Here is a 72,089-nt window from a genome sequence, read left to right on the forward strand (position 1 = left end):
ACTAGACACTCTTCGCTTCAGATTAACATTGACAACAGTTTCCCCAACTCAGAATGTCTTCCCACTCAGTTCCACAATATGTCGACGAAGTTCAGTTATGGCATGATGTTGATGCAGAAATTCTAACCCTAGGATCATGCTGTACCCTCGCTTACATGAAACACAACTTCCACACACCGCCTAAACTTGGTTGTTCCAATCAAAACGTTCACCACTACTGACCCCAATGTCTGCACATTATTATTGTCTATCGCACCTAAATCATACCACATTAGGTTCCAATCCCTCCTACCCACCAATTCTCTCGAGGCTACTGGCACATATGCTCCTGTGTACAACGATACTTCATACTCTCTTCCATCCACAACAGCCATTATGGCACATTCCGCACATGCAGTCATTCTGACTGAAATTATTCCTACTGAGAACTCCTGTCGGTAGCCCTGGGCCTCTGTTCTGGACTTAACAGGCCCTTGATATTCCCTGGACTACCTCTGCCAAATCCCTACAGCCTTGCCATTGACCAAACCCTCCTCTACTGCCATTTCCATCAAATTGTCGGCGACCCCTGCTACTCCAGTTGTGCTGTGGGTTTCTTAATTGGTAATATTGGCTTTGTACATGTCCCTTACAATGCAGTTTCGCTCTCCTACCCCTGTCGACCTACCGATCTCTTCGTATTCCAGTGCTAACCTAACCCCTTCACAAAGATCCTTAGCTGCCCTTGACATTTCAAATGTCAAACCCCTTAAAATATCTGCTCGCCACTGACATAGTTGTGTCCAGAGTGGCATCAGAAACAACTCTTAGATGTGTAAAAGTTGTGTGAAGGAAACCTGTATTTACGAAGTCAAGCAGGTAAGAATCACTTTTCAACTTTCTTGATGTAATTCTGGTGCTCTGCTGCATATGTTATTCACAGAATACACAAGCAATGCCTTTAATTCTTGATTGCATTTTGAAACATGCCTTTATTTATGTCATGAGAGATACTGTGGTGGCGCTCCTTTCAAATATATACAGTGGCTGTCCTGTATACATTGATAGATGTCTTTTTTGTTAAGGTATCGTCGTGCTGTGGCAACAATTCCAGCAGGCGAGTTGAAGCAGAAGCTATACGTGTTCAGATGGGTCATTCATAGCAAATTTGGAAACTACTGAATATTTTCTTTCTTTGAATGTTGGAACCTGCTCACTTCATACGTATTATTTACATAGTGGTACGCAGTTCGAAAAGTACTTAAGAAGCTCCCCCAACACTAAATAAATGTGCTGGTTGTGTGAAATGTGTTCTAACTTGTGCGAAAAATTGTAACTGTTGTCGTATTTTCTTTATATAAAGCGAGAACCTGTGTACTACATATTCGGATTTACATTGTGGGTGTATTACAAAAAGCGCGTAAGGAGAAGCTCCCTCACTGCTAAATAAATGTGCTGGCTGTGTGCAGTATGTTCTACTTCTTGAGAAAAATTGGAATTCACTACCATGTAAGTAAACTTCTTCTTTTACTCTTGAAAGCAACTGATGCAACGAGTAAAACACCAGCAGGAATGTGACTGTACCAGTCCCAGAATATAAGTGCTATATTTGAAAACGTCCTTCTTTGGAAAAGAAGTCTCCTAAAATAACTAGCTTGCGAATTTGTTCTTACGCCTTATAGGCCCCTAACAATGAGACTAAGTCACCTTTTAATTCTTTCTCACATGTGTCAGCCTTTTTATGTTTTTTGTTCTGACAATGAATGGTAGTTTGTTTTTACCAGATAATCAATGTGTTTTAAATATTCACTCGCATTTTCGTGTTCCATCCTTAATTTGTAAATTATTGACAGTGAAAATTCTCAGAAGCTCTCAGAAATGTGAAGGTGAATGATATAATTTTTGGCGTTGGTAGCACGTGAACAAAAATTATCATATTCACCATCCTACCTCCCCATCCACTACTGGTGACATTACACATTACACCTCAAAGATGACATGCGTCTTATAACTTTGTCCTACGCCATAAGCTTCATGAAACCTTCAGACACTGATAATTCATCATCTAAAATTTAATATCAGTAAATTGTACCTTTTTGAGAGATTCACAATGTACTAGTGTTTTGGAGCAGCGTTTGTTTATAGGACGTAAATTATACTTGTCTGCAAAAGGCAAAGGTCCCAAGTTCAGGTCTCAGTCCAGCACACAGTTTTAATCTGCCAGGAAGTTTCGAATCAGCGCTCACTCCGCTGCAGAGTGAAAATTTCATTCTGGAAACATCCTCTAGGCTGTTGCTAAACCATGTCTCCGCAATATCAATGAGGCCAGACAACGAATCGAAAAGGGAGAATGCAAATGAAAGGTTGCCACTGCTCTTGATATGAAGGAGCCTGCTTTAAGGGAAAGACCAAAACCTGTGGGTAGAGAATATAGTTTTTTTTTTTACTTCCCTGTTAAACGTCCAATGTGCAAATACATAGGTAATACTGAAAATATTTCGATTATAGGTTGCATTTTCTTTTAGAGTACTTTATCAGCATTACTGGGACATTTAAAAAGGAGTTCCTGAGATGAGCTGGAAAAAGAATTACCAAACCTCATCAGGGATCTGGATGCTAGGTTCTAGGGTATCAGCAGGAAGCAGATCATGCAATTAAGAGATGAATACACACATGCTAACAAGTTGGATCACCACTTCGATAAGGACACAAAAGCTGCTGGACAGCACTGGAGTTAGTAGAAGGAAAAAAGTTTTTCCTCATCGCATTTACAAAAGGGATGAGATAGGAAGGTTGTGTCAGCAGAAGAAGGCCAAACAGTCATAGTTTTCTGTGCAATGAATCCTGCCAGTTTCTTCATACCACCAGCTATAATCTTTCCATGAAAGAGGATGAAGGCTGAACGCTTCAAAGATACACCCCAAGTAACTCTCCCCTTGATTTCATACAATGGGTTCATAAACTCTGTTCTCTTCATCAACAGTCTGAAGTATTTCAGTGACTATGCCAAGCCAACTAAAGACAGCCCAGACCTCTCGATACTCAACAATCACATGTCACACAGCAGTCTTCAAGCTGTTCTCCATTGTTGAGATCATCGCATAACTTTGGATCATCACATAACTTTGGACCACTGAAAATTGCTTGCACAGCTGAAGTTGACAAATGAATATGTAACCACCCAGGGACTACAGTTATGCTGGGTGGTATCTGTCTCGTATTTCTGAACGTGTGTGAACGACTTACCACTTTGCAGTAGGCAAAACATTCTTTCTGTGCAAAAGGTACACATCCATTTAGCCCTGATATGTTTGGAGAAGGAGTTTCTATTATCTAACATAACTGCTCGACCCCAGGAAGATCTAATCCAGAATTCCGTAGAAACAGAATAACTTCCACTTCAAGAGGCAGATTTCAACACCAAATACAGTGGTGACCCAGGTAGGAAGTGATAACACAGCAGAAATTGCAGTGTCTCCAGCAGTAATCTTGCCTTTAACGAAAGCTAAACAAACAATAAAGACTAGGTGCCAAGCCAGGCGATCGGAGGTCGTAAATCCTCTCCACATAAAATTGTACTTTGGAGAGAAAGCATGCACTGTCTCATAGACCTAATGTGGGGAGATATTCTGCGTCGTAAAGAACATTGTTTCAAGGGAGGCAGACCGTTCCAGAAGTAACAGGCCTACTACGCCTGAAGTGACAGCAGACAAGTCCGTTATTTCCTGTCCAGGATTTGATGAGCAGTATGAGGAACCAATTCTAGAGGAATGGATCCAGTGTGTTACTTGTGAGAGATTGTGGCACGAACAGTGCTCTACATTTGAGTTGGTATTGTCTTCATTAGTGACATTTGCTAAATCCGTACTCTTTGGGCATGTTTTGTGTTCTGTACTCTTAAGCACAGGTGAACGAAAAAGTGCGAATTTCACGGTTTTTGTATTTTTGAGAATTTCAGTAAAAGCCTTACCTCTCTGCATCTGTTGTTTTCTGAACATGTAGATATGAGTTTGTTTTCCTATTGATAATAACCCAAATATTTAAGGTTATTCCTTAACTGCACACTCTTAGGTATTGTTCCCCTACAATTGTCTAATATTCTAAAATTGTGTTTACTTGCTTGTTTGTACAGTTTAAAAACTTGGTATGCAATTTCATGTGGGAATTAAAGAATCATGGCACCTTCTTATGCCTGGTAATCACTTTCGATGCCCAAAATATTTGCTCATACAGCTACTAACTAGTATTTCGTGTGATGCTGCTGGCAGAGGGTCGTATGCATGAAACATGCTTGCTGTAGTGAAAAAAATAACATTGCATTTGTGAAAACTTATTGATTCATTCGTGACTATAATGATCTTCATAATTAATCGCTGAAGGAGCTCGATAATGTAAACCCAACTCTTGGGTCCCACCTGTAGATGCCAGCGGTGTCGTTACCTAGAAACGATAATCGAGAGTTATTTCAAAGAGTAGTTCTTAACATCAACAGACTACAATATCTCTGTAAACAGAGTTTCAATAAACAGAAAATTATGGCGTATAGTGTGGTGTTAGGTGCATAGTCATCTTGTTGCGGAGACATTGTGATATATTCGAGCAATACTTGTGCGCCTCTGATTAATTTGGGAGGAGAGTAGAGGTACATGTAACGATATCCATAGGGTAAGATTACTGATTTGAAATTTGTGTACAGAAGGTCATTCCAATTTACTGTCACGTTTATTAAATTCTGTAAATGATGCCATGTCTCTGTTGCGTACCTGTTATTTCTGAGGAATTAATTCTTGTATTTAGTTACACAATTGCTTTTTTTTCCCCTCTCTAGTTACGACCTTACAATTTCATTGCATAATGTGAAGACACATCAGTTCCTTTGTTTTCGCCTTATGCCATCCTATGTCCAGAACTATTTTGGTTACATTAAATTTCTTTTAGTCATATTAACGCAACAGTTACCTATTTGTATCATTATCGTAGGAGCGTAAACGACCAGCTCGTCAGTTAATAACGGGGAAGTTTGGTACTGGGTCTAGTTTCGCCTTATTATCGTTGCAGATGGGGGAAGTAACGAAAAATATTAAATTCAGAATTTATTCGAAAGTTTCTTTTAAAAGATTTAACTTTTGTGGTACATGTAGCCCGAAGTTCTGTTGTCATCCAGTGCCAATTAACGACCTGCGTAATTTGATGTTGCAAACTAGCGTTTAAAGAAAGATCATACTAATTTGTCTCCGTTGTTCACAATTTCTTTTCTTTGTCACATTAGTTTTCATGATGTAACAAAATGTAATTAAGATTAAGCTGCTAAGTAGTTGTAAACGCATTGTAATGTGACACATAAGTGGCACATAATTTCTAAAGAGCAAGAACACTACAGTAATGGATGGCAGCTAGTCACATAGTTATTTTATGTAGTATTACAATTTCTTCTTCCTGAGTATTAATATACTAGTGGACCATGATAGTTATGTATCATGAGGAGTTACTGTGAATGTGTGTTGTTCACTTATGACAAATAATGCTGTTGCAAATATTGTTCTTGAAATGATCAGTGTCAAAATGAAGTAAGTTGTCACATCTCAATATAAACAGACCTCACAGTCAGCCGTAATGTAGATGTAAGTTTAAATAGGGTAACAGAGCAAGTAGGGTGATAAAAAGTTGTTAAAAGCAGCAGTCATTCTTATATGGGATAACTTGGGTTAATTGTCAGCCTCACCATATAAGTTTTTTTCAGAAAAACTCAAGCTTTTTCGTGCAGTTATAAGTATTTTGATCCAGTTAGTTTCCTGTATGATTGCAGCAGTGTTAGTTTAGAAAATGCAACATTGGGGTTTTGTTTCATCAAGTCTAATTTAATATTCCATTATACCAATGCATCAGTGTTAGCTAAATTTCCTACAAAGTTATCATCCTAAATCAGACATTCTTAAACAAGAAATAAAATTTCCATGTATCTGTGTAAGAGGAGGAAATTTTGAATAAAGTGCCAGAAATTTTTTCTATGCTTTGGGACGATTTTAAGATGTCATCTTGTGGGTGATCCTACAAGGTAAACTTATTGCAAGCAAAATGTCAGATTAGCTGTGAATATACAAGATGTGTAAATCCTACTATTATTAGCAACTACAGAAGTGAATGAAATTTCCAGTATAAGCATGAAAAGTTATGCAAAATATGGACTAAGGGGACTTGTTATTCTCTCATCCCAAACGACTAGAAGGTTTCAGTTCTGGAGGGAAATCAGTTATTCCTAAAGATGAAGTGGAATTAGTGAACTCACTGAAATATGTGGCCAAATGGACCTTTATATTAACAAAACTGAAAGACACTTTAAAAATGTATGTAACAGAGTACAACCTCCATACTCCTTTTGTCATTATCAAACTAGGATAGTGGATCCAAAACCTAAAGAACCCCATAATGTAACCGTGAAGAATGTAGAGGTCTTACAGCGTACTATAAGAGACTCAGAAATGATGTATACATGATTTACAGCCTTGTATAATTGGGTGGTATAAAAGATGATCCAAAATCTTGATAAGACCTGTTTCTGCCTAGTTCCATCAAAAATAAAAACAATTCTAATAAATAGGGCTTTTAAAGTATTAGGAGAGGGTAGGTATTGATGACCATTGAAAGAATGTATTGGAGTTCCAAAGTCCTTCTTGGTGTTTGAGCCAATCAAGACAGTCGATCCACCTCTTTCATGTTAAATCCATTGATCATCTGCAACTACTCCATGGCAGTCTCTAAGTATTGCAAAGAGCTTTCTGAAGTTTAGAAACATTTAAGTTTCATTTCTGACATATTGTTTGTCACAAAGTTTTATGTTTTCATTATTTTAAACATAGCTGCGTAACAGCAACGGTTCCACATAATTAGATTAAAAACAGCCGACCCGTTGCAAAGGATAAAGTAGTCTTTACCTTGGTTTCGATAAGTTTAAACCTATCTTCTTCAGAAGTCGGAATACTGCCGACTTCTGAAGAAGATAGGTTTAAACTTATCGAAACCTAGGTAAAGACTACTTTATCCTTTGCAATGGGTCGGCTGTTTTTAATCTAATAAAGTTTTATGTTATTCAGTGTTTGTTCTTTCATAATTGTTTAATAAATATCCCAATATCATATTTTGGCCATATACATTTTGTGTTACAATTGTCCGAGTTGGTATTAACAATATTCCACTAAATTATGCAGGAAGCAGCTCTCTGAAAATTACCCTTGAATGTCTGTGATTTGCCGCATTCCATGGGATAATTTCCAAACACATTTTTATTTAGGCTAGTGTTTTGTGTGAGATTTTCTCCAGCAGATATCACACAAAGTATATTAAAAACACAAAGATACAGTTGCACTCAATCTGATGCCACCAACTATGGAAGCTACCCAACCAATTACAAGCAGCTCTAACAACAAAAAACCAGACAATGGCCAGGAAAGCAGTGTGGTGACCACATACACTCCATACCACATCTGATGGTGCCATTGGCTTAACACTGTGACATGCTTGTGTTGCTATATGCCTCTTGCGTAGTCATATGTGATGGATTGCTTGCTTTTATTGCACTTTAACTTCTTGACTAAGCATGATTATTGCCATGTTAACAATATCGTAAATTGTGAAGTGTAGTGATTTTTCGCTAACAGATTTGTAGTTCGTGATTATTAGTGCAAATAATATTATACTGTGTAGTTATAATCTGGAGCCTGAAGTAATAGTTCGGTTGCAGACGAGATTGACTTGGCATGTAGTATATTATTCTTATATTCTGAGACTTTTTTCATGGCATACATTAAAATGTTTAAAATCTCATTAATTTGCAGCCTATGAAGTTCAGGACATGGCGGGTGACTTATCACTACCAGACAGCCTAGAAAAGTTGGAGATTGACATTAAAAGGTACACACTATTCTGTAAATTTCTTCTTACATCCATGTCTGCAAGAAAATTGTGTATTTTGCCTCCTTGTTCCATGTCAGAATTTGTGTTGAATTTAATATACAAGTTGCCCATATTTTGTATCAGAGCTAACATTTTATATTTCACACAGTAATAGATACATCTTACATCTAGATAACTTCATAGTCCTATTAGTTTGTGACACAAATGTTACAGGAGAGCTATTTTGGACTAGTGTTATGCTAGAAACCTGAACCTCTAGGCTCCAAAAACAAAAATCTTGGTTGTGGTGACAGACTTATCTGTGGTGTAGCCCAGGATTTAGGTTAGGCTGGGATGTGATTTGGTTGAGAGCTTGTGAAGGTGAAATAAAGATTATGATAACATACAAATTTCTTATGTAGCCTGATGCCTGTGTTTGCACATATGTAACATACTTTTCATTACAAAAACAAAAATTGCAAGAAAATTTTAGAAAATTTAAATTATACAATGGAGAAGTCTGTAATGAGTATTTTGGTGCCTCTTATCACCCATAAACTACGTAACTGTTAAAATGTTTTTCACATTTGTAGTTCATATTAGGGCAATTGCATACTGAGTGGTGTACTGATTTCCATCTTACTATCTGATTCTGTTCAGACCCTCTACATAGATACCTATGCATATTATGTGTAGTCAGACATTCTTAGTTTGAGATGTGTATTGCATGTTTTTCCAGGAGCCCCTTAAGTCAATGCTGGTGAATTTTTTGTAAAGAATGTGCAAAACTATTTATCATTTTTGAGTTGATGTCTTTCATTGAACAATGAACTACATCCCTGAGAGGTTGTTCACTACTTACATAGCGATCACTTTTGCGGCACGCGCGATCTTTTTTTTCGCCACTCGCTATATCTGTTTTTAAGCAACGTGCGTTCTTTTCCCCTGACCTGGACATACTTGCTTGGTCTGGTCAACTTTTTCCGTATTTTTCTTATTGAGTGGTCTTCCTTTGGTATTGAACGTTACCAACACAATTTCTTTCTTTCTCGTCCTTCCCTCCGCGTTTTATTCCTTCTTATGATTACTATTTCAACTTTAGTTATTTAATTTCCCTACCCACTATGTACCCTAATCCTATACCACATTATTTACATTCATTCCGGAAACATGCATTCACCGTAGCCAAACTGCAATCCCACATACTTTTCCTCCGGTCCTGCTTAACCTTAGAAATTACCCCTAAAGGTCTTACCTTAAAAGTTCCCATCTCCGGGTGCAATTCCTCCTTCCAACAGTCTCTCCTGGACTTCCAGAACCTTCAATCCTTAGCCCTTACCCAACTTGTCCTGAATCTCTACACTACTTCATGTAACCACCACTCCCAACAGGTCCTCTCTCTCTTCAAAGTCCTCCACCTCTCAAACCCTTGCTTGGAGAACACACTCAGGAACATCATCCTAGAAGCCAGCTGCAAACTTGAGTTCCATCCCACACACCACCTGAAAAAACTATCCACAGTGCTAGTGCAACACCTAAGAAGTGGGGTCCCTCTCCCTATCCCTCACAAACACCAACCACAACAGAATCTTCAACAAATCCCCCTCATAGCCAACAAACCTAGCCTAGCCACCCTACTCAATCTCCCCATCCCAGCACATACCCCACACAGACCAAATCTCAACTATAACCACAGTCAAATGCCACAGATCACCAGTCCCAATTCAGTCCTAAACCTCTCATCCAGATCCCTCTCTCCTCCAGAGACATCTGTTCTATCAAAAGGCTTAACCTTTAGCCCCACGCCTAAATTCAACCACACTGCCCTGGTTAAAGATCTCCTCTCATTCACTCAGAACCTCAACTGGAAATATCACTTCACTACCCAAACACAGCCCCCAAATACTAGACCCAGTGTTGAAACCTGTCTAGAACAGTTCAGACTGCCTTCTCAAAGGGATCCTCCTCCCCTCCCCCAAAACCATCCCTTGCAGACATTTCAGGAATTCCTCACATCCAGTGTTGCCTCCCAGTCCTTCTTGAAGAACATCCCGACAACCCCCAACATCACCCCAGCTGAATCCAGTGCCATTAAGGAGCTGAAAATAGAGCGCTCTATTGTCATCCTCCCGGCAGATAAAGGCTCCACAACTGTCATACTTGACCGTGTGGAGTATGTGGCAGAAGGACTGTGTCAACTCTCCGACACCTCAACCTACAAAGCTGTTACCCAGGATCCCATTCCCTCCATCCAGAGTGAGCTGCAAAAAATCCTAAAAATCCAAGGTCCCTCACAAGGCCTCACAATGGCTTCCATAGACTTACTCACTCCACCTGAGCCACGTACCCCTACCTTCTACCTATTACCCAAAATCCACAAAGAGAACCATCCTGGCCGTCCCATTGTAGCAGGCTTCAAAGCCCCAACCGAACGTATCTCAGCTCTGGTAGACCAGCACCTCCAACCTATCACCCGCAGACTCCCATCCTACATCAAAGACACAAACCACTTCCTAGAACGCCTCAAATCCATTCCCACTCCTCTCCCACCTGAAACCTTTCTTGTCACCATAGATGCTACATCCCTTTACACAAACATCCCACATACCCATGGTCTCTCTGCCCTTGAGCACTACCTCGCCCAACGCCCACCCGAAGATCTTCCAAAAACCTCGTTCCTTATCACACTTACCAACTTCATCCTCACCCATAATTACTTCACTTTTGAAGGCCAGACCTACAAACAAATCAGGGGAACGGCCATGGGAACCAGGATGGCTCTGTCCTATGCCAACCTCTTCATGGGCCGCATGGAGGAGGCTTTCCTGAAGACCCAACAGCTGCTTCCCCTGGCCTGGTATAGGTTTATAGATGACATCTTTGTGGTCTGGACTCATGGTGAAGAAACACTCCTCAATTTCCTCCATAACCTCAACTCCTTTTCGAATCTGAATTTCACCTGGTCCTTCTCCAAAACCCAAGCCACCTTCCTGGATGTTGACCTTCATCTTGTTGAAGCTCACATCCACACCTCTGTCCATATCAAACCTACAAATAAACAACAGTACCTTCACTTTGATAGCTGCCATCCTTTCCACATCAAACGCTCCCTTCCCTACAGCCTAGGTATTCGTGGCAAACGTATCTGCTCCAGTGACGAATCCCTCAACAATTACACCAATAACCTGACCAGTGCTTTCCTCTCCCGCAACTATCCTGCAGACCTTGTCCACAAACAGATTTCCCGAGCAATACATTCCTCCCCGTCCAACAACAATGTTCCTACCCCCAGACCACACAGAAGAATCCCCCTTGTCACCCAATATTATCCTGGCCTCGAAAACATCAACAAATTACTCCGCCAGGGATATGACTTTCTCAAGTCAACCCCCGAAATGAGATCATCCCTTGACAAAATTCTCCCCACACCACCCAGAGTTGCCTTTCATCGCCCCCCTAACCTCCGTAACATCCTTGTTAAACCCTACAATATTTCCAGACTACCTTCTCTACCCAGCGGTTCCTACCCCTGTAACTGACCCCGCTGCAAAACCTGCCCCATGCATCCCCCCACAACCACCTACTCCAGCCCCGCTACTGGTAAAACGTACACAATTCAAGGCAGGGCCACGTGTGAAACTACACATGTCATTTATCAACTGACATGCCTGCACTGCACAGCCTTTTACATCGGCATGACAACTAAACTGGCTGAGCGCATGAACGGACACAGACGAACTGTCCGCCTAGGAGATGCCCAATACCCAGTAGCAGAGCATGCCCTCCAGCATAATTCTAGGGACCTAGGAACCTGCTACACCGTATGTGCCATTTGGCTTCTCCCACCCAACACCAGTCCCTCTGAACTGCGGAGATGGGAACTTGCACTCCAACACATCCTTTCATCCCGCCATCCCCCTAGACTGAACCTACGTTAAACAACCTCAATCCCATTTACTCTTCAGTCTTCTTCTCTTTCCCTTTCCTCTTTAGCCATTCACGCATCTTTTCATCCTACATAGTTGTGTTTATCTTTACACTATATACCTCTTTACTTCTGTATGCATCCTCTTTGGTTTGAAGCTGGCACAGTACTTACAGTAGAATATCTTTGGCTTCCCTCGGACAACAATGCCTCCATCCTTGCTACTCTCCCTATTTTCCTTTCCCTGTTGCTTCATAACCTGGGTTGTGAGTAACTGAATCTCCTTTCCCTTCTTCTCTTTCTTTCCCCTCTCTCCTCCCCGATGAAGGAACATTTCATTTGTTCCGAAAGCTAGGAACGTAAATTTTCGGTTCTGTTTTATGTGTATCTATTGGCTGTACTGAGCTGAGGTAAGTACTGGCCAGCCCCTCTATCTCTTTGTTAGTAATAGTTCACATAGTGTAAGGTATAAGAGTTTCAAGATTTTTTTATGTAGACTTCACTGCACCAGGGGCCCTCTGTCATCAAGAAACTTCATTGTAACGAAATACAGAGTTCAGCTGTGTTATTTCATAAAGTAAATCTCATAAAAATTTCAGTTTTTGTTCAGTTTCTCTGTGGCATGTGTAAAGTTTGTCTTTTAGGAGTGGATGAATCTTGACATAAATGGAGGCAAAGTTTATTCCAGAGAATTGTCCCTCAATATTTAGACAGTTTTGAACTTGTATCTGAAAAGGCCACCCATTCTGCAGTTCATTCAACATTCATTTTAAAAACCCGGTTTTTATGCGTAATATATCTTAGTTTTGTTTTAGTAAGGTAAAGATATGCAAAAAAATTGTGTGTTATTCCCTCCAGAAATTTCCATTGTTTTTACACAAAAATTGTGCAGAATTTCATTATTGACAAAATGTATGGTTTTTGTTGTAGGCATTGCACTGTTTCGTAATTATAAAGGACATTAAACACCATAGGAAAGTCCATTTTTGCACAGCTTATTTGAAAAATTGAGTACCTCATTTTGAGTTAACATGTTAACTCAGCACAAGTTCATTGTAAGCAAGGGTTTGTTCCCAATCTTGGTGCTCTTTTTGAGCATCTTCTTTGTTGGTTCAGGATGGATTTGTCACTGCCATTCTGAAGAAAATGGAACACCTCTCTCCCCAAGCCACAAGGGGACCCATCCTGATATCCAGGCAAGTGCAACCACAGGTGGGGCACATTTCTGAGAGAACCCAAGTCTTACTGTGAGCTGCTTAGCCAACATTCCCAAACCTCAGTTGGATTGTCTAACAACTCACGACCTGGAATTCTGTGCACAAAACATCCATTTAGCATTGTTATAACATTGTTTTACAATACTTTCTTGTATGAATGTGTGTGTGTGTATTTCTTGCAAGTCTTTTTGTTGACATGTCTGAAACTCAATATTCGCCTTTGCTGTGAGTGGCATTCTATCCTTCCCTTAATATAGCTGTTGATTTGATGGATTTCTTCTAAGTACATGTAGGTTTCTCTTAAAATTCAAAAGTTTACAAAACAATAGTACTTAATTGCAGTGGTAATGAGGTACTGTAATTTGGAAATATGGAACAAGCTTACATCCAATGTGCCAGTTAGGACAACTTGATTTTGAATCTTGCTTTCATACACTTGTTAGTGAACTACTGATGTAAAAGTACAGCTTTCTCACAGATAGAAGAAATAGCTAATGGTACAGAGCAACAGGAGTGTGTTAATGCAAAAATGGACTGTCTGTTATGAAAGGCACTCTTTGTTTGAAAAGCTCCATGGCTATTCATTTAAATTTCCATGAACATACCTTTAGTAACGTTGAGATAGATTTGTACTCTCGCTTGCTTTGTGCTTCATTCATAAGATCTCGCTGCACTGTCATTCACATGCGTGGTGTTATCAGATAGTGTCATAGGCAGAGCTCCAAGTGCTGCAGCTTAAAAAGATGTGCAGATCAGTCACAATTGCAGACAGTAAGATGATGCAAGTTTGGCAGTCTCTGATGGTGTGTGTAGGGCCACCTAGTGGCATTTGGTGAGCCTTATGTAGCAGTGACTTCCAGTGGCAGATTTAAATGTTTCTTCTGCCGAGATGAGAGCAGTGCGCACCATGGCAGGATGCAGTCAGTGAAGCAACTGTCGATGCCATGCCATTTGCTCCTGAAAGCAAAATTTTACAGATTCCATCAACTAACTAATAGATCAAACAACCTACAGCAGAGCCTCTGATGACAGTTACTTCAGGAAATAACTGTGTGTGAACAGGGTTGCCACAGGTTCTGGAAATAGGGAATTTCAAATGTGTTGGGGAAATTTGGAAAAAAGAAACACTGGAAAAATATTGTTTTTGTCTCAGTAGATGAAATGGTTTGTTTACCGAGATGTCATACATAGTCACTGGTAATGTGTAGCTGCGCACATGTGTTGCTTCCCTGCTCCCTCGTTACTGCTGCTTCTCCCCTTCCTACCACTCTCCTCAGTTTGCATCAGTGTTGCCACCACTTTTTGACGCTGGCCTAGCAGCTGCTGACGAGAGGCAGGGAGGTGTGGGGATTGGTTTGTTTGGATCTGATTCTCAGAGGCTGTAGACGCAGCGGCCGGAGAGTGCAGTTGTATGTACTTGAGTTGTGTGTGAGTGAATGTGCATGTGCTCTCAAATTCTGACAAGGGCTATGGCCGAAAGTTTAGTTGTGAGAATGTGATTCTTTTCTACGTGCGTGTCTGCTGCTCAGCAATCATCTTTACGGTGAGTTGCTACCTATCCTCATTATTATTGATTGTCAGAGTATTTGTACAAGTTACCTGTTGCATGGATTGATCACTACAATCCCATTTCACCAACATGCTGTCTCTGACTCCTGAATAGCTGGTTACACAATTGGATTTCTGTGACAGGTTCAAACCGTAGGCCATTTTTGCAGGTATCTAATGGATGGGGCCTGCTAATTTGGTGCCCTTTGTTTCCCACTAATGTAAAGGTCGTGCCCATCAGATTTAGACTCACTGAACTGCCCACAGGCCGGGTCTGTCTGTATGTGGCCTAATGCAGTGGATTTTTGTAATTTATCCATGAACCAAGGACTGCAGTGCTCCTCAGCAGCCTAGAGGCCACGGGCGATGGATTTCGGAAACTGTGACTGTTCACTGCAAATACATTGTGCACTGCGGCATTTATAGACATTTTATGTATTCTAGTACATTTTGGAACTATGAAAGTAGTTCATATATTAGAAAGTATGGGCAATAAGAAGAAGAAAATTGTGGCAGTCGCTGGCAGTTTGTACACTATGTAGTCAAATATTTCTTGAAAGAAAGCTCACATTATCTGTAAGATAATACATATAACACAGTGGGTAATAACTGACAATAATGAATGTCACAGAACCAACATTTTATTGGCAGTCAACTATATTGTTGGTTTACACCTTATACATTTCTTTCAAGAGGCCTATTTCTTTCTGAGGTTATTTGTGAAATCAGTGAAGGTATTTTCCCCCCAGGGGGTCCACAACTCTTTTGTGGATACTGCATAGCGACCACGGGACCCTGAGCCTTTCCAGGCTGCATACCTTCCTTTTCCGCATCCTTCCCCATCCCCCATCTTCGCCCCCCCCCCCCCCCCTCACCTCCACCTCTTTCCTTCCCTTTCTCCCCCTCTGGGAGTATGTTTTGTGCCTACGTCCAGAGACGGACGCTTGAAAATGTAATACATTTCTTTCTCTGCTTGCAAGTCTTCGTCCTTCCTTTGTCCTTCTCTTTTCCTTACCTCTTCTCTTTCCCCTTTTCTCCACTGCGGCATTTGAGACCTATCTTCTTTCCTTTCCCTTTCTTTGTTTTTTCCTACCTCTGCGTGTCTGAAGGCCGACCCACGCATTTCCATGCGTAGCCGGTGAGGGGGTAATGCGTAATTCCCCGCCCCGGGTAGACATGTAGGACATGTACGTACCCCCTGGTAACGGCCAGGCCCAGGGAGGGGTGATTACCCAAGCTGATACCTTCCGAAAGTGCCGATTGGTCCCTCCGTCCGTTTCTCGGGAGGTGTGAACAATCACGTAAGGCGGGAGTGCCCTCAGAGAGGGCCCCCACAAGGGAGGAGCGGCATCGGAGACGCCGGTAATCATGGGGGTATTTCTGCAATGGTTTCCTCATCTTCTACTATGTCTGCTCACAAGTGTAAGATCTATGAGTCTCAGCCTCAGACAGTTCTTCCATCATGGCCACAGTTCCTTGTTGTTTCTCGGTCTGACGAAGGTCACGACTTCTCCACGGTCAACCCTTTCATTATTCAGAAAGGTGTCGACGTAATTGCAGGTCCTGTAAAGTCTTGCTCCAGATTACTAAATGGCACCTTGTTGTTAGAAACAGTCAGTGCCCTCCAGGCACAAAAATTGCTACATACTTCACTGCTCCACACCTTCCCTATCCGGGTGCAAGTGCACCGCACTTTAAATTCCTCATGTGGGGTCGTTTATACACGCTCCCTCGACAGATTGTCTGACAAGGAAATTCAACACTACCTGTCTGACCAGGGCGTAACGGCTGTTCATAGAGTCATGAAAAGGGTTGACACGAACATCGTTCCAACCCGTACTGTCTTCTTGACATTTGACAGAGTTGAACTCCCGTCGAACATAAAAGCGGGCTATGAGATAATTTCCGTTCGCCCTTACATCCCAAACCCTACACGTTGCTATCGGTGTCAGCAGTTCAATCATACCAGCCAGTCCTGTTCCAATCCGGCCAAATGTGTTACGTGTGGCAAGGATGCCCATGAGGGTGCTTGTCCACCTCCATCCCCTTGTTGCACCAACTGTATGGGTGACCATGCCGCTTCCTCTAAGGATTGCCCCATTTTTAAAGACGAAAAGCTCATTCAGGAAATCAGAGTGAAGGAAAAGGTGTCGACCTTTGCTACTCGAAAATTATTCACCAGTTGAAAGCCCACTGTGCCTCAGGCAGGTAAATACAGCACTGTCCTTGCCTCTCCTCGGCCAACAAAGGAGGCAGCCACGCAGACTTGTGATCTCACCTTTAGTGCCACGGTCGTCAGATCGGCCAGCGCAAAGGTCGCCCGTTCAACCACCCCGCTTTCACCTGCTCACTCTATGGCTCACCCTTCATCGGGTTCTGCTAAATCTCGAGCCCAAGTCAGACACCCGGGCTTCCAAAATAGAGCGTACTCGTGAAGATTTTTTACGTACCCCAACTTCACAACCATCAGTTCCTCCTTCGTCGAAACATCCTGTTTCCAAGAAGGCTCATAAGAAACCCAGTTCCTCTCCTTCTCCACCACGGCGTGTCTCATCTACAGCACCAACTGGCGGTAGCCGCCCTCGGCCGTCTTCTGTGTCGCCGAGGCACACTGCTGGCGGCCGATCAACTGGCCGATCACTGGTGGCAGGAGCTGCTCCTGAACAACCTATGGATCAGGATCTTCTGCCTTCGGCTGAATGCCGTTCCAAGCTGTTGGTCGCAAGCTCTGAGAAGTCGTTGAATTGAGGGCAACGTTGGTCACATTCTTCCATTTTCTGTCCACCTTATGTCCATTATCCATTGGAATATCCGCGGCATTCGAGCCAATCTGGATGAATTGTCGATCCTCTTATGATCCTACTCGCCGGTCATCATCTGTCTTCAGGTAACAAAGCTGCGTCCCCACGACGGCTTTGTTTTCCCCCCTTTTCAGTCAGTCCAATTTGATCTCCATTCTGTTTAAGGCACTCCAGCACATGGAGGACTCAAGATTCTTCTCCATGATACTCTCCATTATCGCCCAATCCCCTTAAGGGGACACAGTCGTGAGGGAACTCCCATAAGGAATCAATGCTAAAACGAGCAAACGTCAAGTACACTTTCTGACGTAACTAATGGAGATAAAGACCTGAAACTTTTTACAGTGTACAGCTGAAACTTCATTCTCAAATCACATAAAAATGGTTAATGTATTTTATACATTTCATGAGTAATCATTTTTTTGTTCTATAAGACAAAAAATTAAAACTTTTCTAAACACCTTGGAGCTTGTAAATCTGTTCTTTTTATCACTACTGGTCTATTTTTTTATCTAATTAATCATCGTTGTATTAACAAGAGATACTGTAAGTCTGATGTCTGTAGCAGTCATAGTTTTTGAGAAAAGTGTACCAGAAGGTCAAAAAATGTAGTTTTGAGAAAAATGGTATTAAAGTTTTACATGCAAGAAAGTAATGTACAGTGTCATACAGACACACTTTTAAAACATTCCAGGGCTGTACTGTGGCTCAGCTTCCTGATCTTTATCTTCTTTTCTTTGATCTTCTGGCTATCCTGGCCGCCTTGGTAGCATTTCCTGAGAAATATCAACATAACGGATATGGTCCATATCAATCTTTTTCAGTCCCCTTTCAGTATTGATACCATCCTTTGTTCCCAAGAGTCTTAATATATCAGTCTTCTTTGACACACCAGCATTGAAGCGCATCCCTGCACCATGAACACCAAATTTTAGTGTTTCTTTTCTAACGAAAACAGTTTTTTGTAGCCTTGTCCAAATGACAGAATTCAAACTTTCATTTGGGTTTTGAGTTTTTCCATGGAGACACTTTTTCAAGAGCTCTTGTTGGCTAAGGTGTCTGAAAATGGGTTTCACAGCTAGCAGGATTTTTTCTGGAATTGAATGTTTGTGCTTATAGCTGGAAGATGTAGCTGGGTTGTTGAATTTGCACCAGCTGTCAGGTCCCCGTGGGTAAAGGTTATGTTGTGGTTCCTCATCTGTTGAAATTTTATGAAAGAATATAGCCCACATGGCTCTCCTCATTGCTTCTACATTGTTGCAGTTATTTCTAATGGCCATACCATAATAAGTCTGGATCCTGTCTATTTCAGCCTTTACCACCTAACTTTTTTCCTTACATATCTTTAGAAGTTGTGATCCCATTCTTTTCTGTACATGTACTACACATTCCAGTTTATTAATTTTGACTCTAGGCCCGTAAGGTTTATCTTATACCACTTTCAGATAAGCCTTACTGTCCCTGTCCTCAAGATAGTCTGTATAGAGGATACCTCTTCACTGCACAGATCTTTTGAAAATGTTAGCAACACCAGCCATTTCCATGCCTCCACTAGAACCATCATAGTCCTTTTTGCACACATGTTGTATAGTGGGATTTTTGCTACAGATGTCACAGGACTTAGTAATAATTTCAATATCAAGAACCTTCCCAGTATCAAAAGAAATTGCTGACACAATGCCATTTAGGGATGTATGCCCATGTTTCTGCCAACTGCCATCAAAACCAACGGAAATTTGCCTTGGGTCAGATTTCGTATCATTCAGCTGAACTGCTTCTTTGGCTGCGCTGAACTGCTTCTTTGGCTGCTTTCAACATTGTAGATTCACTTACCTCAGCTACAACTGCACCAATAGTCTTGTTGTAAACATCAAACTTTCTTGGAGGTAGAGGAATGTTCATCACTGCACAAAGAACAGCACCTGCACTTCGCCCTTTTCCAATAGATGTAAGTGCATACACTAATCTTACACTGTTTTCATACAATCTGCTTCTTGTTACGTGGGATGACATTGTATTGGCAGTACAGCTACATTCTAAACATGTCAAAACTAAATTACAAACAGTTCCCTTGGTTTTCACCACATCTTCGTGCAAAGTAACGTTTCCACCACAGTTTTTAGAATTTGTGTGTTTTTCAATAAGTTCATGTAATAACCTCGTGGAGATGAGAATGTTTGTGTCAGTAATAACAGAAACACTGTTCACGCCACATATTGCATTGTCACCCATTTGAGAGGCACTTGGAAAACTGGCAGCACCTAGAAGCTTCTTGCTTGAAGCACTGACACTCGCACTGACTTCAGCCCTCTGTCCAAAACTAGCAGTTTCGCAGTTTATTTTTACATATTTATTTCCACGAAACTTAGGTTTATATTCAAACTTCCTCATTCTACCCATTGTGTTATAACGTTTCACAAAATCATTACATTTATATGACCAAAACGTAAACAACTAGGATGAAGAAATTGACAGACGATAGTCGACAATGCAGACAGGCTGGCAAACATCAGAATAACAATTCTCTCTTGCAAGCCAAATAGAGTATTTATATCCGTGGAACATAAATGATTGTTGTACTATAGTCAATGCTGACTACTGCTCAAGACACAGCAAAAATGGACGTGGCGCTAGTTACCATGCTTCACGAACAAATTAATAACTCCGAATCTAATAATCAGATTTGTATGAAGCAAACGGCATTTTGTAGCCAAATAATTGGAGCATAGATTAAGACTAAAAAAAATTTGATTTTTTTAATTATTTTCTTTTTTAAGCCTGTTCGCGACTGTGTCCCCTTAAACACTTCCTTCTAGGCTGTCGCTGTCCGTCTTTCCCTTTCTGGGTACACCTTCTCTCTTTGTATTGTATGCATTCCATCGTCCACACCAATGGCACGAGCTGATCTCCTTCATCTTCTTGGTCAGCCTCCACCCCCTATTTGCTGGTTGGGGACTTCAATGCCCACCACCCGCTTTGGGGATCTTCACATCCTTGTCCGTGTGGCTCACTATTGATAGACATCTTCCACCAAGCGGATCTTGTTTGCCTCAACACTGGGGACCCTACATTTTTGTCTGACTCCACGACCCCCCAGGGGGTCCACAACTCTTTCGTGGATACGTGCGTGGCGAGCACGGGGCCCCGAGCCATTGCAGCCTTCTTTCTCTCCCGGGCTGCATTTCCTTTCCCTTCCCCTCCTTTCCCCTCCATACCCCTTTCCCCTCGCCCTCTCCTCTCCCTCTATTGGTGTCCTTGCTTATGTTGGCCCCCGCTATCCTCCTGGTTCTGTTGGTTTTACACTCTGGCTTTGTTGCGTAATCATCTCCTCCTTTTGGCATTCCTTGGTCCCCCTCTGGGGTTTGACCTCCATTCCAAAATTTCTCTTCCGTAGTGTGAGCCATTTGGGGAAGAGCACCTTACCTAGTGTCTCCGACGTGTGCCCTCCTGGTATATTCCACCTTTTCTTCTACGTCGTTGTCTGATGCTAGGGTGCATAGCCAGCACGGTAGCCAGCCCGTGTGGTGGGGTCGCTATGTACCCTTTTGGTTGAGCCCCCTGAACACACAGGGATCACACTTCTGATACCTGAGCTGTGACCTCCTCATGCATGCCTTGGAGTGGTTGCTCGTCATCCTGGAGCATCGGAACTCCCGGCAATGGCCGCCGTGCCAGACGGCCCTTGCTGTGGCTGGGTGGCGCCCGTGAGGAGAGCCCCTGATCGGAGTGGGTGGTATCAGGGCGGACGCTATGCAGATGAAACGCATAAGGGTCCAAACCTCTGGCCGCTCTTCTGCGGCCGTCTCTCTGCGTGGTACTGATTCCTCAAGTGCTGCTTCTCTTGCCCCTTCGGCCTTCCCTTCCGTGGCTACCCCCTGGGAGGAGGGTCAGGCCCGTCGTCTAGGGGCAAAACCTTTCCCCCGTTATCTAGTTTGCACCAGGACTGATGGAGATACTTTCACCAGTGTCAAACCTTTATTCTTTGTGGAACACATTGAAGACAAGTTCGGCGAAGTGGACTCCCTGAGCAAGATGTGGTCGGGTTCGTTACTGATAAAAACTGCTTCGGCTGCCCAATCTGCGGCCCTTCGTGCCTGTACCCATCTTGGCACAATTCCCGTGTCCATTACCCCTCACCAGTCTCTAAATATGGTACAAGGTGTGATTTTTCACAGAGACCTCATCCTTCAAACTGATGAGGAACTTCGGGACAATCTCGGACGGCGGGGTGTTCACTTTGTTCGGCGTGTTCAGAAGGGTCCTAAAGATAATCGTATTGATACTGGTGCCTTTATCCTGGCCTTTGAAGGGGATACCCTTCCTGAGAAAGTTCAGATTATGGTCTATTGCTGTGATGTGAAGCCGTACATCCCACCTCCTATGCGGTGTTTTAAGTGCTTGCGTTTTGGCCACATGTCTTCTCGCTGTACCCAGGACCCTCTCTGTGGTGACTGTGGACGTCCACTCCATGAGGGGAGTCCCTGTGTTCCCCCTCCTGTATGTGTAAATTGTCATGGTAGTCATTCTCCACGTTCAGCAGATTGCCCAGTCTATAAGAAAGAAAAAAAGATACAGGAGTATAAGTCTCTTGATCGTTTAAGCTACACAGAGGCCCGTAAGAAATATGCACGATTGCACCCTGTGTCCATGACATCTAGTTACGCCTTGGTTACATCTTCATCCCTTCCTTACCCCCGTCCCGGACCCCTCTCCTTCCCCCCTCCCCTGCGGCTCCCACACCTTCTCCTCTGGGCGCCGCTCCCCCTCCCCAGCCGGAGAAGTGTCCCACTCCTTCGGCGTCTGCCGGTCAAGGGCGCCTCTCCCGGGATGCCCCTTCCCGGCACCTTCCAGGTCAAAGGTCTGCTGCAGCGCGGCGACCGCGAGAGCCGCGGTCTATCGGCCCCCAGGTCGCCCGGTCTCTTTCTGTTCCTGATCTTGCTGCAGCTGGCTCCATTATGCCACACAGCCCTCCTCGATCTCAGCCTGAAAAGAAGAAGAAACATAAGTCCCGGGACAAAGAGCCTCTGGTGTCACCGGAGGTCCCTTCCCCGGCTTCACAACCGGATTCTGACCTGTCGTTTATGGATGTCGCCCCCTCCTTGTCGGTGACGGGTGGGGACCCGGCGGTATGACTGGATTTAGCGTGTTCAGCCCTCATTTAAACCATCGTTCTGTGGTTCTCCAATGGAATTGTAATGGCTACTATCGTCACCTTCCGGAATTGAAATCCCTTCTTTCGTCCTACTCAGCAGCTTGTGTGGTTCTCCAGGAATCTCATTTTACTGATGCTCACTCACCGACCCTCCGTGGGTTCCGTGTTTTCTGTCGAAATCGGGTCGGACCCTTGCGGGCTTCTGGTGGCGTTTGTACGTTGGTCCGTACAGACATTGCTAGCACGTGGATTCCTCTCCAAACTACATTGGAAGCAGTTGCTGTTAGGGTCCACTTAGACTCTGCAGTCACAGTATGCAATCTTTATCTCCCTCCTGACAGGACTCTTACACCTGCTGCCTTAACCACCCTTCTTCAGCAACTTCCTCCTCCCTTCCTCCTCCTTGGGGATTTTAATGCTCATCATCCTTTGTGGGGCAGTGCCTTTCCATCTAGACGAGGTCTTCTTATCGACCAATTTATTGCAGACCACGACCTGTGCCTTCTTAATGATGGCTCCCCTACTCATTTCAGTGCTGGTCATGGTACCTTTCCTGCCATTGATCTTTCTCTTTCTTCTCCCTCTCTCCTCCCTTCATTACACTGGTCGCCACACGACGACCTTTGTGATAGTGACCATTTCCCGTTGATTATCACGCTCCCTTCCCGCTCCCCGATGGAGAGGTTACCTCGTTGGTCTTTCCACCGCGCCGATTGGCCTCTATATACTGCACAGGTCGAGTTTTCTCCCTCTTTGTCGGGTTGTATTGATGACGTCCTACGTGACGTGTCTGACGCGATTGTTCGCGCTGCTAACCTTGCTGTCCCGCGCTCATCTGGACAATTTCGTCGTCGGCAAGTCCCGTGGTGGAGTACGGCCATTGCCATTGCCATCCGTGATCGCCGTCGAGCTTTGCAACACTTTAAGAGGCACCCATCTGTAGCCAGCCTTTCTACCTTTAAGCGCCTTCGCGCTAAAGCCCGTTATTTAATCAAACAGAGCAAGCGGATATGTTGGGAACGATTCGTTTCTTCCCTTGGTTCCACTGTCCCTCTGTCACGGGTATGGGCTACACTTCGCTCTCTCCAAGGTTGCCATCGGCAGTCCACCCTCCCAGGCCTTCACCTCCCAGATGGCATTTGTACGGACCCATTAGTTCTTGCAGAACATCTTGCGACCCATTTTGCAGTGGCATCAGCGTCGGCCTCCTATCCAGCTGCTTTCCTTCATCAAAAACAGCAGGCTGAAGCTGTCCCCTTATGTTTCACCACTTGTGAGTCAGAATCTTACAACGAACCTTTCACTGAATGGGAATTTCTTTCTGCTCTATCTGCTTCTCATGATACGGCTCCTGGCCCAGATTCCATTCATAACCAGCTGCTTCAACATCTCAGTGCTCCACAACGGCACCATCTTCTTCGGGTGTTTAACCGTATCTGGCTCCAGGGTGACTTCCCTTCTCAGTGGAGGGATAGCATTGTGGTTCCTGTCCTTAAGCCTGGTCAGAACCCCCTATCTGTTGACAGCTATCGGCCAATTAGTTTGACCAATGTTGGTTGTAAGTTACTTGAACGGCTGGTAGCCCGTCGGCTCACTTGGGTCCTTGAATCTCGGGATCTATTGTCCCCTTACCAGTGTGGCTTTCGAGAGGGACGATCTCCAATCGATCAGTTGCTTCGCTTGGAATCCGCAGTTCGGCAGGCTTTTTCCCAGCGCCGCCATTTGGTTGCAGTGTTTTTTGACCTTCGCAAGGCCTATGACACGGCCTGGCGCCATCACATCTTACTAACCCTTCATCAGTGGGGTCTTCGGGGCCCACTCCCGATTTTTATCCGCCAGTTCCTGATCCATCGGTCATTCAGAGTTCGAGTTGGTACTGCTTTTAGTTCTCCACGGACCCAGGAGACGGGCATCCCACAGGGTTCTGTCTTGAGTGTCCTTCTTTTCCTCATTGCTATCGATGGACTTGTGGCCTCTGTCGGTCCCTTGGTCGCCCCTGCCCTGTATGTGGATGATTTCTGCATTTGGGTTAGTTCCTCCTCGATGCCATCTGCAGAACGGCAGCTCCAGGTGGCTATACGGTGTGCCTCTGCATGGACCCTCTCCCACGGGTTTCAATTCTCTCCTTTAAAATCGCGGGTGGTCCACTTCTGTCGCCGTACTACGGTCCACCCTGATCCAGAGCTCTATCTCGCTGCACAAAGATTGCCTGTGGTTCCACAGTTTCGTTTCCTAGGTCTTCTTTTCGACAACAAGCTCACTTGGCTGCCCCATATCAGACTCCTGAAGGTAGGATGTTTCCGTAAACTCAATGTCCTTCGCTTCCTTGCCCACTCCTCCTGGGGTGCGGACCGTTCCCTCCTCCTCCGTCTTTATCGTGCTCTAGTTCTGTCACGTTTGGACTATGGTTGTCAAGTTTATGGTTCAGCTGCTCCTTCCACGCTGCACGTGCTGGATCCAGTCCACCATCGTGGTATCCGTTTGGCCACCGGTGCATTCCCTACGAGCCCTGTTGATAGTCTCCTGGTTGAAGCTGGGATCCCCCCCCTTTCTGTTCGGCGGTCCCAGCTTCTGGTGTCTTATGCCCTTACTATCCGTTCTTCTCCCGCTCATCCTTCCTATTCTATTCTATTCCCAGACCATGGACGTCGCCCGCCTGACTCCCGCCCTCGGGCGGGTTTACCGGTTGGGCTGCGCCTTGCGTCTCTTACCCGTGATTTTCGGCTTCCTTCTTTGTCCTGTCTTCCTCGCTCCCTCCCCTCCACCCCTCCTTGGTTAGTTCCTCGGCCTCGAATTCGGATGGATCTCCGCCGCGGTCCGAAAGATTCCATCCCCCCGGTGGTGTTCCGTTCCTTTTTCCGCCAAATTTTATGGGAGTTTCGGGATGCTGTTGTTTTTTACACTGATGGCTCTAAATCTGCTGATCATGTTGGGTATGCCTTCACGTCCTTCGTTGGAACGGAAAATCATCTACTGCCACCCTCATGTGGGGTGTTTACTGCGGAATTGATGGCAATTTCCCGGGCCCTTACCTTTATTAAACAATCCCAACACAACCGCGTTTTGTTATGTACGGACTCGATGAGTGGCCTTCTTGCTATTGACCGGTGTTTTTCGCGCCATCCCTTGGTCTCTGCCATCCATGACCATCTCGCTGATCTTCACCGTGCTGCTTGTTCCATTGACTTCTTATGGGTCCCGGGCCATGTGGGTATCCCGGGTAATGAGCTCGCTGATCGTTTGGCTGGGGGAGCAGTTACTTACCCCCCGTTTTCTGTAACCCCTCCTGCAGCGGATTTACGGCTTCACATCAAATCCCACTTCGCACAGTCATGGGCCAATTCTTGGGAGGCTACTCCACTGTCTAATAAACTTCGTGCCATTAAGGTGAATACAGGCCCATGGCGTTCTTCTTTTCGCCTCTCCCGCAAGGACTCGACCACACTGTGTTGTCTCCGCATTGGCCATACCAGGCTGACCCATGGTTTCCTTTTGCGTGATGAGCCACCCCCGCTATGTGGTTGTGGAGCCTTCCAGTCAGTGGCCCACATTTTGGTTGAATGCCCCCTTCTTTTGGCTCTGCGTGCTAAGTACAGACTCCCCCACACTTTACCTTTGATGTTGGCTGACGATTCCCGGATGGTCTCTCTGGTTCTAGGTTTCCTCCGGGAGAGTGGTTTTTATTCTCAGTTTTAAAGTTTTTAATCTCCCTCTGGTGTTGGGGCAGGGCGGTGAGTGTTTGAGTGTCTCCCACTGTAGGCAGTGTTCAGAGATTCCCGATTCACCTCCCTGACCGGAATCCTCTTTTCTTTCCCTTTTACTCTGTTTTTACCCCTTCTTTTTAAGGCTTGGTTAGTTTTTCTATTCCCATACGTACTTTCTGCATTATAGCAGTTGTACCTTTTAAGTCACAGGTGGTCTTGCCTATGCTGTTTCAGCATAGTGTTGGGTTCGTTCTCTTGCCAACTTCCCTCATTTGTTTTTACTAATGACAACGTGACTGCCCTTTTACGTTTCCCCTTTATCCGTTTTATTTTTCTGACTATACTGAGATGTCCCGTTAGCAGAATGGAGTCTATTTGAAACAAGGGACTGATGACCTTGCTGTTTGGTCCCTTTAACCTCAAACAACCAACCAACCTACCTGACTCCACGACAAATTTCTCTCTTTTGGACCTTTCGGTCGGTACTGACACGCTAGCTCGGCGCTTCGAATGGTTCGCTCTTGCTGATACACACTCGAGTGACCACTTTCCATGTGTCCTTCGATTGCAGCCACAACTGCTATATGTGTGCCCACGACACTGGAAGTTTGCCCAAGCCAATTGGACACTTTCTTCGTCTCTAGCAACATTCGATGACCGTCACTTTCCTAGCGTCGACGATGAGGTCACTCATATTCAGTCCGAATTGCCCCGGCACCCCCCAGTTGGTGGAACGAGGCATGCCATGACACAATACGTGAGCGGCAACGTGCTCTTCGCGTTTTCAGATACCATCCTACTTTGGCCAACTGTATCCGCTATATGCAGTTCCGTGTGTGATGCCGTCGCGTCATCCGCGATAGCAAGAAGGCAAGCTGGGACTTCCTTACTAGCTAATTTAACACCTTCACTCCCTCCTCGGAAGTTTGGAGTCGGATTCGATGGTTATCTGGCGCGCCTAGTTTCTCCCCGGTCTCTGGGCTCACTGTCGTGCGTGATAAATTAGTGGATTCCGTCACAATTTCAAACTCATTGGGTCAACACTTTGCTGAGATTTCGAGCTCTTCAAATTACCCGCCAGCGTTTCTCCCGAAGAAACGTGCAGCGGAAGTGCAACCGCTTGCTTTCTCCTCTCAAAATCGCAAAAGCTATAATACTGTTTTCTCCATGCGGGAACTCCAACATGCTCTTTCTTCTTCTCGCTCCTCCGCCCCAGGACAGGATGGTATCCACATACACATGTTGCTGCTTTTATCATACCATAGTCTGTGTTACCTCCTTCGCCTTCATAATCAAATTTGGACCGACAGTACTTTTCCCAGACGATGGTAGGTAGCTACCATTGTTCCTGTTCCAAAACCTGGAAAGGACAAACATCTCCTCTCTAGCTATCGCCCCATTTCTCTCATGAGTAGTGTATGTAAGGTTTTGGAATGTATGGTGAATTGCCGTTTAGCCTGATGGCTGGAGTCCTGCAGTCTTTTAACACTTGCCCAATGCAGTTTCCGAAAGCATCGTTCTGCAGTTGACCATCTTGTTGCTCTCTCCACTTATGTCATGAACAATTTTCTCCAGAAACGCCAAACAGTAGCAATATTTTTTGATCTGGAGAGCGCATACGATACCTGTTGGACGACGGGCATTCTCCGCAAACTGTTCTCTTGGAGCTTTCGAGGTCGGCTGCCCCTTTTTCTTCATGAATTTATGGCAGAGCGCACATTCAGAGTGCGGGTGAACACTACTCTCTCCCGTACTTTCTCCCAAGAAAACAGGGTACCCCAGGGCTTCGTGAAGTGTTGTACTGTTTGCCATTGCCATAAATCTCATTATGTATTGTCTCCTTCCTGATGTCTCGGGCGCCCTCTTTGTGGACGATTTTGCACTCTTCTATAGCTCTCAATGGACCAGCCTTCTTAAACGACGTCTTCAAGAATGTCTCGATCGCCTCCACTCTTGGAGCATTGAAACAGGCTTCTGCTTTTCTCCCAGTAAGACCGTTTGTGTTAATTTTTGGTGTCGTATGGAGTTTCTTCCACCTTCCTTACATTTAGGACCTGTCAACCTTCCGTTTTCGGACGTCGCTAAATTCTTGGGTCTTATGTTCGACAGAAAACTGTGCTGGTCCTACCACGTTTCCTATCTCTCAGCTCGCTGTCTGGGATCCCTCAACACCCTCCATGTCCTGAATGGTACCTCCTGGGGAGCGGACCGAGTGGTCCTTCTCCCCCTCTATCGCGCCTTAGTGCGCTTGAAATTGGACTATGGAAGCATAGTTTACTCCTCTGCTCGGCTGTCTATTCTTCGGCGTCTCGACTCTATCCACCACTGTGGATTACGTTTAGTGTCTGGAGCTTTTTACACCAGCCCTGTGGAAGGCCTTTATGCTGAGACTGCTGAACCTCCGCTGTCCAATCGGCAAGCTGTCCTTCTGAGTCGTTACGCTAGCCATCTGTCTTCCATGCCTGCTAATCCGCCCCATGACATTTTTTTCGACGCTTCATGGGATTTGGGGTACGCAGGCCGCCCTTCCTCCCTACTACCACCGGGAGTCCGCTTCTGTCAACTGCTCCCTTCTCTTTCCTTCCGCTTTCCTAAAACTTTCTTGACAACTTGGGGTACAGCCTACCTGGTCCCTGACCTTTCAGTTTCCCAAGGATGGTACGCCTTCACTTTTTTATCGTTGAGCATTTGCTGCTCTATGTGCACAAATGAAGGAAGCCACATTTATTTACACTGATGGCTCAAAAACATCGTTTGGTGTAGGGAGTGCTTATATTGTTGGCGACACCCCAAATCGATGTTCGGCTTCCCGACCAGTGTTCGGTTTATGCTGCTGAGCTTTACGCTGTTCTCCAGGCTGTCCAATACATCCGTCGCCATCAGCGGATACAGAATGTTATCTGTTCAGATTCTCTCAGCTCTCTCCTCAGTCTCCAAGCTATCTACCCTGTCCACCCTCTGGTCCACCGGATTCAGGACTGCCTCCACTTGCTCCACTTGGGGGGCGTCTGTGGCGTTCCTCTGGATTCCAGGAGACGTTGGTATCTGTGGAAATGAGGCGCCCGATATAGCGGCCAAGGCTGCAGTCTCTCTTCTTCAGCCAGCTATTCGCACGATTCCCTTCGCTGGTCTATGGGGTGTTTTATGTCGTCGTGTTGCTTTTTTATGGCATGCACATTGGTCGACACTTGCCAGTAATAAAATGCGGGACGTGAAAGCTCTTCCCTGTGCTTGGACCTCTTCGTCCCGAACGCGTCGTTGGGAGGAGGTAATTTTAACTAGACTCCGGATAGGGCACTGTCTTCTTTTTAGCCATCGACATCTTTTAAGTGGCAATCCTCCCCCACTCTGTCCTCACTGCTCTCAGCTGTGGACGGTAAGACACCTTTACTTGAGTGCCCCTATTTTACTCCGTTACGCACCCATCTACAGCTGTCGCCTGATATATCTTCCATTTTAGCAGATGACATGCGCTCAGCCAATCGTGTTCTCGAGTTTTAGTGCCAGTGAGATGACATCAGTCATTTGAAGCTCCTTTTGGGGACAACCAATCCCCTTCTATAGTGGTTTTTTAAGCTTTCCTTGTGTTTTTAGTTTCTCCAATTTTTTGTGTTTTGCTCCAATTGCTGCTGGTTTCCAGTTTTGTTTTTTAGCTTTTCGTAAGTCACACACCGGCCACTAATGACCGTAGCAGTTTTGCGCCCTAAAACCATAACAAAAAAAAACAGTGAAGATAATTTTAATCTGTCTTGCAACTCCAAGGAAGTGCATATTTTTGTCACGAAATGGGTTTTGTTTTATTGAAACAAAATGACTTCAGTGGTCTCAATGAAACACACATACCATTTGACTTGCTTTCTCCAGCTAAAAACAGTTCACTACAAAAGATGTTGATGTCAGTAATTAAGATTTTTGCTCACATTAGAGAATACTATCTGCTTACAAGTTTTATTCATATATTTTCACGTTTGGCTTTGTTTCTTGTAATGTAGCTGTGTAGACAGATTGTCAACTTAACATTTTTACTTAACCTTGAGATCTCAAAATTTGTTAGGGAAAAATGCTAAAACTTGTCTGGAAATTGGGGAAATATCAGGGAATGGCAATCAGGGAAGCTTGTGGCAACCATGGTGAACTTCAAACTCTTTTTCATTACAGTGAGATTTATAGAGTGAGTGCCCCTACTGCAGCGAAACTCGTAAAACTTGTGTACTTTATACTACCAAGAAAATTGAATTAGTGTATCAACTCTTATGGACAAAGTTTAACTATTTGAAGAGATAAGCAACCTCAAAAATGACAGCTTTTGCATTCTCATCACAAAATCTCAAAATCTTTGACATAATGGTGTCAAGCACTGCATATTGAGAGGTAAGAATCTGTGGAATTATTTGTAGTATGCAGGGGTATTTGACACCAAATATGAACAATCTGAGGGGGTAAGATTGGGATGATTTCTAAAAGTGGTTCGCTTGACTCTGAATGACCCATTAGCACATGTAGTGGACTGTGGAGAGACTAAAGGATTAGTTGCAGCTCGTAGTGCTATACCTCAGAGTATATTCTTAAAATAGTTACGAAAAAGCATTGTAATTTTGAAACAGTGATATAAATAAAGGCAGTCAACTACTATACTGTACTTGGGATTCTAAAGGACTCGTCTAATTCTGAAACGCCCTTTGGAGATTTTTAAGTGTTTGTTGACTGACACAGTCAGTGTGTCACAAATTATTTGCCGAGAGTCTGTTTTAGGGAACAGAATGAATTGCTCCAGGTTTTGTTGCTCATTCACAGCTGCCTGTGGCCTATTCACATACCTGTAGTGTATTCCGTATTAACCATGGATTCTCAGGCTGCCAAGCCCACTTTCCGTTGTGCAGTTTGTGATATACTCATCCCATAAGTATTTCTACGTTTCTCATTTAGAAATAGATGTATTTTTGAACACTATTTTGCTGGTCAAAAGTTATTTCTGGCCTCTTTCTTACAATTAGTTCTTTGTCAAATTTGTTGTTGGCTTCATTCAAATTAACCAGTTGTTCTGTGAATAATCTTTTCAATCATGGTCCATTATTATTTAGGTCTGTTTATATTACATTGCAATAATTGCAGTTTGGAGCTTGGCCCCATAATAAACTGAAAATTGTCTCGGTGATCTTGGTGCAGCATGGAACAGTGACAGAGAATAGTGAGAGACAAAAGTAACAGTGAGCTTGCAAAGGATTGCTGGAAAAACAATCTCACACATTGTTGATATGCTTGTAGATTAACTGTTTTGTTATTGGCGAAGAGTTCTCGGGCTTCCAGCCGGGTGGCGGTGTCTTCAAACAGCGACGTTTCGACGAGTGACATACTCATCATCTTCTGGCGAAGTGCCGAGACTTTGCGGATGCCGGTCCCTTTATACCTGCGGTGTGCCCCCCACCACCTGGCCGCGGGAGGCTGGGTCCAGAGGAGCCGGCGGGCGAGGTGGAGGGGGAAGCGGGTGCGCCGTTCGTGTCTCCGTCAGAGCATTCTGATTGCGTCTCGTGAGCTGGACGGTTCTTGTTACGTTCCTGGCGTATTGCGGCTAATGCTGGATTCCAGGCCGCGCTCAGTTGATAGCCTTCGTCCCTGTTCACAAGGTTCTCGTGGACACGTATTTCTATTGATTCTTTAATGACGCTATCCCAATAGCTCCCGGCTCGGCATAGCACCCTGGTGTTTTCGAAGTCAAAGGTGTGGTTTTCTTTGATGCTATGTTCAGCTATAGCAGATTTCTCTATCTGTCCAAGTCGAACATGCCTGATATGTTCCTCGCACCTTTTTGAGATGCAGCGCTGCGTTTGACCAATGTACTGCACACCACATTCGCAGGCAATGTTGTATATACCAGGTGTGTTTAGTTTGAGTGGGTCTTTAGCTGAGCCCAGCAGCTCTTTCGTCTTCGGCGGTGGTCGGAAGACGGTATTTATGTTAGATTTTCTTAATAGCCTCCCGATTTTGGCTGATGTGGGCCCCAAATATGGAAGAAAGGCGAGTCTCTTGTTAACTTCCTCTTCCTCTTCCTGAACTTTGTCAGCCTGTCTCCTCTTGAAGGCCCTGCCAATCTGTGCTTCACTGTACCCGTTTTTCCGAAATACCTCTCTTAGGTGGTGTAATTCGTCTGAGAGGCTTTCTTTGTCACAAATGACGTGCGCCCTATGCACCAAGGTGGTCAGTACTGACTGGCGTTGCGCCGGATGGTGGCAGCTGGTTGCATGGAGGTACAGGTCTGTGTGTGTCTTTTTTCTATATACTGAATGGCCCAGCGTGCCATCCGCTTTCTTCCTGATCAGTATGTCCAGGAATGGAATACAGCCATTCTCTTCTACTTCCATCGTGAACGTTATATTCTCATGTATGCCGTTTAGGTGGTCCATAAACTCCTCCAGTGCCTGCCTGCCATGCTGCCAAATCACGAAAGTGTCGTCCACATAGCGGAAGAAGTGCCTGGGTTTACGGTGAGCAGTTTGTAGTGCCACCTCCTCAAAGTGTTCCATATAAAGATTCGCGATCCCTGGAGCAAGGGGAGATCCCATGGCCACTCCATCCACTTGTTCATAATGCTCTCCATTGCACTTGAAGTAGGTGGTCGTAAGTGCATATTCAAAGAGCTTCACTGTTTCAGGCTCGAAGTGCCGATTAAGGAGTGCCAAGGCGTCTTGTAGTGGTACTTTTGTGAACAAGGAGGTGACGTCGAAGCTCACGAGTAGGTCATCACTCTGTATTCGGATGTCCTTCAGTATTCTAACGAAATCCGCGGAGTTTTTCACGTGATGACTGCAGTGTCCCACCAGTGGTTTCAATAGTGTCGCCAGGTATTTGGCCAGTCCATAACTGTGCGAGTTGATAGTGTCCAGAATCGGCCGTAGAGTCATTTGTGACAAAGAAAGCCTCTCAGACGAATTACACCACCTAAGAGAGGTATTTCGGAAAAACGGGTACAGTGAAGCACAGATTGGCAGGGCCTTCAAGAGGAGACAGGCTGACAAAGTTCAGGAAGAGGAAGAGGAAGTTAACAAGAGACTCGCCTTTCTTCCATATTTGGGGCCCACATCAGCCAAAATCGGGAGGCTATTAAGAAAATCTAACATAAATACCGTCTTCCGACCACCGCCGAAGACGAAAGAGCTGCTGGGCTCAGCTAAAGACCCACTCAAACTAAACACACCTGGTATATACAACATTGCCTGCGAATGTGGTGTGCAGTACATTGGTCAAACGCAGCGCTGCATCTCAAAAAGGTGCGAGGAACATATCAGGCATGTTCGACTTGGACAGATAGAGAAATCTGCTATAGCTGAACATAGCATCAAAGAAAACCACACCTTTGACTTCGAAAACACCAGGGTGCTATGCCGAGCCGGGAGCTATTGGGATAGCGTCATTAAAGAATCAATAGAAATACGTGTCCACGAGAACCTTGTGAACAGGGACGAAGGCTATCAACTGAGCGCGGCCTGGAATCCAGCATTAGCCGCAATACGCCAGGAACGTAACAAGAACCGTCCAGCTCACGAGACGCAATCAGAATGCTCTGACGGAGACACGAACGGCGCACCCGCTTCCCCCTCCACCTCGCCCGCCGGCTCCTCTGGACCCAGCCTCCCGCGGCCAGGTGGTGGGGGGCACACCGCAGGTATAAAGGGACCGGCATCCGCAAAGTCTCGGCACTTCGCCAGAAGATGATGAGTATGTCACTCGTCGAAACGTCGCTGTTTGAAGACACCGCCACCCGGCTGGAAGCCCGAGAACTCTTCGCCAGCTGTATACGCCGGGAAAGCATACACTCACATTTGTTTTGTTATTCATGTGTAGATGGAAAGTCACAGAATTCTTCACCAGTGTATGCAGAACATACCGTGTAGATGGTTCTCTCTCTCTCTCTCTCTCTCTCTCTCTCTCTCTCTCTCTCTCTCTCTCTCTCTCTCCAGTTTAAACTAGTACATCAATCAGAATTGGGAAACAGTTTCTACAGCAAAATTACAGGGGTCATTCAAATATAAATGGAACTTTAATTTAGTTCACTTTGTGATATGAGCAGCATTGTGTGCTGCGTAATTGCTTATGGGACGATGACTGCCGTAGCCATATGCACGGCCAATACATGCAAGTCTGCCATTTCAGTTTTGCTAGGAGTTAACATGGTGTACCATTCTGTTGTGCAGCACATTTTTTGTTTTCTTGACAATGAAGGTGTGAAATAGTGACATTTTGAGGAGACTCCACATAATATTTGGAGTACAACTAAATTGTACGCTTGGGTCTAGAGGTTTTGAGACGATTGTGATAAAGTGGAAAGTCAGTCACAAACAGTGCTCGGTAACCAGTGTCAGTGAAAATAATGGTCAAGCTTTGTGTGAGCTTATGGTAGGTTATCATCACATTACTGTTGTTGAGTTCACACCACAGTTGAGGACAAGTGATGGAAGTGTCCATACAATTTATCAGACATGTGAAAAAATATTGGCAAGGTGGGTTTTATGTTTTCTTACAGATACCAGAATGTGCAGAAAGACATCTGTCAAAAACTAAAGAGGCTTCTCTGAGCAGTATTGTGATCTGCGACTAAACAGCATTCCATCACTATATTTCATAGAACAAGATGACAGGTTCAAAATGGAGGAAAGTTGGAGTCGGGGTAGTGATCAACAAATGCGGTTTATTTCAGCAAGCTGCTGGATGATGCCTTACTGCTTTCCACTACCAACAATGCTGGTACCGCTCATGTTGTGGTCTTCCTTCAAGACAAGACACTTTTGAAAAAACTCATTGTGCTCAACTGATGACCTTTTGAACACCAACCTTACAGGTCAACTTGTTCCCTTGTAACAGTCACTTGTATGGTCCACTGACGAAGGGATTAGGATGGGAGTGGTCTGAAGACGTGCTGCATCCAAACAGTAGGTGCGCAATTTACTAGTGTGGCAGTTAACTTCATGAAGGAATCGGAAAGCTTCCTGTCCAATGAAGAAAATGTATTTCTGTCATCTGAAACTATATAGAAAAGAAGGTCCTTAAATCACTAATAAAGCTATGTTACGATATTCTGTTATATATTTGTAGAACCCTCACACCAGCCAGACTTCGAACAGTGTTGATCATAAAGTTTTATTTGCTATTGTTGCAGAATGTTTCAAGTGAAATCTTTTACTTCAGAGATATACACAATATATTCAGAACCATACCAGTGTGAAGACCTCTTAATTTTTGATGTTGTGGTCCTGTTTTTGTTCTAAAGTTTTGTTCTATCAAGCAATTGAACAGTTCGTATACCACATAAATGTCAGTGGCAAACATTCGGCATATCAAGAAGTTCATTGGGAGAGCAAAGTAGGACAGATTTGAGCTTGTAGTGCAAGTGCTGTAAAGTTACCCAGTGATCCACTACTGCTAGCTAAACTCTTAACATAAGTGTCATCTGACGTAGAACTGTGTGCCCAGTAATTTCAATCCAATAGTCTTTAGTTCTGTTTTCACACACTACCATCATTGGTTTTCACAACTGTAGTGGGTAGTGAAACATAAACTTACATGGCTGGAAATGTCACATTTACTAATTTATTGTGTTCTTTTATGCCATGGTCAACAGATTTCTTGTTGAAACCCAATGTTTCAGGTCCAGCTGTGGACGACATCTTCAACGGGGATTGTAGCTTTTCAGAAGTTCAATGCACATCCTGGGTTGCTTCTGACAGAAGTAAAATTCAATTTCCCCATGGTCGGGGCAGAAGCATGACATGATATTTTGAAAACACTATCACATTTGGACACTGTCAGTTGCTGTCATCCATTGTTGCTCTAATCCCATGCGAGAATTCAGATACCATTTAATTTATCACCCCTCTCCTCCTTGTTAGAAGTTATTGGCGTGCTTTGTAATCTTTCTGGCCTCTCTGTACAGTCTTTCATAGTATTGTTCAAGGCTGCCAGTACTAATTGGCTGCAAAGCATGTTCCACAACAGTTGGTCTATCTCCCCTTCTACAGTTGCCCTTGTGTTCTTGTGGACGTCTTTTGATCATTCTTTTAGTAATATCAACATGCACACCTCAGCTACACAATATCCTGTAAATTCCTGCATTTTTCAATAGTTTGCTAGCATCCTTAGTTGACTTTAGGGGGGTTTCTGCATCTTTTGGGAAGGTTTGTAGATTATACTAATATTCCACTTCAACAACATCTGAATGGAGAAAAAACTGAAATTTTTCAGACCCTTGTACATCACTATGATCTTTCATTCGTGGCTGTCTTAATTCTCTATTTGTTTCTGTGGATGAATACCATTTGCAAGGCATTTAATTGTGAATTGCTGAGTAATCATATAGATGCGGATATTTAGTATTCGGCAATACATGAGTGAGAAATTCCAATACCACATTGAACAGTGTCTCAATGCCAGATTATCAGCTGTGGCCCTATCTGTCAACAATAAATTATGTAGCGGTTCCTGGGATGAACTTGGCGGATTATCATATTATTCTATGAGGAAGCGTATGTTGACAGTGCCTAGTTGACAGAAGAAGAAATTAGACTATCTACCATTTATACACTACCTGCACTTTTATCAGTTTAGCTGAATGTTTAGTATCTGGTAGTGAGAGATCTGTGCTTGCCAAGAGGAGAAATTTTGCCATTACCCTGAGAGTTGTGCCATCAGAGGAAATTACAGCCAGTGTGGGAGCAGTTGTAATAGTTAAAGAAATTTAGTTTGTTGGGTGAGTGATGAAAATGAGGTGCCTCCAAAGTGTACAGTCTTTCTGCCTTGCTTAAGCAGCATTCCTGGAAGGACTGGTTGTATTCTGTGGAAACATGAAGTGAAATGTGTTTCATGGAAACGTGATGTGAAACTTATTTCACAGCCACTGTCTAAGGTTACTGCCATTTTAGGATCTGTAGAGGATTATTTTGGTTTGCTTAAGGCAAGCAACCAGTGTATGCATTTCAGTTGTGGCCTGTCACCAAACCATCGAGGCCATGGTGGACGTATGTATTGTGTGTAAGCATCACAGACACTTATAACAGCAGAGCAAATCTGCTATTGCAGAATATTACCTTGTTATCTTGGCAAGAGTCTTCATGTGGAATATAACACTACAGGGAATCTGGCATGCACTTCAAACTATTCTGCTGATGTTATTAAGTAAGCAGTTAATATTAAAGTAGCAAGTGTACTTATAAACAGAGATGGAAGTTGTCACTTAAATTGTGCTTGGACTTGTGCTCTCCCCCTGGTCAAAAAAACGAACAGATTTACTGCTACCTCACATGTTGGAAGAGTGTGTGTGTGTGTGTGTGTGTGTGTGTGTGTGTGTGTGTGTGTGTGTGTGTGTTTGTTTGTTTAAGCATATACCCAGTATATCGAAGTTTGCAATTCCTTTGCACAGCATTCTCTTGTTGCTTTGAAAATGATATGGTTTGCAGTTGTTGAAGTATCATCGGCAGTTGCCAGAAATGTTCATAGGGTGAATTTCTGTTAGTTGTTCAAACATTTTATGCACATAGAAACAAAGTCAGGCATCACATTTATTGTGCTGGTGCATTCCTGTTCTGTATGTGCAGATTGAATGATTGCAAACCATATATTTGTGCTGTATAGATCCTTTGGTAGAACAATATTAGTGATTTACACTGTTGCATTTCTCTCTGTCTAATAACTTTTGCAATTGCAGTAATGTTGAAGCAGGTAACATGAGGTTCTCAATTAGTTGTTTGTGAGAAAGTTCTTTTAAACAGAATTTATGCACACTCTTTGTTCTTTGCATTCACAAAACAGTTTTCATTTTCAGGGTCACAGAGAGGAATTCTCTCTCTACATCAAATCCATTCAGTCAAAAGACTGTTATAACTGTTGATGAAAGAGCTTTGCTGAAATCTCTTAGTCTTTCTGGAGAGAAGTGTGTAAGTACCTCATGTAAGTGTAATACACAAAAACATAAATCTCATAAAAATGGAAAGCTGGAAGGAAATCTGAGATCATCTACGTTTAAGCGAAGCATTGTTCGCAAGAGCAGATTGAATTTCTTGACCGGATCATCTGTATGCAAACGAAGAAACCGTCATAATAGTATACTGAGAGATCCAATTTTACACTTACCAAGTTTTTCACCTTTGAAACCAGCAAGGTTTTCTGTGATGGAAGTGAGGCTCAGAAATGTCACCCAGTTCAGAGTTACTGAATTAATTATAAGCCCAGAAGTATCAGGTGTAGTACCATTTGGAAATAATGTCACTCCCAGTGATTTCAAATCTCTGTTCCTAAAATGTGAAAACTCCAATGAAGAAACAAAGGACTATGAGACAGTGAACTTTCAAAATCTTCAGGCTGGCACTTCATTATTGACAATAACAGATGATGATGACGATGAAAGCAAAAGCACTAAAACAGCTGCAAAATCCTCACCAAATCGTGGCACTCAAGGACAAACTTGTTCACAGCAAGCTCTCATGTCGACTCCAACAAATTGTGATGATGTAACTATTGATGAACTGGCAAGTTATTTTGACGTTTTTGTGCATATCCCAAAGAAGATGTCTCACATGGCTGAAATGATGTATATTTAAGTGTCCAGGTTTAAGAAATGTTTATTTTATAGCTGCTTTAATTTATCTGCTGTTGCCCTTTTTGCCTCCCTTTCTTTCAGTGATAAATTTTTGTACCCTTTGTGAAAAATAATTTGTTGTTTAAGAAATTCTTTAAACTATCTCAGGTATGATGAGAGATTATTGTGCATTAAATATTGTGACGCTAACATTCATTAGTCATGTAGGAGTAATGTCTGTTAAACTTGGCTGTAATGTGAGACAAGGAAAAATAAATTGTATGATATGTTTTGCTGTTACTTTTTTCTGCTGTTCTGTATACAGAAAACTTATACCTTACCTTCCATAAAGACCCATTATATCTTTCTGACACCAGTGCAACAAAGTAATGCCAGCCTGCAACTTCCTGAGAATGTTTTGTGACATTAAACCACTACCAGTATGTTGCCATGGTAATTAAAGGCAGGTGAAAGGAAGAGAATGATATATGATTCATAATATCTCTTAGAACTGACTTCAGAGTGTTGTTATCTTTTTGGTAATAAAACAGCTTTGTTAATCATACAGCACACTAGCCCACAGACTTAAAAATAGCCTGTTCTGTGGAAGATACTGTCACAGTGTATGTAATAAATGTGAAATCTTTGCACACAATTTTATGATTCCAGCTGGACAAATTCTAGAACCATCATCATTCAGATTGAGTTTTTAAACCTCTACATATTATGGGAAAATTACTGTACTTTAATTTTTTTATCCACAACTGGATAGTTTCTATTTCCTTTGTTTACTGTATTAATTTTTAAGGTGAAGCTGTTGTTAACAAAGGACAGTGTCAAGATCTCTCTGCAAAAACACTACCAACTTCTTAGATATGACAGAAAAGACTGAAGAAGATGGGAGAAGGGGGGGGGGGGGGGAGAGAGAGAGAGAGAGAGAAGGGGGGGGGGGGAGAGAGAGAGAAGGGGGGAGAGAGAGAGAGAGAGAATGAATGAAATTAGTTATCTGTTAACCACATACAGTCAGGTATCCCATAGATGCCTATTTCCAAAGTATCAAGAACCAGTATTCATTTGAGGAATCAAAAAATACACTACTTTCATCTACATATCACTCTCATAGGTACCCAGGAGTTCCTAGACTAATTGCATAGTTTGCACACAGGCATCCAAGCAGTTACCCTTCACGTGATCCATACTCATTGAACGAGGAGATACCAGTACATAGTACAGACAGCGCTCTGTCCTGCACCTAGCTGGTCTGTAAAGTATGGGAGGAGATATAGAGGTGAGCTGTTGCCTTTCTTCGTCTGATTTGTTTTGACAATTTTGGTGCAGTCCACTGATTTTGTGGACTTAAGAGTGATGTTCTGGTGGTGCGATACGTATATACCGTATTTACTCGAATCTAAGCTGCACTTTTTCCGGTTTTTGTAATCCAAAAAACCACCTGCGGCTTAGAATCGAGTGCAATGTAAGCGGAAGTTCTGAAAAATGTTGGTAGCTGCCGCCACAACAAACTTCTGCCGTCGAATATATGTAGCGCTACACAGGCATGCTTTGCAGGCACTGGCGCCAAAACCTCTGCGTCAGTAAATAAATTAAATTATCCATCAAAGTAAATACAAATTCTGTATTGTTCTTCTTCGAATGTTGCAGCGTTTCAATGTACTACGAAAATCCGGCTGGCAAGAATGTTAGGCATGTTTGTCAATATGGCCAACTCTACGTTAGAATTTTTTCCTACCTGTGAGAAGAGATGGTTGCTAATAAGAACTTTTATGAATTGTGAATCACATACAGTATTCTCTTCACCATAAGAATAATACGAATATAAACACTTTTCCACGTATTCTTTCGTGTTTGCTACTATCTCATTTAAATTCTGTCTGCCTGATAAACTACAAAACTAGAGTGAGACAACAGCAAACGCGGAAGAATATACATATCATGTCATGTTTATATTCGTATTATTCTTATGCGTAATAGTGATACAGTCTGAAATGAAGCACGGCAATTGACTAGATTTTTATATCTAAGATGACTCTAATTTCTTCTCTCTCTCTCTCTCTCTCTCTCTCTCTCTCTCTCTCTTTTTTTAAAAAAAAAAGCAGCGGTAGCGCGCACAAAAGCAAGCCATGTCGCGAGCGGCGACAGCTCGTAAACACTCATTATCAGAATGCGACAAACAATGCATGACACAGTAAAGTAAACACCTATAACAAAGAGAACGGCACTTAACAGATCAAAGAAAAATGAGCAATCAATTCAAACCAGACGAAGCAAGTGAAAAAGGAAGGGTACCCATATAAATACGGACGGAGCGCCTGACACGTAGCAATGGCTACCTGGGAAAGAAGCTTACGTCTCGAACCAAACTATTGTAGCTGTATCGTCATTCATTCAACCTAAATTGTGTTCATATTACAATGGACCAACTTTGTTTCGATTTGGAGGTGCGGCCTAAAACTTTTCTCTCCCCTTGAATTTAGAGTCTCAAATTTCAGGTGCGGCTTAGATTTGGGAAATTTTTTTTCCCTTGATTTTGAATCTCACTTTTCAGGTGCGGCTTAGATTCGAGTAAATACGGTACATAATTTTTTTTCAGGAAACTTGGCAGAGCTTGGCAGGTGCTGGTTTTCACTGTGTGACAATGTTCTATATACAGAGTCTTGTAAGACCATTGCTGCAGAATTTACACACACAACTTCAATCACATCTCCATTGTTTAGTCATTCTATCAAAAAATAATTTAAGAAACCACAGGGTAGCACTTATCTTACAAAGGCAAGCAGCTGTGCACTTCAGTCTTTGTATGTACATGCGAAAAGGCAGTCCACATGACAGTTTTCTTAAGCAGTTAGCTTCTGGTAAAAATACAGAAGAAACTATTTGTAAATAATTGCTTGGAGATTTATTAGGGGACATCTTTAGGCACTGTACTGAGAAAATTTAGAGTGAAATAATTTTTTTCTCTTTCAGCTCTGCTGACATTAAAACCATACTGTCGTAATGCACAAAGTCAGGCTATGGCAGGCACGGGTTGTAGTTAAAGGCTCCGAGGTGGAGCTACACCAAAATACATATTAAAATATATTTCTCATTTAAATACTACAGAATTTAAATTATCAGGACACATTTAGCATATTTTCCCCACAAGAGTAAAGTGATGACACTCAGTGTTTCTGGAACTGTTGGTATCAAGTGATGCTTTAAATAGGTAGTTGCTAGTCTCACTGCTTTGCTGTGAAATGCCACTTAGCTCTGTGTAGTTGAGGTTTGAGGGTGTGGCTTGTTTGTAGTACAGTTCTTATGGGTCTCCTGAAGGCTCCAGTGGTTCAGCCTATCACTATAGTGCATTAGAATATGGTGACAGAAGTGTAACTACCTAGTGAGAGTTCCACAAATGAGTGAAGGAAATAAGCATGGAAGACATGCATATTAGCAAGATTGAAACTGTTGCGCTGGACAGAGACGAAATGGGGCCTATGCCTTTTCACGAGCAAGTGCTGTACTGACTGAGCTACCCAAGCACAATTCGTGACCCATCTTCTCGTCTTTACTTCCATCAGTACCTCATCTTCTACATTCCAAACTTCACAGAAGCTCTCCTGCGAAACTGGCAAGACTAGCACTCCTGGAAGACAGGATATTGCAAAGACATGGCTTATTCAGTCTTGCAAGTTTTGCAGGAGCCCTTGTGAAGTTTGGAACGTAGGAGATGAGGTACTGACCAATATAAAGCTGTGAGGTCAGGTCAGGAGTTGTACTTGCCTAGCTCAATCAGGAGAGCACTTGCCCGCAATAGACAAAGGTCCTGCGTTTGACTCTCGGCCAGGAAGTTTCGTCCATTCCCTTGCCTCTAATCTTCACTTAATACCTGTGTGAGACCAAACAAAGCATTGGCTCCCACCCTATCAGCACACAAAAATCAGTTATGTAACAACTGCCTCACAGCTGGGAACCTGTAGTAGGTCATACAGTTGTTGGACAAAAATATTGAAACACTGCGAGAAATGTATATTGAAAATAAATGCAGACTCTTGCCAAGCCTGCAGGTTTTGCCATTGTACTCGACTATGAACGGCACCTGTGCAAAGTCCTGAACACATTGAAAGAATCAGTCGTAGTCAGAACAGTGTCATGTTCAATTGTGAGTGCATTAGGCCAGAGCTAATTGAATTTTTTGTTGCTCATATGGTAGATGCTTGTGTAACCAAGATACCAGAAGTGTTCGGTATTGGTATTGGCATAGAATGGAGCACAATGAGGGTGATGGGCCTTGAACTGGAACGAGATAGGACAAGTGGGCAGAAACTGTTGATGGGAGGATATGGAACAGTAGCTTACCGTAGATTGAGGTCAGAATGATTTTGGGAGAAGAGTATGCGTTGCAATGAATGTCCCATCCGTGTAGTTCAGAAAAGTTGGTGGTGGAGGGGAGGATCCAGATGGCTTAGGTTGTGAAGTAACCATTGAAATGGAGCCCGTTATGTTCAACTGCATGTTGTGCCATGGGGTGGGCCCACTTTGCTCTGCACCACAGTTTGATGGTGGCAATTCATCCTGGTGGATAGTTGGTTGGTAGTCATACCAATATAAAAAGCTGTGCAATGATTGCAGCAGAGATGGTACAGGGCATGGTTGTTTTCACAGGAGGCCGGCACTCTGATGGGGTACGACATGCCTGTTATGAGACTGGAATAAAAAATGCTGGATGGGTGGACTTGGCAGATTTTGCACGTGGATCTTCCATAGAGATATGCTCCCTGTGGCGAGGGATTGGAGTGGCATAGGGATGGACTAAAATGTTGTGTATATTGGGTCAGCAGCAGAACACTGCTTTAGGCGGAGTGGGAAGGATCTTGGGTAGGATGTCCCAAGATTACCAAGTAGGTAATCAGTCAAGACAAAGGATTTGCTACAGCAGGTCCAGTCGGGGTAGTTATTGCATGATGGGGGTGCTCTTTTGTAGCTGGTTCTTGGGTGTGTGGTGATATGGCACAGGAAACTGTTTGTGAACAAGATCCCTGGGCAGTTCCTGTCTGTGAAGGCCTTTGCGAGACCTCCAGCATACTGGGCAAGAGAGTTCCTGTCACTGAGACATGCTGTCCATGGATGGTCAGGCAGTTTGGAAGAGGTTTTTTGGTGTAGAAGGGATGGCAGCTATCAAAATGCAGATACTGTTGGTGGCTTTATGTCGACAGAGTTGTGGATGGAGGCATCTGAGAGGAAATGGTCACTATCCAGGAAGGTGGCACATGGGGTTTGAGGAGGATCGGGTAAAGTGGATGGGAAAGAAGGTGGTGAGGTTGTGAAGCAATGAGAATAGGGTGTATTTTATTTTGAGTGCAGATCATGAAGATATCATCAATGAACATGAATCAGACCAGGGTTCCTTCTTCTTCTTCTTCTTCTTCTTTTAGGCTAGGAAGATTCCTTTTAGATGGCCCATAAACATGTTGCCATAGGAGGGTGCCATGGAGGTACCCATGACAGTGGTGCAGATTTTTTTTTTTAATACCTTCCATTCAAAGGAGTACTTATATGTTACGATATAGTTAAACAATGGAAGTTCTAGGGTGGAATATCGACAGTATTATGAAAAGGATAAATTGCTGCTCACCTTAAAGACAACACGTTAAGTTGCAGACTGCCACACATTATAGCTTTCGACCAAAGCCTTTCCACCACACACACACACACACACACACACACACACACACACACACACACACACACACACACACACAAGAATATTTCATGTGCGCATGACCTCTACCATCGGCAGCGCCAACTGGAATCGAAAGCTGCCGGTGGTAGTGGTCATACATGCTTGCTTTTGTGAATGTGTGTGTTTTCTTAGCTAGAGAAGGTTTTGGCTGAAAGCTATAATGGATGACAATTCCTTCATTGTGTGTGTCTGCAACTCAGAGGGTTGTCTTTACATTGAGTAGCAATCCATCCTTTTCCTAATTTTATTAGGATAGAGTTATTAAGTTGTATGAGGAATAAGATAGTGGATTCAGAATCTGAAGGATGTTGGAAGTAGTACTATCCAGTAGTGGCAAGACCATGACATGAGGGATTTTGATGTAGAGGGAAATGGGGCCAACAGTGACAAGTGGGAATCCAGGTGGTAAAGGATAGGGGATGGTGGACAGTTGGTAAAGGAACGGGTTGGTATCTTTGATATGGAAGGCTAGATTTCAGGTAATGAGTTGCAGGTGTTCAGTGAGGGCTGAAATTCTTTCAGTTGGAGCATAATAACCAGCTACAATTGGATGTCCAGGATTGTAGGGTTTGTGGTTTTTGGGGAGCATGCAGAAGGTGGATGTGCAGTGCGTCATAGGGTGAGGGAGGAAATGGATTCAAGGAGAGGTTCTTGAAAGTGCATAAGGCTTTAAACTGGGATTGGAGATTGTTGGACTTCTGCGATGAGATCAATCTGGCAAAGTTTATAGGCGGAATAGGTTACTGGCAGAGGCCTTCTGCAAGGTAGTAACTGCAATAAATAACAACAGCGGTAGAATCTTCGTGTCCACATGGGATGATTAGGTCAGGATCTGTTTTGAGGCTGCATATGGCTGTCATTTCTTATGCTGAAATATTGCTGTTCTTGGGAAGGGATTTGGGGAATGATGGTGACGCAAAGTTGGAGGTAAGGAATTCCTGAGAGGTGAGAATGGATGATGAGGTGAGAAGAGATGTGGATCACGGTTGGATTGTGGTGGGAACAGGGTGACAGGGTTCAGCGTTGGTGTTAGGTTTTTCTCTGGCTGGAGGGATTGGTGGCAAAGAAGTGTTTCCATTGCAGGGATCCCAAGAAAGAGAGTAGTTCTTTTGTCAAGTCCAACAGGGTTAAATTTGGGTGTACAGGTGAGGCTTTTGGATGGGGATGACACTTCTGCAGGGTTGAGGGTTTTGGTGGAAAGATCATAAAAGCTGGCGGTGGAAGATATTAACCAGATGTCCCTGGCTGTGAAGGAGCCATTGAAATCGAGCCTGTTTATGTTCAGCTGCATATTGTACCACAGGGTAGCCCACTTTGCTCTTAGCCACAGTTTGGTGGTGGCGATTCATCCTGGTGGACATTATGATTGGTAGACATACCAATATAAAAAGCTGTGCAATGATTGCAGCAGAGCTGGTATAGGAAATGGCTGCTTTCACAGGTGGCCTGGCCTCTGCTGGAGTAAGAGAAGCCTGTGACAGAATTAGGATAGTGCTGGGTGGGTGGATTGGGCAGGTTTTGCATGTGGGTCTTCTGCAGGGAGATGATCCGTGTGACAAGGGGTTGGGGGAGAAGTGGCATGGGGATGAACTAGGATGTTGTGGATGTTTGGTGGATGACAGAACACCACTGTGGGAGGGGTGGGAACTCAGCATGTCTTCTTTAGGGTGAATAGCAATCTATACTTTCCGTAATATTGTTGATATTCCAACCTGAACTTTCCATTGTGTTTATTTTGCCTAACAAATTTTCTTCTGTCCCACAACCTAGTGAGGTTTTCTTTTGTGACTGTTCTCTAAAGCTTTCCTCTACATAGTGTCTTTCTTTCCCTTCTTTTGTGTCTTTTTTATCACCTCCCAAGCTGCACATACACTGACATCCAAGCCACACTGCATCAACAGTCTCATCTGTGCTCAACACATGGCTATGTGACTGAACGGATTGTTGGTGCAGCATCTCATCCCCCAAATTCTTCCCACTGTTAATTATAACTAATCAACCCCCCTCCTCCTTTCTTCACTTATCCTTACATACAAATACTCCTATATACCATCCATTCCATCCATGTTTTATGTGTATTTCTCCCTGTCAGAGTATTTTTACATGTGCATATTTTTACACACCTTGCTCCATTATCCAGCTCCCCTCTGTCACCTAATGCCTTGCTCATTTCCTACATCATTTCTTGTTTCTCCAGTGCCATCGTTGCCCTAACAAACCCATCAAAATGAACCTGCGGAAAGCTACTGTCCCCACACCCTCCACCCAACAGTTTCTGCCCCTCTATCCTATCATCTCCTTCAAATTCATGTCCACTCACCCTCATCATGCACTGCTCTCTGCCAATGCACCACTCGGGCTTTTCCCCTTCTCTGCTGTTCTCCCCCTCTGTGCCTTGAAGCCTTGCCCTCCCCCCCATCCAGTCCTTGCATGCTTTGCCAAGCAGCACTGACTCCCTGCCCACATACCCTGCTATCCCTGCCCCACTCTGAACTGCTGCTTCCTTTCGACATGACACATTTGCTTTCTGGTCTGAAGTAGCAGTCACATATGTGTGAAGTACGCTTGCTTGTGTGAATGTGTGTGTGTTTTCCCTTGTGAAGAAGGATTTTGTCGAAAGCTCTAATGTGTAACAGTCGTCGTCGTCCCCCCCCCCCTACACCCGTCTGCAACTCAATGTGTCATCTTTACAGTGAGCAACAATCTATCTTTCTCATAATATTGTTGATATTTGAACATGGACTTTCCATTGTTAGACTTCCTGTCACTTAGAACTTAGCCTGTTTTACTTAATAAGGACAATCAGATGCCACAATTGCTTTCAACATTTACTAAGTGATTTTTATGAGTCTTATTGTTAATGTTATTTACAACAACCTAGTACATTAAATTGGGAGCTGCAAGAGGCTGTTTGTGAATTATGGTATTATATACAGGGTAGTTGTAACATCAGAAAGTTTTAGTAAAAAAGCATTAAAACGTGCAGAGGAATGACACTTGGTGTCAGGCCTCAAAATTCTGTATACAAATGTAACATACCGCATACAAACAGACGGAAGGACTCACTGTTTTTTGATTACACAGTTGGCAGCCACACACTATGGACACAAGTACTTGATATCTAAGAATACACATACAAAGTGATTTAAAGTAGGCTGACCATATAAAATTAGTTGTAATAAAGACAGAAGCCAAACAGATTCTTTGCATGAATCATAAGGAAATGTAGTTTAACAACATAGGAGGTAACTCGCAGAACCTTATTTTGACTGCTTCTGTAGTACTGCATTTCAGTGTGGTCTCTGGGGACTTGTTTTGCTTTGTACAAATTAATCACAAGGTACTCATCCAGGTCCAGATGCAACAAGGGAGGTGCTGAGGATCACACTGCAAAAAGAGTTCTGAAACAGATTACTTCCTTCCATATATATGAGAGGCAATCAAAAATTTTGCATTTGAAGCCCATACAGACCAGAATCAGTAGGCCAATCAGGTAAAAATCACCGACGCACTGGACACTCATTAGGTAAAACACCTTGTCCTGCTGCTCATCCTCGTCCAACAGGAGTCAATCCTATCAGACCTTTTTTTAAGGGACCAAAGGTGTGATAATCACATGGGTAGGGATCAGGACTATAGGGCAGGTCTCGAGTGTCTCCCACTTGAGTTGGTGTAGCATCTGCATGATGACATTTGCAATTGGGGGGGCGGCGGCGGCATGATTTATCATGAAACAGCAGCACCTCTTATCATAAGTGTCCACCACTCCACCCAAAAAACAGCCATTTTTTACCCATTCTTTGACATCCAGCATCTTCCCAACAGTCTAGAAACAACCACTACATGCCCATTTGCACTGAACCAGAGTTATCCAAGGCTTTGCAATATGTAGTCCACAAACAGCTAATTATTTAACATGAAATAACCTTTTAAATGAATACCAGTCTGGTTTCTGGCAAAATCACAACACAGTGACTCCTCTTGTAAAAGTGACTGATGAAACAAGCTCTGGACAAATAACAGACAGTTATTATGTGCAATGTGCGCTTTGGATTCCAGCACAGCTTTCAACACTGTTTCTACTTGTTAAACTCACAAGTCAAAATATTTGTGCTGCGCAATAGTTTCACCCGTACCTTACATTCCACCAACAGCATGTAATGATCAAACAGTGGAAAATCCAGGATGGAATATAACAGTATTATGAAAAGGAAAGTTGCTACCCACCATAGAGCGGAGATTCTGAGTTGCAGATAGGCGCAACAAAAAGCCTACCACAAATAAAGCATTCGGTCACTAAGGCCTTCGTCAAAGGCCTTAATGACCAAAAGCTCTATTTGTGACAATCTTTTTGTTGTGCCTATCTGCAACTCAGCACCTCCGCTCTATGGTGAGTAGCAACTTTTCTTTTCATAATATTGCAACATCATGTAATGATTGGAACTAAAAGATTACAGGGAGAGGTGTAGCATCAGGGGACCCATAATGATCAGTATTGGACCAATTACTTTTGTTATACATGGTCCAGGATCAAATTATCTGATGTCCAAAAGGTCATAGGCATTGGCTTTCAGGCCAAGGTGGAAGCATTTCCAAAACGGTGCAAATGAAAACTGGTGCAAAGGTAACTGGGGTGCACAATGAGTCATAGCTATTGATGCCCTGGAGGGGGAAAGGGGGGGGGGGGGGGGGTACGCAGGAACAACAGCTGTGGAGATGTAGACAGGCAGACAGATGTATCGAGCAGCTACTGTCTCTCTTCATCTATCATTCAGTGAACTTTGCTGTAAGTGGGTCTCCACAGCAGGCACCTAGTTCATGCACCCTAGCTGACTGCTGTTCGCTTGTGACAAAGGCTGGAATTTCATGCCAATACTGCAAGTGGATACCCAGTGGGTGGCAACAGGTGGCCTTTTCAAATGAATCACGTTGAATGTTTTTGTGGTATTCCCTGAGTGGTGGTGACATTCTGAAAGGCACAATGGATCAACATAAGTATGCATCTGTCCTTGGGGACAATGTTCACCCCTGCAGGCAGTTCATTTTTCCTCGGCACAATGGCACCTACAAGTAGGACAATGTAGCATGTCACAGCTTGCAGTGAACACACTTGGATGAGTTTACCATACACCCCTAGCCACCAAATGCACTGGATTTAAGCCCAATCAAGAATTTGTGGGACCACCTTGCACAAAGTGTTCGTACTATGTATCCTCACCCGAGAAACCTAGCGCAGCTGGCCACAGCACTGGAGGCGGCATGGCATTCACATATCTGTTGGTACCATCCAGAACACCACTGACACTCTTCCTGCATGTCTTGCTGTGTTCTTCGCTGCAAAAGGTGGTTATTCCGGATTTTGACAGGGGGTCAAATTAATGTGAATGGAGGTTGTATATTAATGATGTCAACTATTCTTCCCCACTGCAAATATCACGTATATGTTGACAACCTCCAGTTATATTTATGTGCAAGTCCAACAAACCTGTGCACAGCCATTCAGAATGTAAAAGCTGATTTAGTTGCCATATCAGAGTGCACATAGAACACAGATTACTTTAGCCATATAAAATACAAACAATCTTAGTTGCTCATAAGACTTTTAACCACCCACTTCAGAGACACTCTTCCACCCTTAAATCTTAAATGGCAAGCAAATAACTTCTTCTTCTGCAAAGAACTTGGGAATAATTCTGGACTGTCATTTAGACTGAGCTGAACACACATTTCTCTGTAAGGTGTCAGTGTCACTTCATTCACTACAGAAATATAAAAAAGTATTTCCTTTCAAGCTTAAAAAAATAAGCTCAAGCTCTTAAGAGTCACTAAGACTACTTATACTTGACTATGGTGATGCTATTCACCAAGGGCTTTTGTAAAAAAAAACTCACACGGGTGATGAATGCTTGTCTATGATACATGTGACATATGCTAATATGACAGTGTCACTCCTGTTTACCAACAATTATCATGGCTAGTTGCTGATAAACATAGAGACCATCATACACTCTATTTGCTTTATTGCCTTCTCAAGCACTATTATTTGAACACACAGCGAAAATACTCATTCTCAACAAAGTAAAATCCCTTCTGTACCATCATGCAATGCTGCTGTGTTCTCTAAATCATTTTCTGTCATGTAAAGATAACTCTGGAACAATCTTCCTCAAAACAACAGATAAATTAAATTACTTACAAACTTCAAAAGACAGCTAATGGCCCACCTACCATAATAGCTATCTCTGATAAACTAGTTTGTGTCTGACTTTTGTTAATCATCCCTTCCCTACAATTTTTCCCTCCCCCTTGTCAGCAGAGTTCCTTATTCAAATTCTGTTCTCTCTTAACAGCCACTGTTACTGCCCATTTCAATCTTCTCCTTCTTTCACCTTTTCCACTTCAGATAACACTAAGGAAGCATGGCTTTGAATGTGCTAAACAAATGTATATCATTCTTAGTGCCTATTATTGTTGTTGTTATATCTGTGGTATGTGTTGTTTCTTGTCAGATGTAGGAGGGAGCCTTAAGGCCATAATCTGGTCAGGCTATTCAAGCAATAAATTATAAATAAATCTATTCTTTTCAACAGTTTTTAAACACCTTGCAACAAGAACAAACATGGCTTATGAAAACATACTGACAACACACAGTACATTGCGCAGAAAGACAAACTGGTCATGTTTCAATAGGGAACCATTGTCTTGAACTTCGTAAGTTTGGTACTGTGGGCATTAAAGTTTGAGAATGATGCTGTCCAAGTATCAGATAGTGTTTGGTTTTCTTACTAGTTATGCAAACTATTGGCCACCAGTGTAAACCGAACATATGATGCCACACCTAATAAATAGGGTAACTTTCTTTGTAGGCACGTGTTTGGCCTTGGAACATCATTAGTTTACTATCCTGTTCAACGCGCTAACCATTGGATGCATCAGGAAATGGTAGAAACGTGCAAACAAAGAGTGTACACTGACTTTGACTACTACATTCTCTCTGCTCACTGTGAAAACGTATGAACTTCATTATCATTGTGAACCAAGATTAGAAATTGTTTTCCACCAATTTTCTTCAGTTGCTATACAGTCCATTTTCATTAAGAGCTCATTTATATCATGCCAATAGTTTTCCACAATAGGAAACATCAGAACATGGTTATGAGGGACCAGGTTAGAACCACGGGGAATGATAGTCCAATTTGTGTGTGCTCCAGGAATTTAATGATCTGTTTCATGCTGCAGAGTGAGGTGCAAATGGCTCTGAGCACTATGGGACTCAACTGCTGAGGTCATTAGTCCCCTAGAACTTAGAACTAGTTAAACCTAAGGACATCACAAACATCCATGCCCGAGGCAGGATTCGAACCTGCGACCGTAGCGGTTCCAGACTGCAGCGCCTTTAACCACACGGCCACTTCGGCCGGCCATGCTGCAAAGTCTTTGTCCTGCTGTTAGCCACATTGCTCAAAGCTTTTCTAAAAATTTTGCTCTGCTTACTGTTACATACTATGTGACAACCCTTTGTCTTCCCAAAATGAAGTTACGTTAAAACTTTTCAAGAGAAAAAATTGGTATGCTCTCATTTCTTGATAACTTTTTTGTTGGTGGATTACATTTGAATATCTAATCTATTGACATCTAGCTTTTGGATCCCACAACTAAATACATTGTGACAATAGCACAAGTGTGTGTGTGTGTGTGTGTGTGTGTGTGTGTGTGTGTGTGTGTGTGTGTGTGTCTGCCTTTGGGGCATACATTTTTGTCATTTGCTAGAGTGAGGCACCTGTCAGGCTGAAACTATCTGGACTCCAAGACAGTTGTGTCTTAAATGCTGGACATACACAATGAAGCAATCTGTAGTGTCATTTCAGCCCTTAGCAACTCGGATGTCTGGAACCATGTTCACCTCTGCAAAGATGTTTTTCTATGTCGCTGCAGTTGCAACATACACTCTCCTGTCCTTGTCTTCCAATGAGTTTCTCCAGAAATAACAAAATACACGAGAAGGTGAAAGTTTCTCACGAGCTTTCTGCATTAATAGTTCAACAAATTTAAACTTCCACAGGTAAATCATGCAAGATGCTACTGTTGTGGTTGTGTGAATACCCATGTATTAGTAGAAACTGAAAAATTAAACCAGAAAGGACAATGGTATGAAACATTTCAGGGTTAACTTTTTATTACCAGTGTCTTATTACAGTGAATATTAATTGCACAAGAGTGAACACCATCTGTGTTATGTATAGGCCTATAGAGCCTTGTTCTCGGGAAAGGAGTGGTTTAATTATATTCATTTCTGCATTACGTTTGACGCATAACAAAATTTACAGAACATTATTGAACTATGTGAAATAATATTCCGAGAACATATATCACAGTAAGATCTTTGTAATGTTTTCAATTCTATGATGCCTTTGCTGCTGCTGCCGCAGTACTTCCGCATATATTATCAACAAACTTTTTTAGCTTGTCAACATCTTGCAGGCCAATTAAACGATCTTCTTCCTTGCCATCCTTCATTGCTACAAGCACAGGGACTGAAGAAACCTGGAAAAATAAATGAAAAATAGTCATTTGCTTAATAGGACGTAATTGTAAATTAACAATGAGACCAAGCAAAGTGCCTGTGTGTGTAGTGGGCACACGCGCATGCACCCACCCAGAGAGAGAGAGAGAGAGAGAGAGAGAGAGAGAGAGAGAGAGAGAGAGATTAATATCAGGTTGTTGCCAGGAATAGGTGGAAACCAGCCAGCACATCATGTATAGCTTATTCTGCCAATCGTTTTAAAAACAAAATCATTAATGACACACATAGAAACAGCAGGTTGCCCATAATCTAAACATCTGTTATACCATTGCTTGTCTTAATCCCTCACTCCTCTTTCTCCTCTATTATGCATACAATGCAATGTAACTGTATGATGAGATACATTTAGCATTGTTTTCATTGTCACTTTTCTTGAATATCATGTCCACAACTACATATATGTGTAAATTCTTTAATGGATGTTATGATAGGCATAATGAAACTCTTCCTGTTTGTCATGGATTTCATCTGGTGTTACCTGATCCTTAAGATTATTACTACGTGGGCTGTAGTGTATAAACAGATTATAGCGGAGCAGCTCTCTTGGAAAGTAAACTGTGATACCACAGGTTATTTATCACTACTGTACATGAAACAATCTTTAAGTGCACTGTCAGCTGGAATGTAGTGCCAATCACAACATTAAATTGCTATAAATGGTTTGATATCATTACTCTGTAGTTTGAGACTTGAGTTTGAAGTTTGTTGCAGCACTGCACATATTACAGTTATAAATAAATTTCGGACTGCAACTTTAGGAAACACTGAATATTGTTGAATTTATGGAAAAATGTCACAAATTTTTGACTGCATACACAATTATGCTGTACTGTATATACTAGCAACATGACATACTACTTCCTTCACAAAAGTTCATGTCAACGACTCTTCTTACAGTTAGTTGGTGCTCCAGCCTCTAAAGTAAGCAGTGATCGTCTGCCTTTTAATCAGAGAACAGTGCGTCATATCGTATGGGCACAACAAATACAAGTTAGTACTACAAAGTGCAGTTTGCATGCACCGTGTGTGTTACCCTACTGTGTAAGTCACCATACTGTTTATTCGTAAAAATATACAGCTGACTTGACACCAATAAATAAATCTCTCGGCAAGTTTCAAAACAGCGCACACTCCGTTGCAGTATGAACAATTCGTTCTGAAAATACAAAAGTACACTTACGTCATAATCCAGTGCCAGATCTGTTTGTTCATCAATGTCTACCTTCGCAAGAACTACCTGTCCCTTTTTCTCAGCGATGACAGATTCAATACGAGGCGCTAACATTCTACAGGGGTTACACCATCTATCAAAAAAAAACAAAATATATTTAGTAACACAGAAAAATTAGAGGCTGCTGATAAGCAACTTGGTAGACAGTAGCTGTGCGCTGCCTACAGATAACACTTACGTTGCGAAGAAATCTACAATAACAGGAACTTTACTATTCTTCACTCTTTCATTGAAATCATTTACATCCTGGATTTTAAACGAATTAAAATTGTTGCAACTGACTGATAGGTTTCTGACCAGCGTTGTTTTAGTACCAAACGCAGTAAAACTCTCCTTCGAGGAGTGCCTTAGTAACGGAGAAATATTAACCAAAACACGCTGCATGGTGTCAATATTTCCGCTTGCCCTGACCTTTCCTCCTAACCACTGTAATGTATACTGTCACACACGATCACTTGCACAACATTCCGTAAGCTGTCCTTCGTGCAGAAAGATAACACACTTCATTCTAGCCTAACCCCTGACTTGCAACTACGGCTCCAGGCTCGAAGCGAGCCGAATGTAGGCGGGAAATACGAATTTAAGTAATTTGTGCATGGCGCGCAGCACAAAGCCAAACTGATCCTTACACCTGACAGGTACAATTTATCACTCAAATTAAACGCATTTGCAAAAAAAGTCTTTCGTTATACCTGTTATCTTACATAAGCTCTACCAGTTCTCTGCTGATAACAGATGATTCCAAATTCGTGCTTTGTGTTGCATATCACTGGCACTCACCCCGCTGTACCCATTTATTACTTCTGGAGTGGAAATCAATAACGGGCTAAGTGCCAAAATAAACTTTTTGAGTTAGACCCGAAAAACCAAGCTAAGTGCCATCCTACCAGCAACCTGAAAAGCGGGCTAAAAGCTGCAATCATTTCTTGTAAGGCATATAAGGTCCGAAAGATGACATGAGCCGTATGTGCTGTGGAGGCTGTGTTTGAACACGAGCTGTTGGAATAGTTTAAACAATGGAAAATCCAGAACGGCATAATAACAATATTATGAAGACGATGGTTGCTACTCACCATACTGCGGACATGCTGAGTCGCAGATAGACACAATAAAAAGATTGTCAAACAAAGCTTTCGGTCAAACAGGCCTTCACCAGAATAGACAACATACCACACAGCTCATATTTGACAGTATTTTGTTGTGCCTATCTGCGACGCAGCATCTCCAATATGTGGTGAGTAGCAACAATACTTTTCATAATTTTGTTTGAATAGTTTACGTCACAGTTCGGAAAATCTCGGGTTATGCTCGATCTTTTGATGGGCTTGCGATCTAGAGACGTTTCTTGAGACTAGTGGTGGGCAGGAAATCGCGTATCTGTTAGAAATCACAGTGATTGAGAAGTCACAGATATCACAATAACAACTTTACAAAATCTAACTGCGATTTCAGTCACAGTTAGCAGTCGCAAGTAGCATTTCATATTCAACGCCGTGAGTCATCTGTTGGCCGAATTCCGTACTGCTTTCTGCGATTTCAGTGACAAATCGCGGCTAGAAGTCGCAAGTAGCAACTAAAAAGCGTAGTTAACAGTGCTACCTGTTGGCCAAAGTTCGTACTACGCTCATCTCTGCGACACGCTATCGAGTCTAACTGCAATTTCCGTGACAAGTCGCAACTAAGAGTCGCAAGTAGCAACTGAAAAGCGTAGTTAACATTCTTTTCCTAGTGCCATCTGTTGACCGACGTACGTACTTCGTTACGAGAGCCTTGTGCCTCACGAGATCGACGTGCCGTGTGTGACTGTGTGCATAATACTGAATATGAAGGGCTTATTTCAATAGTGGTACAAGTCCACTTTTGTTCATTTTGAGATACAGAGTCGTAAAGTTAAATGAGTGCTGAAAAATCTGCAGTTGAGATACCAGAAATATTCAAGCATATGGCTTCTTGCTAGAGATGAACCTTTATTTATGTTTGTTTGGATCTTTAATTTCAGAAGCATTATAGACAAAAAAGTGGAGGTAATGGACTTGTACCACTATTGAAATAAGCCCTTCATATTATATGACGACATGCACATTCAGCATCAGTTATGGTTGGTGAAACACAGCTGTGACTCTGAATGTATTATATTAATAAGAAGCAACATTGCCTCTTTCTCCTGAAAATACCAAGTAACGTAACAAATGTGTTTGATTCTGTTTCCAATATGACAGTTTTGGTTAATACTCCACATGCCTACAGGACTTTGCAATGTTAACACAGCAGAACTCAGACACCTGTATAAGTGTAGTGAAATAAAAACAGTATTATTGTGTCATATGAATGCCTCACTTTTGTTCCGACACAGTTCAAGACTCGGGAGAAATGTTTTACACCTGGTGTTCTACATGGAAACTTCACACACAAGAACTTTTTGCCGACACTACTACCACCTACATAAGTAAGCTTTTCCTGTGTTACTTTCAAGTAATTCACTTAAGCTATTCCTGATTTAACTGTAGGATCTGTACTTCCCACTTTCGTATCAACAGCCTCAAAATGCATATTGTAGACTTCGGGATATGTTACAGGTCAGTGTCACACCAAGATTGTGGAGAAAGAGGGGGGGGGGGGGGCGACATGTCACTCTCCAACAAGTGTTTACCAATAAATATGTGGCGGAAAATTACGGGTATAGGACGGCTTAACATGTGGAAAATGAGATTTTCATTATTCGCTCACTATATTTAACATTTATTATTCCTTTAAAATCGCACAACAACTTCAATAAAACACAGTTTAATCACTCATCTGCACACTTATTTCGCAATAATGTCACTTTTAAACTGCAACTCCTCTAAGAGCTCTCTTGAATCTTCATGAGTATCTCCCAACAGCCTTGATGTGGATAGATAACGTACAGCAACCTGAACTGTGTCTGCAAAATCACAAGAATTATTAAACAATTTTTGCTGTCCACTAATTACAAGCAATATAATTGACAGAGTAGATTGCTAATATTTGCTGTAATGAAAGCCACTCAATGGGGTATATTTCACATTTGCAAGAACGATCTCACTTAAGTAATTAAGTCCATCGAAACACTTACAAGGGAACATCCCCATCGCACCCCCCTCAGATTTAGTTATAAGTTGGCACAGTGGATAGGCCTTGAAAAACTGAACACAGATCGATCGAGAAAACAGGAAGAAGTTGTGTGGAACTATGAAAAAATAAGCAAAATATACAAACTGGGTCGTCCATGTGTAATATAGGCAATATTAAGGGCAGTATGAGACGAGGAGCGCCATGGTCCCGTGGTTAGTGTGAACAGCTGAGTTCTTCAGTTCAAATCTTCCCTCGACCGAAAATTTTAACTTTTTATTTTCAGTTTATGTGAAAAACTCTTATGTTTTCATCACTTTTTTTGGAGTGATTATTACATCCACAAGAAAACCTAAATCGGTCAAGGTAGAAGAATCTTTTCACCCATTCGCCAAGTGTACTAGTTAGGTGGGTCGACAACATATTCCTGTCATGTGACGCACATGCCGTCACCAGTGTCGTATACAAAATATCAGACGTGTTTTCCTGTGGAGGAATCGGTTGACCTATGACCTTGCGATCAAATGTTTTCGGTTCCCATTGGAGAGGCACGTCCTTTCGTCAACTAATCACACGGTTTTGCGGTGCGGTCGCAAAACACAGACACTAAACTTATTACAGTGAACAGAGACGTCAATGAACGAACGGAGAGATCATAACTTTGCGAAAATAAAGAAAGCAAAATTTTCAGTCGAGGGAAGACGTGAACCAAGGACCCCTCGTTCCGCAGCTGTTCACGCTAACCACGTGACCACGGCGCACCTCGCCTAACATTGCCCTTAATATTGCCTATCTTACGCATGGACGACCCAGTTTGTATATTTTGCTTATTTTTTCATAGTTCCACACAACTTCTTCCTGTTTTCTCGATTGATCTGTGTTCAGTTTTTCAAGGCCTATCCACTGTGTCAACTTATAACTAAATCTGAGGGGGGTGCGATGGGGATGTTCCCTTGTTAGAAACTAACCTCTCGTCTGACGAAAACGGTCTAAAGACGCAGTGGCAATTTCTCCAGATCTGCTGACAATGATATTTTGGGTTACAACTTTACTGAGTGATTGAAATGTAGTTCGGGTACCTGAGAACATAACAATATGTTAGAATTCATTTTCTAAACACGAACTATTACGGTACTGTATGGCTACTTACATATTAATTACACTATTAATATTTTCACAGTTGTTTCTTTAATACAAGATAAAAGCCAACGGAAGAACAAACGTAAAACATACTTACCAATGACAGGTTTGTTGAGATGCAATATTCTGTGTGGACAGATGTAGCTTTTTCATACGGTGGTAAGTCGCAGAAATCGCACGAGTCACAGAAATCGTAGAAGTCACAGAAATCGCAGAAGTAGCAGAAGTCGCAGAGATCGCGGAAGTAGCAGAAATCGCAGAAATAGCAGTGGCGGAGGGATACGCGACTTAGGTTCCTTAACTGCGACAAATCACAGTTAAGAATAACAGATATTGAATAGTAGCATTCACAGAAATCACTGATATCGGAAAATCGCAGTTTAGCCCAACACTACTTGATACTATCACAACGACCTGTCTTAGTAAAGGAGGTGGAAGAATGTCAAGTAACTAAGGACCTTATAACATTTATGGAGAATGCGACACCTAACAATTCATTTGTGATTACTGTGCTTCATCCTGATGATTTTTGATTTTAAAGAAACAGGCGATACACGTATTAAAATAACGAAAATAAGTATTTCCAAATGTCAGGTGAAAAAAATTACACCCGGTGTCGTCAAGACGAGAACAACTTTTAACGAACTTGAAGTCTGGAGCGCCTACAAGATTTTCTAAAAAGGGGTTGCCACTGACTGGATTTTAATAATAAAAGTGAAACACGGACTGAAATACCTCCTAGGCTGTAGGTCATGCGTAATAACGACAGCTAATAAATAAATAAAAGATTGTAATCATGATTGTCCAATTTTCCGCTTTCGTTCGACCTGCGATCTAGTGACATCTGATGGTATTATCTCCAACATCGGTCGTGCTGCTGTAAGTCATTCTCGAGATAAACATTAGCCACTTTATTGCGATATATTTCTTACTCTGCATTTAATTCTTAATTAATTGTGTTGATTGTTTCACCTCACTGCTGCCGCCTTCTTTTCAAACTGATTATCGTATGGTAATGTTTTTAACTCCTTTTCTAATATGTGATCAGGAACTGAATTTCTCGTTTCCAACTCAAATTATTACCGGCTCTCATAAACAAATAAAACGTTATAGTGCATTCAACCAAGTAACATTTTTGGAGGACAACATGTTCGTCTAAACCAGCTTAAATGTCTAGTACTGTATGAGAAATCAAACACAACATGAGGTTATGCAGTGGTAGGATTTCATGATATTTTCGGGAAATCTCGAGCCCATTCAAACGCGAGCCCGCTGGTTTAAGCGAACGAAGAACCACAAAGCTTTGTAATTGGGAGCATTATCTGCGGCACTACTGAGCAGCCACACTCTGTTTTTTGTTCCTGCTTGTTAACTTCACGAAAGCGGATTGTAAATAGAAGGATTTACAGTGACATGAGCAGAAAAATAAAGAAGGGAGAGTCAGTTCACGATGAAAGAAAGCTTCTTAGAACTGAAGGGAAACCTTATGTGAGCAGTAAAAACTTATTGCTGGAAGCAGAAACTGAGCCTACAGAAAGTTGTGTACTAAATATTCGTAACTAATATCTAATGTTATTATGTAATATTTTGTTGTTTTGTGCAAGTCTTGTTTCAGTTCAGCTGCAAGTGGTTGTGTCCCATATAAACAAAGAAAAATTCTGTTCCAAGACTTTTAAGCACTCAAAGATTCCGTGTAGCAAATCTCCTATTTGACGGGTTTTATTGTCATTAAGTGTGTGAACAGAAGGCGTCATGCTCAGTATGGTGACGCTAAAGACCACAGGTGGCGTACAGTACGTTACTCGTGGCTAGATGGAATGGGTGACATTGTCCAGGCCTGTAAGATCACTTTTATGTCTGTTTTTGCAATAACCAAAAGCAGAATCGAAGCTCTTGTGTTCGCACAGAGGAAAGGTGAAGTAGCGTTCACAGAAAAGTGGGGTGATATGGCATAAAGAAGTAGTTCACGGCAGCAGATGAGAAGCTTGTTTTCGGAATATGTCAACTCTTTTTCAAAAATCAAGAGTCATTATGGAAGAAGAAATAGTAACAAGGAGTATTCTGGCCAAGATCTGAACGTCAGCAGGCTTTACGGTGCCTTTAAGGAGAGATATCCAGACTCCGAGAGTGCATCTACATCAACATCTACATCTAATCTCTGCAAACCACTGTGGGGTGCACGGCAGATGGTACGTCACATTGTATCAGTTATTGGGGTTTCTTCCTGTTCCATTCACGTATGGAGTAATCATTTAAAGCCGGTTCTTGAAACTTTGTTAATAGACTTTCGTTTGGATAGTTTACATCTGTCTTCAAAAGTCTGCCAGTTCAGTTCCTTCAGTTTCTCTGTGACACTCTCCCACGGATTAAACAAACCTTTGTCCATCTCTGTATGCGTTCAGTATCCTCCGTTGGGCAATATTCTAGAACTTTAGCAATATTCTAGAACCAGTCGCACAAGTGATTTGGAAGTAATCTCTTTTGTAGACTGAGTGCACTTCCTCAATATTCTACCTGCTTTATCCTCGACTGAACCTATGTGATCATTCCATTTCATATCCCTACAAAGTGTTACACCCAGGTATTTGTATGAGTTGGCCAATTACAACAGTGAGTCACTGATATTATAGTCATAGGATACTATGCTTTTTTCATTTTGTGAAGTGAAGTTTTACATTTCTGAACTTTTAGAGCAAGTTGCCAATCTCTGCACTATGCTGAAACCTTATCAAGATCTGACTGAATATTTGTGCTGCTTCTCTCAGATAGTACTTAATTACAGATAACTGCATCATTTGCAAAAAGCCTGATTTTACTATTAATATTGTCTGCAAGGTCATTAATATACAGCATGAACAGCAAGGATCCCAACATACTTCCCAGATGCAAACCCAAAATTATTTTTTCATGTGACGATTTCTCCCCATCCAAGATAATATGCTGTGTCCTCCCTACCAAAAACTCCTCAACCCAGGGTGGGTATGGTACTGAGTCAAATGCTTTTCGGAAATCAATAAACACTGCTTCTACTTGGTTGCCTTGATCCAAAGCTTTCAGTATGTCATGTGAGAAATGTGTGAACTGGGTTTCACGTGATCACTGTTTTCACAATCCATAGTGGGTGACATTGAGAAAGTCATTCTGTTCAAGGTTCATTACGTGTAAGTTTTATTATAAAACCTAACAAAAACTTTTCCCATAAATTTCATTCCGTCAGCCAATCATTGATATTTGCTCTAAACGTGACACTATTAGCAGAGCTGTCACAAAAACAGAGGAAGGAAAGGGAAGAAAAGAAACAGCAGCAAGAAGACCAAAGACAGGTGATCATCATTAATGAAATTAGTGAAATTCAGAAGCGACAAGACAAAGAGGAAAAGAGACAGGACGAAGTCATGAAAGAAATTAAGGAAATCCAAAGGAGAGCTGAGGAGTTTGTTGAAATCGTAAATCAGGTCAGGAATGAAATTAAGGGTATAAAAGCAGAGGTTGACGACATTAGGAAAACGTCGGATGATGCGCGAGAAGTAGCAGTAGAGTCCAACTGTGAGGTTAGGACAGTCAGACTAGTAGCATGAGATGTACAGGAAAATACCCAAATTTCGTGAGATCAGACAGAGCTGGCAATGGTCGAAGTGAGCGCAACCAAGATGACTATTTCTGCTCTCAAAAAACAGGGACAAGGAGTAGCTGAAAAGGCACAGGAAGAAATGTTAAAAATAAAGGAAGAGCAAACATGTCTCACTACCCAGCAGAATTACTTGGCTCATGAGATGAGACAAATGTGCGAACGGGTCGCCAGTGTAGAAGTTCAGCGCGATGCCACAGCACTTCGCCGTGAGGTTTTTGACCACCAGGTATGTGAAAGATAAAATTTTACAACTTAACCCGTAGCCACATCCCTGGCACAGGCCGATAAATGGCAGGAGCGCCCGCTTAGCGGTATATGGCGCTCGACGGAGCGCGTGCAGCCTGTGGCGCGTAGCGCAGAAGTACGGAGCTGGACCACCGTTACGCTTAACTCAGGCGTACGGAAACATTACCACGTAACTCTGATGACAAGAGACGTGGGTACGGCAACCTTCAGGGACCGGCGGGCCATGAAACCTTGGGCTCATGCACACCAGCAGTTAAAGTCCAGTGGCGCGATATGTTTGGTTTGTGGGGCAGGATATAAGTATATTCTCTCAATTCAAAGTTTTCAGACTTATAAGGAGAACCACCATTCATTACATCCCAAGTCATGGATCCGTGCCATATAGGGTTGATAGAAGAGATAGAGAAGATCCAATGCGAGGGATCAAATGTTGTTGTGGTCTTCAGTCCAGAGATTGGTTTGGTGCAGCTCTCTACACTATCCTGTGCAAGCTTCTTCATCTCCGAATAACTACTGCAACCTACATCCTTCTGACTCTGCTGAATGTATTCATCTCTTGGTCTCCACTATGATTTTTACCCTCCACGCTTCCTTCCAATACTAAATTGGTGTTCCCTTGATGTCTCAGAACGTGCCCTACCAACCGATCCCTTCTTTTGGTCAGTTTGTGTCACAAATTCCTCTTCTCCCCAATTCTATTCAATACCTCCTCGCCGGCCGCGGTGGTCTCGCGGTTCTAGGCGCTCAGTCCGGAACCGCGCGACTGCTACGGTCGCAGGTTCGAATCCTGCCTCGGGCATGGATGTGTGTGATGTCCTTAGGTTAGTTAGGTTTAAGTAGTTCTAAGCTCTAGGGGACTGATGACCACAGCTCACAGCTGTTAAGTCCCATAGTGCTCAGAGTCATTTGAACCATTTGAACCAATACCTCCTCATTAGTTTCGTGACCTATCCATTTAATCTTCAGCATTCTTCTGTAGCACCACATTTCGAAAGCTTCTGTTCTCTTCTTGTCTAAGTTATTATCGTCCATGTTTCACTTCCATACGTGGTTACACTCCACACAAATACTTTCAGAAAAGACGCCCTGGCACTTAAATCTATACTCGATGTTAACGAAGTTCTCTTCTTCAGGAACACTTTCCTTGCATAGCCAGTCTACGTTTTACATCCTCTCTACTTCGACCATCGTCAGTTATTTCGCTCACCAAATAGTAAAACTCGTCTACTAATTTAAGTGTCTCATTTCCTAATATAATTCCCTCAGCATCACCTGATTTCATTCGACTATATTCCAATATCCTCGTTTTGTTTTATTGATGTTCATCTTATATCCTCCTTTCAAGACACTGCCCATTCCGTTCAACTGCTCTTCCAGGTCTCTTGCTGTCTCTGACAGAATTACAATGTAATCGGCAAATTTCAAACTTTTTATTTCTTCTCCATGGATTTTAATTCCTACTCCGAATTTTTCTTTTGTTTCCTTTACTGCTTGCTCATCAAACAGATTGAATAACATCGGGGACATTGGGGTAGGCTACAAAACTGTCTTACTCCCTTCTCAACCACTGCTTTCCTTTCATGCCACCATCTGGTTTCTGCAAAAATTGTAAGTACCCTTTCGCTCCCTCTATTTTACCCCTGCCACCTTCAGAATTTGAAAGATAGTATTCCAGTCAATATTGTCAAAAGTTTTCTCTAAATCTACAAATGCTAGAAACGTAGGTTTGCCTTTCCTTAATCTGTCTTCTAAGATACGTCGTAGGTTCGGTATTGCCTCGCGTGTTCCAACATTTCTACAGAATCCAAACTGATCTTCTCCGAGGTCGGCTTCTACCAGTTTTTCCATTCGTCTGTAAAGAATTCATGTTAGTATTTTGCTCTCGTGATTTATTAAACTGATAGTTCGGTAATTTTCACACCTGCCGACACCTGCTTACTTTGAGATTAGAATTATTATACTTTTCTTGAAGTCTGAGGGTATTTCGCCTGTCTCACACATCTTGCTCATCAGATGGTACAGTTTTGTTATGGCTGTCTCTCCCAAGGCTACCGGTAGTTCTAATGGAATGTTGTCTACTCTCCAACTCTGTGGGTTTCTTGCTGCTGTCAGTTTCTACGAGAGGTTCATACACATAAAACAACTGACAAAACCATGCCTATGCCAACTCGCCGGAAAGAAGTCCACGTGGGTATCAGACGACACGGCTGAGGATGAGTTACAAACACTCAAAAACACACACGTTAATGCACCAATCGTGTCTCGCCCCATTCTAGTACAGGGATTTTGTACGGTCACAGACTGTTCCTATTCTGGTCTGTGGGCTATGATCTTCCAGAGCTACCAAGAAGGTGGTAATATGGTACACAAAACCACAGCTTTTGGAAGCCGTGTCCTGAGCCAATGCGAAAAAAATATTCATTCACCGAGTTGGAAGCACTGGCGGTCGTCTGGGCCTTCGAGAAATTCATATTCTTCTCGCATGGTCGGAAAACGAGAGTATACACTCACTACAAGGCGTTAGAGCTTCTTCTCACAGCAAAACTCTGTAATAAAAGACTGGCAAGATGGATTCTCACATTACTTCAAAATTACAGACCAATATCCTTAACATCGGTTTGTTGTAGGATTCTCGAACATATTCTCAGTTTGAATATAACGAATTTGCTGTCCCTGCATCAGCACGGCTTCAGAAAGAATCGCTCCTGCGAAACGCAACTCGTCCTTTTTTCACACGATATCTTGCGAACCATGGATGAAGGGTATCAGATGGATGCCATATTCCTTGGCTTCCGGAAAGCGTTTGACTCGTTGTCCCACTGCAGACTCCTAACTAAGGTACGAGCATATGGGACTGGTTCCCAAGTATATGTGTGGCTTGAAGACTTCTTAAGTAATAGTAGCCAGTACGTTGTCCTCGATGGCGAGTGTTCATCGGAGGTGAGGGTATCATCTGGAGCGCCCCAGGGAAGTGTGGTAGGTCCGCTGTTGTTTTCTATCTACAAAATGGTTCAAATGGCTCTGAGCACTATGGGACTTAACTGCTGTGGTCACCAGTCCCCTAGAACTTAGGACTACTTAAACCTAAATAACCTAAAGACATCACAAACATCCATGCCCGAGGCAGGATTTGAACCTGCGACCGTAGCGGTCTCGCGGTTACAGACTGCAGCGCCTAGAACCGCTCCGGCCGGCCTTTCTATGTACAAAAATGATCTTTTGGATAGGGTGGATAGCAATGTGCGGCTGTTTGCTGATGATGCTGTGATGTACGGGAAGGTGTCGTCGTTGAGTGACTGTAGGAGGATACAAGATCACTTGGACAGGATTTGTTATTGGTGTAAAGAATGGCAGCTAACTCTAAATATAGATAAATGTAAATTAATGCAGATGAATAGGAAAAAGAATCTTGTAATGTTTGAATACTCCATTAGTAGTGTAGCGCTTGACACAGTCACGTCGATTAAATATTTGGGCGTAACATTGCAGAGCGATATGAAGTGGGACAAGCATGTAATGGCTGTTGTGGGGAAGGCGGATAGTCGTCTACGGTTCATTGGTAGAATTTTGGGAAGATGTGGTTCATCTGTAAAGGAGACCGCTTATAAAACACTAATACAACCTATTCTTGAGTACTGCTCGAGCGTTTGGGATCCCTATCAGGTCGGATTGAGGGAGGACATAGAAGCAATTCAGAGGTGGACTGCTAGATTTGTTACTGGTAGGTTTGATCATCACGCGAGTGTTACGGAAATGCTTCAGGAAGTCGGGTGGGAGTCTCTAGAGGAAAGGAGGCGTTCTTTTCGTGAATCGCTACTGAGGAAATTTTGAGAACCAGCATTTGAGGCTGACTGCAGTACAATTTTACTGCCGCCAACTTACATTTCGCGGAAAGACCACAAAGATAAGATAAGAGAGATTAGGGCTCATACAGAGGCATATAGGCAGTCGTTTTTCCCTCGTTCTGTTTGGGAGTGGGAGAGAAGATGCTAGTTGCGGTACGGGGTACCCTCCGCCACGCACCGTATGGTGGATTGCGGGGTATGTATGTAGATGTGCAATAATTTGATTTTACAGTCACTTACATACCTGGGTGAGAGAATGTCATTGCTGATGCGTTATCGTGATCACCTTTACGACTGGAGAAAAATTGCCGGAGGAGCAGCGTTGCGGCGCGTCTGCATCCCAGGTGAACTCGTAAAATAAGGTTACATGGCACACACACTTCATCACGCGCACTTCGGAGCTAGAAAGCGTTATGTCAAGTGACGCAAACGGCGCTATTTTAAAGGTATGGAAAGGAGGATGAGGATAGAGCTGACGATGTGTAAGTCATGCTGAAATCGAAACACACAATAGTCACGACGCAGGCGCCACAGTACCCTATCATTCCGACGAAATTAAAGCATCTGGCGGCCACGGATCTCATGGAAGCTCTCCCACGACTCCTAGCCGTTGCGGAGCTAACGTCTAAATACGTCACACCGATGCCACTGAAGAATACTGTCGCGCAAATGGTGAGCAAAGCGTTGTACAAAGATTTCCTATCTCAGGTAGGACATCAGGACAGAATCATCTCTGACAATGCACCCCAGTTTCGCTGAAACAAATAGAAGACCATGTTGAGACAGCACAGGATAAAGACTGATCTGTGCATCTATAAGGCATCCCCAATCGTCGCTGGCGGAGAGAATAATGGAAAGCCTGGGGAATCTCTACCGCATCTACTGCGCGAAAAGGCACGCCTCTTGTGATACATTCTTACATGATTTCGAGGCGTAATGAATGAGTTGGCACTTGGAATCACAGGAATGGCACCTGTGACCGTGCTAAAAAATAGGTAGCCCGAAGACCTGATTCGCAAAGTAGTTGACTTCCCACTACGAACCCGGAAACAACGTAAAAACATTGATCGACTGGGTCTCGGACGCTTGCGGGTGGTAGGTGCGAAGAGGAAGGATGCATGGTAAACGACGGTTTCAGATCGAACAAAAAGTTCTTCTCGAAAGCTTCCGACTATCAAATAAGCAAAAACGTCTGTGCCACGAAATTTACCCAATCTATATCAGACTTGTTTGAGTTCGTAGGATAGCTGATCCAAATGCAGTGGAACTCGAAACATTGAAATCCAAGAACTCCTTAGGGATTATTCACATCTGCCATGTGAAACCTTCCATAGAATAAGACTTGTACATTTATATAATTAAGTTAGTATTAAGATTCATGTGTTTCCAGTTCATTCACCTAGCCTTTTAGTATATTGTTCTTCATTTGTTTGCACTTACACTTTTTGGATGATTTATTATTATAACTAGCAGATAAGATCTTCTTCTGTGACATCTAATCAATGAGTTGGGCGTTTTTAGTTTCTGTAAAGCATTTGCACTTTGATAGTTTACCGCAAATTCGAGACGTACTGGTATCCTCTGATGTTTCACAGATAGAAAGTTATTTCGTGAATAGGAATGTACCGATTTCTCCGCGTAAACTTCTTGGTTTGTGATAACACTGGTTGGTTCACACTTGAGCATTGGTATATCAGTAGCTTGTCACGCCAGAGATGAGGTATGTGTTGGAACAGCGTGAAAATTGCATTTTTGGTTTGGAAATAATTGCCCAAGTCTTGGAGACACTATTCTTCTCAGAATGGTTTCTTTTTTCTCTTTTCGCTGCGGCTCGATTAGGGTTACCACCAGTGGAGTGATGTATTCTCATTGATGGTTTCCGAATGTGGTTACACTTATGGATAATCGCCTATGGTGCGGTATTTTTCCTTCGATTGTACTCTTTCCACTGTGGTTATCGCTCATGGATTATCGCCAATAGTGTGATGATGTTTGCCTTGTGGTGATTCGATTATGGATCGCCAGCGCCAGAAGCACTTTATCGGCGAAGTTTTGCAGTACGTGGAGGGAGCACGTTGAGTGCATGTCACGCGAGTACATTTTTAGATGAATAGATGAATAAGAAATATATGGCGAATGGGACCAGATAAAAAACGGAAGATAATCACGAATCCTTAAGCACTACAAATTATAAAAACTAGTACTTTATGTCTCTATAGCAGCTATTATTTGATCATAGCTATAAGCCAATTTTTCAGAGTTTAGGTCAGTTTCAGAGGGAAAGGTGAATTCCTGCCGAAGTCTGGTCTGTCCTGACAGCCCAGTAAGAAGTGTGCAGATGGCGGTGAGCGCTATTCGACCCAGATTTTGCGCCAGATGGTCGCATCAGCATCCACCGTCCAATAAGTTGGCATCAAGAGAAGTATCAAAACCCAGATTAGCGTAAAGAGAGAAGAGTTAGAGATAGCTGGACTTGGTAATGGGTAGGATATAATTAGAAGTAAGTGTTGCATGGTATGAGAGTGCTTGAAGTATGATTGTGCTGGCTTAGTCCATTGGGGTGCATGAGTGGTGTTGAGAAACTAAGAAAACGCTGACCTTGCCGTTGGTGGGGAGGCTTGCGTGCCTCAGCGATACAGACAGCCGTACCGTAGGTGCAACCACAACGGAGGGGTATCTGTTGAGAGGCCAGACAAACGTATGGTTCCTGAAGAGGGGCAGCAGACTTTTCAGTAGTTGCAGGGGCAACAGTCTGGATGATTGACTGATCTGGCCTTGTAACACTAACCAAAACGGCCTTGCTGTGCTGGTACTGCGAACGGCTGAAAGCAAGGGGAAACTACGGCCGTAACTTTTCCCGAGGGCATGCAGCTTTACTGTATGGATAAATGATGAAGGCGTCCTCTTGGGTAAAATATTCCGGAGGTAAAATAGTCCCCCATTCGGATCTCCGGGCGGGGACTACTCAGGAGGACGTCGTTATCAGGAGAAAGAAAACTGGCGTTCTACGGATCGGAGCGTGGAATGTCAGATCCCTTAATCGGGCAGGTAGGTTAGAAAATTTAAAAAGGGAAATGGATAGGTTAAAGTTGGATATAGTAGGAATTAGTGAAGTTCGGTGGCAGGAGGAACAAGACTTCTGGTCAGGTGAATATAGGGTTATAAATACAAAATCAAATAGGGGTAACGCAGGCGTAGGTTTAATAATGAATAAAACAGTAGGAATGCGGTTAAGCTACTACAAACAGCACAGCGAACGCATTGTTGTGGCCAAGATAGACACGAAGCCCACGCCTACGACAGTAGTACAAGTCTATATGCCAACTAGCTCTGCAGATGACGAAGAAATTGAAGAAATGTATGATGAAATAAAAGAAATTATTCAGATAGTGAAGGGAGACGAAAATTTAATAGTCATGGGTGACTGGAATTCAGTAGTAAGAAAAGGGAGAGAAGGAAACGTAGTAGGTGAATATGATTTGGGGGTAAGAAATGAAAGAGGAAGCCGCCTGGTGGAATTTTGCACTGAGCACAACTTAATCATAGCTAACACTTGGTTCAAGAATCATGAAAGAAGGTTGTATACATGGAAGAACCCTGGAGATACTAAAAGGTATCAGATAGATTATATAATGGTAAGACAGAGATTTAGGAACCAGGTTTTAAGATGTAAGACATTTCCAGGGGCAGATGTGGTCTCTGACCACAATCTATTGGTTATGAACTGTAGATCAAAACTGAAGAAACTGCAAAAAGGTGGGAATTTAAGGAGATGGCACCTGGATAAACTGACTAAATCAGAGGTTGTACAGAGTTTCAGGGGGAGCATAAGGGAACAATTGACAAGAATGGGGGAAAGAAATACAGTAGAAGAAGTATGGTTAGCTTTGAGGGATGAAGTAGTGAAGGCAGCAGAGGATCAAGTAGGTAAAAAGACGAGGGCTAGTAGAAATCATTGGGTGACAGAAGAAATATTGAATTTAATTGATGAAAGGAGAAAATATAAAATGAGATCTATAGGAAGTGCAAAATGTCTAAGCAGGCATGGCTAGAGGACAAATGTAAGGATGTAGAGGCTTATCTCACTAGGGGTAAGATAGATACTGCCTACAGCAAAACTAAAGAGACCTTTGGAGAAAAGAGAACGACTTGTATGAATATCAAGATCTCAGATGGGAACCAAGTTCTAAGCAAAGAAGGGAAAGCAGAAAGGTGGAAGGAGTATATAGAGGGTCTTTACAAGGGCGATGTACTTGAGGACAATTTTATAGAAACGGAAGAGGATGTAGATAAAGATGAAATGGGAGATACGATACTGCGTGAAGAGTTTGATAGAGCACTGAAAGACCTAAGTCGAAACAAGGCCCCGGGAGTAGACAACATTCCATCAGAACTACTGGCAGCCTCGGGAGAGCCAGTCCTGCAAAACTCTACCATCTGGTGAGCAAAATGTATGAGACAGGCGAAATTCCCTCAGACTTCAAGAAGAATATAATAATTCCAATCCCAAAGAAAGCAGGCGTTGACAGTTGTGAAAATTACCGAACTATCAGTTTAATAAGTCACGGCTGCAAAATACTAACGCGAAATGTTTACAGACGAATGGAAAAACTGGTAGAAGCCGACCTTGGGGAAGATCAGTTTGGATTCCGTAGAAATATGGGAACACGTGAGGCAATAGTGACCTTACGACTTATTTTAGAAGGTAGATTAAGAAAAGGCAAACCTACGTTTCTAGCATTTGTAGATTTAGAGAAAGCTTTTGACAATGTTGACTGGAATACTCTCTTTCAAATTCTGGAGGTGGCAGGGGTAAAATACAGGGAGCGAAAAGCTATTTACAATTTGTACAGAAACCAGATGGCAGTTACAAGAGTCGAGGGGCATGAAAGGGAAGCAGTGGTTGTGGAGGGAGTGAGACAGGGTTGTAGCCTCTCCCCGATGTTGTTCAATCTGTATATTGAGCAAGCAGTAAAGGAAACAAAAGAAAAATTCGGATTAGGTTTTAAAATCCATGGAGAAGAAATAAAAACTTTGAGGTTCGCCGATGACATTGTAATTCTGTCAGAGACAGCAAAGGACTAGGAAGAGCAGTTGAATGAAATGGACAGTGTCTTGAAAGGAGGATATAAGATGAACATCAACAAAAGCAAAACGAGGATAATGGAATGTAGTCGGATTAAGTCGGGTGATGCTGAGGGAATTAGATTAGGAAATGAGACACTTAAAGTAGTAAAGGAGTTTTGCTATTTGGGGAGCAAAATAACTGATAATGGTCGAAGTAGAGAGAATATAAAATGTGGACTGACAATGGCAAGGTAAGCGTTTCTGAAGAAGAGAAATTTGTTAACATCGAGTATTGATTTGTCAGGAAGTCATTTCTGAAAGTATTTGTATGGAGTGTAGCCATGTATGGAAGTGAAACATGGACAATAAAGAGTTTAGACAAGAAGAGAATAGAAGCTTTCGAAATGTGGTGCTATAGAAGAATGCTGAAGATTAAGTGGGTAGATCACATAACCATTGAGGAGGTATTGAATAGAACTGGGGAGAAGAGGACTTTGTGGCACAACTTGACTAGAAGAAGGGATCGGTTGGTAGGACATGTTCTGAGGCATCAAGGGATCACCAATTTAGTATTGGAGGGCAGCGTGGAGGGTAAAAATCGTAGAGGGAGACCAAGAGATGAATACACTAAGCAGATTCGGAGGGATGTAGGCTGCAGTACGTACTGGGAGATGAAGAAGCTTGCACAAGATAGAGTAACGTGGAGAGCTGCATCAAACCAGTCTCAGGACTGAAGACCACAA

General features: G+C 42.8%; 2 protein-coding genes across 3 annotated transcripts; one reads left to right on the forward strand and one right to left on the reverse strand.

The window, feature by feature from the left end:
* Positions 1–4,467: 4,467 nt before the first annotated feature.
* Positions 4,468–39,078, forward strand: LOC126475152 (uncharacterized). Of its 2 annotated transcripts, none has more exons than XM_050102769.1 (3): positions 4,468–4,621; positions 7,812–7,887; positions 38,026–39,078. In XM_050102769.1, exons 2-3 carry the CDS (start codon positions 7,829–7,831, stop codon positions 38,798–38,800), a joined length of 834 nt encoding a protein of 277 aa, XP_049958726.1. In that variant the 5' UTR covers positions 4,468–4,621; positions 7,812–7,828; the 3' UTR covers positions 38,801–39,078. The 2 variants fall into 2 exon arrangements, with proteins under 2 accessions (XP_049958726.1, XP_049958725.1); XM_050102768.1 differs by having other exon boundaries at positions 4,485–4,644.
* Positions 39,079–52,670: 13,592 nt separating this feature from the next.
* Positions 52,671–54,826, reverse strand: LOC126473884 (thioredoxin, mitochondrial-like). Its single transcript, XM_050101222.1, has 3 exons — positions 54,506–54,826; positions 54,277–54,400; positions 52,671–53,056 (listed from the first exon to the last, which is right to left on the reverse strand). The coding sequence occupies exons 1-3, from the start codon at positions 54,709–54,711 to the stop codon at positions 52,913–52,915; spliced, it is 474 nt and encodes a 157-aa protein (XP_049957179.1). The 5' UTR covers positions 54,712–54,826; the 3' UTR covers positions 52,671–52,912.
* Positions 54,827–72,089: the final 17,263 nt, after the last annotated feature.

This window comes from Schistocerca serialis, chromosome 4 (genome assembly GCF_023864345.2).
Source record: "Schistocerca serialis cubense isolate TAMUIC-IGC-003099 chromosome 4, iqSchSeri2.2, whole genome shotgun sequence".
NCBI lineage: Eukaryota > Metazoa > Arthropoda > Insecta > Orthoptera > Acrididae > Schistocerca > Schistocerca serialis.

Excerpts from the sequence above, each read along its gene's own strand:
- LOC126475152 (XM_050102769.1), top strand. The coding sequence starts at position 7,829 with ATGGCGGGTGACTTATCACTACCAGACAGCCTAGAAAAGTTGGAGATT. Across the intron at positions 7,888-38,025 it reads TTGGAGATTGACATTAAAAG|GGTCACAGAGAGGAATTCTC; the intron begins GTACACACTATT and ends TTTCATTTTCAG.
- LOC126473884 (XM_050101222.1), bottom strand. The coding sequence starts at position 54,711 with ATGCAGCGTGTTTTGGTTAATATTTCTCCGTTACTAAGGCACTCCTCG. Across the intron at positions 54,401-54,505 it reads ATTGTAGATTTCTTCGCAAC|ATGGTGTAACCCCTGTAGAA; the intron begins GTAAGTGTTATC and ends TTTTTTTGATAG. Across the intron at positions 53,057-54,276 it reads ATCTGGCACTGGATTATGAC|GTTTCTTCAGTCCCTGTGCT; the intron begins GTAAGTGTACTT and ends TTATTTTTCCAG.